The sequence below is a fragment of the Anomaloglossus baeobatrachus genome, chromosome 6, assembly GCF_048569485.1.
Source record: "Anomaloglossus baeobatrachus isolate aAnoBae1 chromosome 6, aAnoBae1.hap1, whole genome shotgun sequence".
In the NCBI taxonomy this organism is placed as follows: Eukaryota; Metazoa; Chordata; class Amphibia; order Anura; family Aromobatidae; genus Anomaloglossus; species Anomaloglossus baeobatrachus.
The window spans coordinates 491,598,658-491,670,746 of NC_134358.1; the positions used below are offsets into that span (position 1 = coordinate 491,598,658).

Genomic DNA, 72,089 nt, shown 5'->3' on the forward strand with positions numbered 1-72,089 from the left:
GAGGTGTCTGTGCAAAATTTTGTTATTGTGAATGCGATGGTGCGGATACACTTTTCGTTTCACTTCTTCCCCATTATGTAGATAGGGGCAAAATTGATTGGTAAATGGGAATGCACGGGGTTAAAATTTCGCCTCACAACATAGCCTATGACGCTCTCGGGGTCCAGACTTGTGAGTGTGCTAAATTTTGTGGCTGTAGCTGCGACGGTGCAGATGCCAATCCCGGCCACACACACACACACACACACACACACACACACACACACTCAGCTTTATATATTAGATTTTTTTTTTTAAATTTTGCCTGAAGAAGGAGCCTTGGTGCTCTGAAAGCTTGCTAATAGAATTTTTCTGGTTAGCCTATAAAGGTATCATTCCTAAAATTCTCTTGTCATTCTTGGGGCATAAGTAGTTCAATTAATCCTTTTAGAAAGGGGCACATACGTTTTTACACCAGTTATATAGTGGCAGGTTACAGCTGGTCATACATATAGGATTGTAGTTAGGTAAACATTCTTTTGGCAAAACTAACTAACCCGACCTCTCCACAATGCCGTATTCACACATCCACCCTTCACTGTCGGAGTATGGTCCGAAACTTAGCTACTCCTGACTCGAACTCAACAGCCACAAGGGTATATATGGGCCCCGCAGCTAGTCTTGTCATTATGGGCCATACTTGACTGAAATTATATGGACCTTGTAAGTAGGATGAAAGAAACTGGCCTAAGGGTATGCTCACACGAGTGTTTGACTCGTGAGAGTGAAATGTGGCAAAATCTCGCATTGCACTTGGACCAATGATATTCAATGAGGGAGAGCAGATGGTCAGCTTTTTCTCATCCAGATTCTGAATGAGTGAAATCTTGCAGCACGCTGCGATTGTCAGCGAGAGACGTGTCACCCGCACCCATACAAGTCTATGGGTGCGAGAGAAATCAGCTGACAATTGAAGAGATGGGAGGATTAATCCCTCCTTCGCTTCCGCAGCTGTGATCGGATCACAGCTGCATGACACTCGGCTTACACTCGCAGCAGAGCCTGAGCCGAGGGTCATTAACATATCGCATCTGATGCACTCATATCGGATGCCATACGATACTGTGAATCCAGCCTAAGGGTGAAAATACACAAAGTGACAGCCACATATGTATGAAACTATATACCATCTGCAGTGATTAATGTCTTCAAATATATTCTTAATTAGCCATGCAGATCTGATGATAATACCCCATATTTCCATACAAAACCATAAACCCATTAAAAATAATTGTTAATGGGCACATGATTTTGCATTGCAAAATTGTGGAGTCAATTAACAAGTGCATCGGTTTGAGCGTTTTCTGCCATGTACAACAAACACAAAATAAGGCTAGTGTTTACCGCGACCTGGTATTCTATAAGCTGGCCATAGACACTAGATAGCTGTCGGCTAAATGATTTGGCTGTTCGTTTGCCTGAAAGCCATTTCGGCTGACACTCCCATGCACGGGAGGGCTCATTTGGACAAGTGCTCCGGTGTTCTCTCTGAGAAGGCCGCCTACTGACACATTGGCCGATTGCTCATCTTAGGGGAGAATAATGTGACCGCATGTCCGAAATAGGCGTCACTCTCAACCATGAATCAGCAGGTCCCGCCATACACATTAGACCGTCGGCCGAACCCATCAATATCAGCACTTACAGCCAACTTAAGTCTAATGTGTATGGAGGCCTTAGAGGTTGCTGTGAAATACTGAGTGATACAACTTTCTCGGTGGTCTTATATCATCTTGTGACTAGACAAAATTAATACATTAAGAAAACTATTATATTTGGATCATTGTCTCCATTGTTGAAATCTAAAACCTCACTGAGGTATAATTCATCAAAGCATTTACAATAAATATTGGGGTAAAAAGTTATAATTGTTTGTAAAATTTGCATTTTTATGTCTTCCCCAGCGCTTTTCTAATAATGAGGCTGGATCAATTATTCCTTTATTAATTTGCAATATTTTATGCCAAAAAATAGCAGAAATTATAGCTGCAATTTACTCCAGCCAATAGCTGGACAAGATTTCTGATTCACAGCAACAATGAAAAATTTACCACATTCGACTTCACCAGCGCCATGCTGGTACCCGCCCATAATCCCGCGTCTGCGCATTTAATTACCGGCGCAAGTGAAGACAGCTATGTTTCTGCACTGCCCGCGATATGTCAGAGCAAACTGCGCCTGCACGAGCCGACCTAACTGCATAGGCGCGAGATTTGAAAATGCGACGAGGATGATGACGGAGGGCGTCATCCCGTCAATCAAGAAAGGAGGATGGCGATCAGTGGCAGGAGGGGGGACAGGAGCACAAAATGAGCCCCTCATCTGGCCAACACAGGTAATTAGTATACCTAACGGCCAAGTTTTATAAAGTTATTTTTGGGGTCTGGAAGGGGAGTCAGGGCCAAGGTGCACCTTCATAGAATGCAGCCCAGGAGCTGCAGAAGGGGATTCTTTTAGTTTAATAGGGAAAAATCTGGTGACAGGTTCCCTTTAAAGGGAACCTGTCACCAGATTTTTCCTTTAAGAGCTGCGGCCACTACCAGTGATCCCTTATATAGAGCATTCCAGTATACTGTATATAAGAGCACAGGTTCCTCTGTAGAACGTAAAAATCATCTTTTATTATACTCACCTGCAGGGCGGTCTGGTCTGATGGGTGTCGCTGCTCTTGGTCCGGCACCTCCTCTCTTCTTAGGTTCGCCATCCTCCTGCCCAGCCCTGTGTGCATGAGGCATCCTGCGTTATTCACAGAGAGGCTTCCATTGCGCTCCTGTGCATGCGCACTTTGATCTGCCCTGCTGCGGGCGCGGGTGGTTGCGAGAAAAGGTCAAAGACCGCCCATGAATGCGCACTACAGTACTTGGATCTGTCCTCCATTGGGCAGATCAAAGTGCGCATGTGCAGGAGCACAATGGAGACCTCCCTATCAATGATGCAGGATGCGCCATGCACACAGGGCTGGGCAGGACAGCAATTGTACAAGATGGAGGAGGCGCCGGACTGAGACCAGCGACACCCATCTGACCGAACCGCCCCCCCAGATGTGTATTATAAAGATGTTTTTTACGTCATACAGAGCGGCCTGGGCTCTTATACACAGTATTCTAGAATGCTATATATAAGGGCTCACTGGTGGTAGGGGAGAAATCTGGTGATCGGTTCCCTTTAACTTGATTTACTTAGAAAATATGGATTATACGACATCTCGGAGACTACTCCAACTTTTCTAGTTATTGAGTTAAAGAAGTGCCAACCTGGGCCAATGTCTGCAATGAATTCAGATCCTTGCAGCGCTGGGGTCCTGGGTTCAATCCCACCAAGGACACTATCTGCAAGGAGTTTGTATGTTCTCCCCGTGTTTGCGTGGGTTTCCTCAGGGTTCTCCGGTTTCCTCCCACACTCCAAAAAACATACTGATAGGGAATTTAGATTGTGAGCCTCAATGGGGACAGTGTTACCAACGTATGTAAAGCGCTGTGGAATTAACAGCACTATATAAATGAATAAATATTATTATTATTTTTATCTGTGCCCTATACTGTTAATTACACAATGGTATATTCTGGTATCGCCTAATTTTAGGTCTCTACTTAATTACTTAAAAATCAATGCAGTAGCCAATATACAGTAATAAGCCTGGAATTGAAGGAATAACGGTTGTAAATTACAAGCGATGGTCAAATTGGATATTTATCTGGATTAATCAAGTTCTAGGCAGCATTAGATGTAAGGGATGTGAACAAGTCTTTACTAGTCCATAGCCGCAGTCGTCTCCCATTCACCCACCTTCATCATCAAGAATGTTTATTTACCAAACAAGTAGTGGGTGAACATTGACAATGTATTTAAATGTAAATGCAAACACAATGTATTTACATACAATGTACAGGGTTTACACATAAAAGGCTGAATGTTGTGTAACTGGGATTGTACCTGTGTTCTACTTACAACCTCATATAATCAGTCTCCACATCAATATACGCCAGGCAGACAGTATTGGAGGCTGTAAATAAAGACAGGAGACTGTATGGAGCCCACACACTATCCTCATATAAACAGATACTAAATATTAACTATTACATTAATGCTTCTCAGACTTTCCAATGTCTTCACGTAACTCCCCATGTCGCTACATTTGTGTTCAGAACTTTGCACATAAAGTGCAAATTTTAAAAGCCGATTTCTAAAGTAAACTTCAGTTTTTTAAGCACATTTTTATTCTTGAGTGTTTCTATGTATTTTTTGGCTGCAGAAACACCTAAAAATGCAGAATAATATGCCAGCCCTACAGTTTAATCTGCAAAATTACAGCAACAGAAATGTACATGATGTCAATAAAAAAAATACAACACAAACCAATTCCCGCACACAAAAAGAAAATGCAGCACATGGCTGAGATTAAGAGCGCAAGTACACCACCCAATCAGAAATCATTTAATGGCATGTTTACTGCTCATCAGATGTGCACTGAACGATCCATTACATACATAAGCTGCCATTGCTCTTAATCGCGCAAGTGCTGTTATGATAGGTCAACTACTAAGAAAGTGCACCTCGAAAGATCACTTCACACAATGAACAAGGGTGGCTTTCGTCCATTGTGGCATAACAAACATGATCACAGAGGTTGTGACCGTGACAGGGCCTGTAAAGAAGGTGAGCCCACAGGCAACAACACCTATTTCAGCTGGTTGTCTGTCTGAGGACTCACATTCAGCTGACATGCATTGGGGCGCAGAGATCCTCCTGGTCCCTGCACTGCAATACATGCCATCAGCCAATCAGAGGCCAGCAGCTGACGGCAGCATGACATCATGCTACTGGAGTGGAGGAGGGTGAGAAAAATGGGGGGGTTATGAGATAGAAAACAGCAGCAGGATGGAAGACATACAGTATATACCAGGATGGGGGACATATATACCAGGATGAGGGACATATACACCAGTATGAGAGACTTATGGACCAGGATGAAGGCATATGTGCCAGGATAGGGACATATATATCAGGAAGGGGCCGAGGATGAAGCACATATACCAGTTGGGGGATATATACACCTGAAAGAGGTCCAGGATAGATATATATACCTGAAAGGGGCCAAAGATGGGCATTACTGCATAATGGGGGAGGAGCATGTATGTCTTGATAGGATTTAAGACATTTAGGACATTACTGCATAATGGGGGAGGAAGCGTATATGTCTTGATAGGGTTTAGAATCCTAAAAGGGCCCATATATCTCACCAACATGCAGGGGTCCGAGATCCAAATTTTGCACCTGTATCCATCGAACTCTAGTTGTGCCATTGTTCGTCAGTTGATCGTCAGCGTGTTTAGACTTTAAAATTATCCAAAAAATAGCCTTGCTAAAACATTTGTTCCCAACAATCTTGCAGCGTAAATGGACCTGAAGTTAAAACTCATCCACTTTGCTTGTACTATAAAATGCTGCGTTTGCATGCGTTTTTTTGCTGTAAAAGCAGGATCCGATTTTACAGCAAAAAAACGTTCATGACGCATGTTAAAAAAACGTCGTGTGAAAGCAGCCTTATGGAATTGCCAAAGATAGACGAGTACCATGCTTGGCTTTTTCCGGTAGTCACAAAGAGAATGAATGGATCAATGATTTGCCTGTCTGGGCACTGCTCCACTCACACCGGGCTCTGCTGAACCTTGTTCTAGGGATAGGTGGTGACTCCCTCTGATTGGTAGATTATCACAAATCCTTTCTTTATTTCTGAAAATTAATTATTTTTCAATCCACTCAACAACCACCAAAGCTTCAATATTAAACCTATACAATAATCTTATGATAGACAGATTTAATTACCTCATTAAAGATTACTTAATAGATTAATCGTTATCATTCTGTGGATAGATCAAGCTCTGATAATTCCTAGTTTTCACTCCTGATACATAATAAGATTACATTGTGAACAAACAGGATGGTCTACACAACAAGGGCACAGAATAGGCAAGGTCATATGTTCTGCCCATTACAAGATTAAAAGATTCTATCAAGCAGGATCACCTCTGATAAACAATGGTCTGCTCTGCTCCTTCCTTTTGAAATGCTAAGGATAAAACTAGGCAAATACACCTGGAGGAAAAGGCATTGTTAGATATAAGTGAATTTACACCTCTCCCACCCTGTCCTCTGACTTCTCCTACTCCCCCTAAAGGCCTTAGGCCATTACAGAAGACTTGGAGCCATTTTTATTACCAATAGAGAAAAAAATATCAATGGATATTCTTCTCTATTTGTTGTCTGGCAGTCATTTTGTAATCTTTGGCTTTTTAAATTACACAAAAACTTAATTCTGTTTAGGGTTGTGGATTTTTTCTAGATTTTTTTTATTGTTTTTGTTTGATTTTCTTTAATTCTGTAAAAATAATCAAAACAACTTATAAGATGTGATCTGAAAAGTGATTGAAACAGTATTTTTCACAAGAGTTTAAAAAAGTGTGTATGTGTGTGTGCCTGTGTGTGTATGTATGTGCCTGTGTGTGTGTCTGTGTGTTTGCCTGTGTGTGTGTGTGTGTATGTGTGTGTGTGTGTGTGTGTATATGTGTGTGTATATGTGTGTGTATGTGTGTTTGCCTGTGTGTGTATGTGTGTGCCTGTGTGTGTTTGTATGTGTGTGTGTGCCTTTGTGTGTGTGTGTGTATATGTGTGTGCCTGTGTGTTTGTTTGTGTGTGTGTGTGCCTGTGTGTTTGTATGTGTGTGTGCCTGTGTGTGCCTTTGTGTGTGTGTGTGTATGTGTGTGCCTGTGTGTGTGTATGTGTGTGCCTGTGTGTGTGTGTGTATTGGTGTGCATGTGTGTGTGTGTGTGTGTGTGTGTGTGTGTGTGTGTGAACAAAGTCTTATATCCGTCTAGTAATGGGTTGTCATTTAGTATGATAATTATACCAAAAGAATTGTAATAGGTGCGTGGACTTACTTGTGGTGGAAGAAGTTTTTCCAAAATTCTTCTAAAATGCTCATATCCCCCAACATGACCAAGTCTTCTGTATAGAAAGCATCTTGTTGGTCTGCGGGGAGAGGTGTAGCTATTCATACATACTTTACGGTTTATTCATATTCTCTGGAGACCCTTCTTTCCATTCTGGTTGTGGTAGGGACACTAATAGATAATCTGCATAAAGGTTGCTGCTATCAAACAAGCCCATCAGACCAGCCATACAAAGCGACCCCATTTTGCACTATTGAGGAGGTACCCATTCTTACATCGTGACATGTGTATCTTTTGTAACAATCTAGGCTCAGAATATTGTATCATTTGTGAATATTGCTGCTCAGGTATGTTGATGAGCGATCTAATAAAATGCTATTGAGAATGATTATTTGAATAGAGTAAAGACCGTCTTTTACAGTCAAATTCTTGACCTCATTGTTGTGTCTATGGCCAACTGCATATAAGGGATAACTTTTGGCACACAAAAGGGTTAATTGTTCAATCGTAGAACTTATGCTATGAAATGTATTTCCAAGTCTAAGAAATATGCTTGGCATAACTTTATTTGCAGAAGTTCTTTTTTATACAGACAACGTTTCGGCCTATTAGGGCCTTTTTCATGTTTAATTTCCACTTTGAGTAAAGAGATTAAAGTGTCAGCTTTGCAGACCTAATCGCGGTATAATAGCTGTACTTGCAATACAGAAAAAGAATAACCGGTATTGTGGATCTCAGCTAAAATATGGAAAAGGCCCTAATAGGTTGCAACGTTGTGTATATAAAATTAACTTCTGCAAATAAAGTTCTACCAAGGATATTTCTGAAACTGGGAATACACATTCCATAGCATAATTTCTACGACTGAACAATTAACCCTTTTGTGTGTCAAAGATTATCCCTTATATATTTGATTATAATTTTCTTCCGAGCACCTCATTTTGTCCAGGGGAGCGAGCATCTTCTATTATTATGGTGTACTTTATACATCCCATATTTGTGCATAAAAACTCATGCCCCAGGAAAGGGTGGCAATTATTGCCATTTAAAAATGTTCCTCAATCTATCTTATTTATCTAAAGGCCGCTTTACACACAGCGATGTATCTAACGATATATCGCGGGGGTCACGGATTCTGTGACGCACATATGGCATTGTTAGCGACGTCGTTGTGTGTGACACGCACGAACGACCGTTAACGATGGAAAATACTCGGGAACAACGAAGTACAGCTTACCTGCGGCCGCCGGCAATGCGGAAGGAAGAAGGTGGGCGGGATGTTACGTCCCGCTCATTTCCGTCCCTCCGCTTCTATTGGAGAAAGGAGGCGGTTCGCCGGCAACGGCGACATCGCTAGGCATGTAAGTCCCGTGTGACGGCTCCGAACGATATTGTGCGCCACGGGCAGTGATTTGCCCGTGACACACAAACGATGTGGGCGGGTACGCTTGCTAGCGATATCGCTGCATGTAAAGCCCCCTTTACTCGCTTATATAGCACCGTCATATTCCGCACCGCTTTACAGACATAATCATCACTGTCTCATTGGGGCTCACAATCTAAATTCCCTGTCAGTTTGTTATATGTCATAACTTGAAAAAAAAAAAAAAAAAAAAAAAGGATTTGACTAGATTATTTCTATTCTTTTTAAACACTTTCTAAGACCATTAGAGCTCAAAGACTTGCATCTACACTTTTTGTTTGGTGCTGCTTCAGCCCTCTTTTCTGGACTTTTAGATGGAATGATTGTTCAGTATCTGTACACATCCATATATTTACTATGCAGTGTACCTAACGTGAACTTTGGTTAAGTAGTTACACATCTCAATTACCCAATGTCAGCAGACTGGTTAGTCATGTTTAGCTCATCTTGCTGTGAGTGGGGGTTTTCAAGAATAACATGTACCAAAGGATGGACCCTCTTTGGATGCTCTCCTAAGATATAAAGCCTTTCAAGACGTCAGAAGCTCTTATTATCTCCCCTAAATAACCCAATTCTCACCTGACCGATATACTGGCCCTTAGGGGTGCTTCACACATAGCGAGATCGCTACCGAAATCACTGCTACGGCACGGTTTTGGTGACGCAACAGTGACCTCATTAGCGATCTCGCTGTGTGTGACACTGAGCAGCGATCTGGCCCCTGCTGCGAGATCGCTGCTCGTTACACACAGCCCTGGTTCGTTTTCTTCAAAGGCGCTCTCCCGCAGTGACACACAGATCGCTGTGTGTGACAGCGAGAGAGCGACGAAATGAAGCGATCAGGGAGCAAGAGCCGGCATCTGGCAGCTGCGGTAAGCTGTAACCAGGGTAAACATCGGGTAACCAAGGTGGTTACCTGATATTTACCTTAGTTACCAGCCTCCGCAGCTCTCATGCTGCCTGTGCTGCCGGCTCCGGCTCTCTGCACATGTAGCTGCAGTAGACATCGGGTTAATTAACCCGATGTGTACTGTAGCTAGGAGAGCAAGGAGCCAGCGCTAAGCAGTGTGCGCGGCTCCCTGCTCTCTGCACATGTAGCTGCAGTACACATCGGGTTAATTAACCCGATGTGTACTGTAGCTAGGAGAGCAAGGAGCCAGCGCTAAGCAGTGTGCGCGGCTCCCTGCTCTCTCGGTTATGATCGCTGCTTCGGCTGCTGTGTTTGACAGCTAAGCAGCGATCATAACAGCGACTTACAAGGTCGCTGTTACGTCACAGAAAATGGTGACGTAACAGCGACCTCGTTGTCGCTGTCGCTTAGTGTGAACCAGCCCTTACAATTCACCTGTTTATGGACAGTCATAAACTGACCAAGGATCTTGGTTAGTTCTCACAGCTATGTGCTCATTTAATTTTGATATGGCAGCGGACTTCCCTGACCACAACGGCTCAATAACATTATGCTTGGTCATGGCATCAGATTGGGAAAGTACCCGGTGTCTATGGGGCAGAAGACCCTATATTTACCGGATCCGTGCTTTCCTTAACCGAGAATCAGCAAAAACATTAGTACATTCCCTCATCATCTCTCGCCTCGACTACTGCAGCCTCCTGTTCTGTGGCCTCCCTTCCAACACTCTTGCACCCCTCCAATCTAGCCTAAACTCTGCACCAAACTTAATCCACCTCTCCCCTCGCTATTGCCCGGCCTCTCCACTCTGCCAATCCCTTCACTGGCTTCCCATTGCCCAAGGACTCCAGTTCAAAACATTAGCCATGACATACAAGGCCATCCACAACCTGTCTCCTCCTTACATCTGTGACCTAGGGGTGCTTCACACACAGCGAGCTCGCTGCCGAGATCGCTGCTGAGTCACGCTTTTTGTGACGCAGCAGTGACCTCATTAGCGATCTCGCTGTGTGTGACACTGAGCAGCGATCTGGCCCCTGCTGCGAGATCGCTGCTCGTTACACACAGCCCTGGTTCGTTTTCTTCAAAGCCGCTCTCCTGCTGTGACACACAGATCGCTGTGTGTGACAGCAAGAGAGCGACAAATGAAGCGAGCAGGGAGCAGGAGCCGGCATCTGACAGCTGAGGTAAGCTGTATCCAAGATAAACATCGGGTAACCAAGGTGGTTACCCGATATTTACCTTAGTTACCAGCAGCTCTCACGCTGCCTGTGCTGCCGGCTCCGGCTCTCTGCACATGTAGCTGCTGTACACATCGGGTTAATTAACCCGATGTGTATAGCAGCTAGGAGAGCAAGGAGCCAGCGCTAAGCAGTGTGCGCGGCTCCTTGCTCTCTGCACATGTAGCTGCATTACACATCGGGTTAATTAACCCGATGTGTACAGCAGCTAGGAGAGCAAGGAGCCAGCGCTCAGTGTGCGCGGCTCCCTGCTCTCTGCACACAGCGCTGGTAACTAATGTAAACATCGGGTAACCATACCCGATGTTTACCTTAGTTACCAGTCTCCGCAGCTTCCAGACGGCGGCTCCGTGCAAGCGCAGCGTCGCTTGCACGTCGCTGCTGGCTGGGGGCTGTTCAGTGGTCGCTGGTGAGATCTGCCTGTTTGACAGCTCACCAGCGACCATGTAGCGATGCAGCAGCGATCCTGACCAAGTCAGATCGCTGGTCGGATCGCTGCTGCATCGCTAAGTGTGAAGGTACCCCTAGTCTCCCGATAGCTACCTGCACACAACCTCAGATCCTCACAAGATCTCCTTCTCTACTCCTCTCTTATCTCCTCTTCCCACAATTGCATACAAGATTTCTCCCGTGCATCCCCCATACTCTGGAACGCTCTACCCCAGCATATCAGACTCTCCCCTACCGTGGAAAGCTTCAAGAGGAACCTGTAGGCCCATCTCTTCCAACAAGCCTACAACCTACAATAACCCTCAGTCCAGTAGACCACTGCTCAACCAGCTCTGTCCTCACCTATTGTACCCTCACCCATCCCCCTATAGACTGTGAGCCCTCGCGGGCAGGGTCCTCTCTCCTCCTGTACCAGTCTGTTTTTGTAATGTTCATGATTGTTGTACTTGTTTGTTATGTATACCCTTTTCACTTGTAAAACGCCATGGAATAAATGGTGCTATAATAATAAATAATAATAATCTACTGGGGAAATAGTAATGGTCAACCTGAATGGCATGTTAATGGGGTAGATGCTGGGAGACCCATTGAAGTTTGGTGGATCAGACAATAAAAATATGTGGAGATCTTTTGTATATCACCAAAAGCTTTAGTGACCTTAGAAAAGGAAAAAGTCTTGAATATTACAAAAAAGGAAGTAGAGACTGTTTAGTTTCTGCAAAGGTGAAGGAGACATGCACAAGATACAGATTAACCAATACTATTGTGGATCAGATAGTGGCAAGCCAGGAGACACAAGATAAGGGACATAGTAAGCAGCTAAGGCAAATATGGGGAAACCATAGAAGCACGTACACACATTGCAACATGGACCCATTTCATTCCGGAGGTCGCAACTCGCAAGTCATCCTATACCACAAGTGAAGAACATCTAAAAGAGGCCGATGTGGAAACAGTCAGATATTGCAGCAAAATTGCTTTCAGAATATAAAAAATGCACTCTTTTGGGTCATGTAGACTGTGATAGGTCCGGAGGCTGCGATAGTTATTCAGCGCCACATTATGTTTATACCACAGTGATGTCCCAATGTGAAGGAGCAATTCATCATTATACTGTCCTTGCAACGTGACGTCTATATAATCTGTGACATACAGTATGTAATTTGCTGATAGCTTTCCTAGCTATAATACACTCCCCAAATCCTAATTTTGGGGGCACCTTCATGCCTCGTCCAAACCTCTATATGTAGATCCCACAACAAGTAAAAATGTGTAAACTCCACTAGAACGTAAGTCCTGACAACAATCTACCGGACCCGAAAGGTATCAGGGGAAGCGTCTCCTCCCTACCAGGTGTCATTACAGGTTCTCCTCCATCCCGATACAAAGAAATCTGTTAATTACAGTCGCCTCAGGGTGGAGACGGCTCCCTAATTCTGAACTGCTAGTGCTCACTACTTCATTCCAAACGTTTCAGCAAATTCCGTCCTTATGAAACCCTGAACTCACTTTTGCTAGTGATGGCCGGCCTGAAAAGAGCAAGGCTTTAACTTTGTCTTTACTTCAGGAGTGAACTGACCATTTAGGATAATAATATTTATTCTCTTATATAGCACCATTAGCTCCACAGTGTTTTTTCACATCAGCAACACTGTCCCCATCGGGGCTCACAATCTACATTCCCTATCAGTATGTCTTTGCTGTGTGAGGGGAACCCAGAGGAAACCCAGAACCCTGCAAACCCGGGGAGAACATACTAACTTGTTGCAGATGTTGTTCTTGGTAGGATCAGAACCCAGGACCCCAGCGCTGACCACTGAGCCACCATCCTACCCTATAAGCAGATACTCCCTGAATGTCCACAGTTTGGCTAGGTGCAGAATTTGGTGCATTCTCTCATCTGATAGAATTGGGTCAGTTATGTAAATTGCACAGGTCTCTGAGGCCAGTGTGACCGGTGTGTGCTCATTGTGGGATCTGATTCTCTCTGATGAGATGGAAAAAAAATATCTCCATCCTCTCCATTGTTTCAGTCCAGAACACACACACACACAACGTATATATATATATATATATATATATATATATATATATATATATATATATATATATATATATATATATATATATATATATACACACACACACACACACACACACAACGTATATATATATATATATATATATATATATACACACACATTACATATACACACATATAACTACAGTATAAACACACATAAATTTATGCACACAGGCACATATTTTTAAACACACATATACAGATGCGCACACAAGTATATATACACACACGCACACATATATACATATGCACACATTGTATATATATATATATATAGGTATACACAAATACACATATATATATAAGTATACACATATCTACATATATATATATATATATATATATATACACACAGACGCATATATATATATATTTATATCATATATATATTTTTATATAATATATATTTTTATATATATATATATACACATATACACAATCTCATACATATACATACACATATTTTCTATAGACTTATACACATATACGGGCACACACATGCATACACAAATATACACACATTTCTGTACACATATACAGTACATTACACACACACAGGGCTGCGCTGACACGGGCGGCACACACAGCAGGAAGCAGGAGGCGGGGGGCGGGGCGGGGAGTGGGCGGGGCTGCCGTCTGCCTCTCGTCACCGCCTGCGTCACCAGCACAGGAGTTTTCCACTGACGAAAAAGGCAGAGCAGCTCCTGAGAGGAGTCAGAGCAGGAGGAGCTGCTGGCCGGCGCACTGCGCTCTCCGGACTATGGGAGCCGCACTCACTCGCTTCATCTAGGAGCCGCCGCCTGACACCGGAGCACAGGCACGGTGAGTGACTGCTGGAGTCGGGGCGTTGTATGTGGCGCGGCCGGTGCTGCCCCTGCTGTGGGGTCGCCATTGCCGTCTGCTCCGTGTAGACTGCAGCGGGTTCTCTGATAATTGTTACTTTATGTCTGGCCGCTGCCGGTGGAGACGGCTGAGGCTGGAGAGTGAGCGCGGCGCGCCCTCTGCTGGCCACACGCGGGATTGCTACGGTCTCCTGCCCGTCCCGGGGCTCCGGGTGATGAGCCGCTGGGCTCCGGTAATGCTCAGGGTTATTACACGGCGCTCCCCGGGTGTTATAGTCCGCAATGGGCCTCTGTATTATCATTGGCAGCTATTACAGTTGTTGTAACTGATAGAAACTGCGAGTTTTTCCAGTATATGTAACATGGAGGAGACTTTTTATTTTTTTTTTTCCCCCTCCCTGGTGGGGAAAATATAACTTGTGGTATTTCTAGTCCCGCTCTATGTCTGGTCTGTACCTGCCGAGTGCGGATAAGTCTCCGCCACCGTCCTGTCCGCACAGGAGTCCAGTGTGAGCCGGGCTGTCGGGGGCACAGCGGTGACGTCAGCACATGTCGGGGGCACAGCGGTGACGTCAGCACATGTCGGGGGCACAGCGGTGACGTCAGCACATGTCGGGGGCACAGCGGTGACGTCAGCGCACGATAGTTTTGGCGCCGCTGATTGAGGGAGCCCGGTGACGTCACTGAGGCAGCAGGAGAGGGGTGACGTAAGGAGCCGGGGTGACTCACAGCTGGGAAGAAGTGACTTCAGATGTCTGTGGAATTTTCCCTCCAAGTTTGCTGGAACTTTTTTTTTTTGTCGCCCCAGTCTTTAAGTTGTGTGTAGAATACATCAGAATCAATGTTAGCATCTGCTTTAGCCATGTTTTTCCATATTACTTCTATTATATACACTTTTGGAATTAAGGAGGGTCGTCTTCCTCCTTTTGGGGACCTTTTCTTAAATAATTGTGCTTGAAGCTTAAAAAATCATCATTGCTATTCTAGTTTTATTAAAAAAAAATAAATAATGATCACTTTAGCTATATCGCTGGCTGGAAAATGAGTTAACTGAGAATCTGTCAGTGAGCGCTTTTTTTGTTTGTTTGTTTTTTTTGTTTTTTCCCTCCCCTAGAAAGTTTGTAGCTTCTTTTTCTAATCTCTGCGCTGATTTATGACGAAAGACCACATCAAAGTTGAATGTCCGGGAGCACTTTCATTGACCGTTCTGTTAGATCTGTGCAATAATAGTAATAGTAAATCCTGTACCCAATACCACAACCGCAATACAGCAATGTGATACTTCCAATCCGCTGCCATTCACGGGTCCTGTGTGGCTGTATTGGCTGGTGGTGGACGCCCCCTCTGGTCTGTGGCCGTATTTGGTTTCCCTATCCGCCTCCCGTTGGTGCAGCAGGGGGTCCTCCTGCTCCCAGGGCTCATGCCTTCATTGTGTTGCACGATGTGGCTTTAATGCACATCCTTGGAAGGGATGGAATTACGTCTTTCCAAGAACGCCCCTCCACCTTCCTACTCCTCAGAGGGTCCCCCTCCTCCTATTATATTCTGTGGGAAAATTCCCTTCTGCACTGAGTGGAGGTATTGTGCTCAGACACCCATACACCGTCACTCTGCAGTAGGGTGGTCCCTCCGTCTGTCTGCCCGGGGGGCTCCTCATAGGTACATGATGATTTTGTCTTGGTTACGGTTCCTACAACAAGCTGAGCCTCGGTTATGTCACTTCTCATATCAGCCAGACGAGCTGCTGGGATTTAGGGTCTCCTGGTGGGATTTGGATTAATACCATAGAGCACAGGGACTCTTCTATAGATCTGGGACTCGCTGGTCTGATGCTTCCATTGATTTTGTTTCCTGGTGACTGCACAGGTGTTTACACTCTGAATTGATATGTAGTTTATTTTTTTTTTCTCTAATATATGTTTCTATATTAATTTTATTTTTATATATATATATATATATATATATATATATATATATATATATATATATATATATATATATATATATATATATATTTTAATATTGAAATATATAAAATTATATTAATGAATATTTATTTTATTTTTTAAGAAACTTTAGTCTGGATAACTTATTTTACAAGGAGAAAACAAAGCAAACTTTTATATTTTTTTTTTCTTTTTTCTCATTTGCAGGTTATGTACTGTAGATCTAGTTGTAAATTAAAACCACACAAGTTTCTCCTCTTCCCTTTTGGGAGTGATCTGTGTTTTATGGAAAAACCACAGATGGTTAACATGGCGCAAACTGTGACCCTGGCTGGCCTTGTGCTGCACCAGGCGCTAGAACCAAATAGTAACACCATGCTACTAGATAAGGCCAGCTACACACACACACACACACACACACACACACACACACACACACACACACACACACACTTTAGCAGGTTTTGCTTCTTTTTTTTTTTTTTTTTTTGCTCCTATGCAAAATTTTGTTACAAATCATGTTTTCAAGTTGTTGTTTTGTGGTTTTTTTTTTGCTTTTTAGTTTTTCTTGCCCTTTCAAAGTTCTTCAAACCCTTATCATAAAGATTTTAGAAATTTGCAAAATCCTGAGTAATGTCATTTTGCCCCCAAAACTTGATCCTAGAAGAGGGTGACTTTTTGAGATGTCAAAGTTTTGCAAATAACTGCCTTTAGTGATTTAGAACATTCCAGTCTATGCATAATGCTAATATATAGCCTATAAACCATATCTCATAGAGGTGTCCTGTGTTCCTAGCGGCTGGTGCTGCACATTTGCCACTAGATAATCTGGGAATATACTTGGTGTACGCGTGAGCCTGGAGTTAGCTGTCATAACAAGCAGATCCTGTTCTACCACATTTTCTAATCCTTCCCCTGGATTTGCATCTGAATGATCCAATGACTGCTGCTCTGCACGTGGCTTTTATAGTCTTTAAACAGGTGTCTGGCTTTCAGAGATGCTCCACACGCTTGTACCTGTTTCCCCAGGGTTAAATGGAGTTAGACAAGTATTTACTTTTTAGAAAATGCTTTAAACACTTAAGTTCACTAGCATAGAATAACCCTCATGTCTGTCACCCAGCTTTCCCTCACCCCTGAATGGCAAAATCTAGCCAGTTGTGCAGAATAATGGGAGTACAGACTCTACTGACTGCAGTTGAAGTGAAAATCAATATAACTGATCGTTCTCATGACAGAGAAGGTGCGCAGCAGCATACTTACACTACAAAAAAGTATGTGGTGGGATCTGACTGGCCGGCCAACCTAGGCAAATATTATCTTCAGAGACGAAGAGGGCAGGAACTTTAGTGCCACCTATTGGGAGTAGCCATCCTAAAACTCATTACTGACCCTTTAATGAGCCTTGCCACATGACTCATGCTTAAGGGGAACAATCACCAGGATTTTCGTATATAAGCTAAAGCCAGTGCTATACTGGCACTATCAGGCTGATTCTATACATACCTGTAGTGGTCAGCTCAGATGTTTAGGTTTTGAAATCCAAGAAAGTAAAGTTTATAAAATCAGCAGCTGCTTGAGTGACAGTTGCACTGGAGCAGATAATATATTCATAGTTATCCCCTCCTGTTAGAATTAGCATAGGCATCATACAAACGACTCGCTTTGTCTAGCAGGACCTGTGGTGAGGTCATACCCATGTGACCAGAAGGGGTGGGGCCTCAGCCACCAAAGCTGGATACCAGGTCACATGGGTATGACCTCACCACAGGTCCTACTAGACAAAGTGAGTCATTTGTATAATGCCTATGCTAAGTCTAACAGGAGGAGGGGATAACTATGAATATATGATCTGCTCCAGTGCAACTGTCACTCAAGAAGCTGCTCATTTTACAATCTTCACTTTCTTAGATTTCAAAACCTAAACATCCGAGCTGACCACTACAGGTATGTATAGAATCGGCCTCATAGTGCCAGTATAGCAGTGGCTTTAGGTTGTATACAAAAATCCTGGTGATTGGTTCCCTTTAAAAGGAAAGCCAGAAACGTTTCTTTGCAGACCCATGTTTCTGGCTTTTTGCCCCTCATCAGAGCAAAATGGGAGAACTGGTTTGGCTGGATGAGATGCCTCTGATAGCGGGTCTAAGAGGTAAGTTTTCTACTTGTACAGAATGCCAAGTCAACATAAGGAGATCTTTATATGACAGGTTCTACAAACTTGTCACATTAGGCTTGCCAATCAAAAAAGGGATTTCCAAATGTGGAAAATTCCTTAAAGTACGTAGTCTTATTACTCCTGATGAGGTCACATTTCTACTAGTCACCGGTGTAGCTTAGTGTGTACATTGCAAATACACACACTACAGATGTTTTGTACTTTCCAGAATAACCTTTGAGCTGGGATACTTCAGGGCAAACAGAAAAAAAGATTCCTAACCCTATAAACAAATGTGAATTGTGCGCAGATTTCCCAGAGTGCACATTTTTCTGGCCCTTCCTTGGTGTTTACCATGTAGTAACGCAGAGGCTCCTTCATTCCTGAGATTCCTATATACATGGATAATACCCAAAGCAAGGGTGAGAACAAGGGAGCAGAATACATTCCCTACATTATTACTTACGTGATCACACCCATTACTAGGAAGATTATGACACACCAACATGGGGCTGGGCTGCTCTCTGCCGAAGGTCGCGTCATGGATTGTTTCCTTTGGCATAGAGTTGGTTTTTTTTATTTAGTGACTATCACACAATGCTTAGATCTAATGTTTAGAGTGTGCTCCCTGTACAGATTATTTGCCTTTTTTTTTTTTTTTCTTATTTCTTTTTCCTGGCTCTGCACCTTTAAAGCTCAGTGGGAGTGGTGGTGCCAGACAAGAATTCCTGCGGTTTTGATCCATCGACTCTTGTACTTGTTTAAAAAGCTGTTTTTAGTAAAATAGATGAGTAAGATGGCTGAGCCAAGAACAGAATGTCTTTTTTGGCAGCTGCAAGTGAGGCAGATTATTTTTTTTTAATAACCTGAAATAAAATGAAGTTAAATAGTTCTTCTTGTATGGAGCTGAATGTTGGACTTATCACATGCTGATTAAAAATACTTTTTTTTTTTTTTTCTGTGCTGCTACTTAAAAGCTTATTTATTTTTGTACCATGAGTTGATACGTGCAGAACATGTGCCGTAGTGGTTGATGTAACAGTATTCCTCATATGACTATATGACCATCTGTGTGCCTATGCTACATTGTACAAGAAATGCCTCTGCCCTTAAGTGACCTGCACATTATACCTTGTGGTTCTTGGCAATTTTAAGTTTGGAGTCAGACTCCCAAGATTTGTTTACAAGGTGGAAGTGGCAATTTATCTTTTCTGTCCATATTTATATACTACCTGGGAATAAATTAAGAGCTAGTGTTATCTGAGATGTGTGGCACCAGGGGTATTATCCACTTTGCATAGGTAATTTATTGAGTGCATGTTTACAGTTTTCTGAAAATTAAGTCATTTTATGGAAGAGTCTGTGTGCAAGAATAGTGCAGTTTAAGCCAAATTTGTCTCATTGACCCCACAGCTCTGTCAGACTCATACCTGGGGTATGACATTCTGGATTCAACGAGAATGGGGCTCACAATATTTATAAAAGGTAAACTTTAGGCTCTGATAGTGTGTGTGTGTGTGTGTGTGTGTGTTTGAGAACCTCATGCAAATTAGGTGGTCACTCACGCCACTGTATTAATCGGGCAAGTGGTATCCCCCACCTACTGCGATTTGATACTCAAATTGGATGCCATTCACCCTTTTTTCAAGTCTGGCTGCGTGGAAAACCTTCGACTGCACTCATATATGACATGAGTGCAGCCTGATTTCCGCAAAATCACATAATGGAAAAGATGGAGAAATTTTGTTCATTTTCTCAGTGTGCTGATTGTCATGCAAGAGAATCGGATCACACTATGCTGACACTGAACAGCGTCATTACCATAATTAGCTGAATCTCTGGTGAGAATCTAGTCGTGTGACTCCGGCCTTAGGCCCGTTTCACACGTCAGTGAAAAACACAGACGTTTTTCACTGGCGTGTAAAACACGCACATGTCCCTGCGTGTTCCGTGAATCTCAGCACACGTGGGTTGTCTTAAGTGCAATCCGGGCTCCGTTCTCCGTGGCCCGTGATTGCACTTAGAAATCAACTCACCTGCGCCCGCTCCCGCTGTCCGTGGTGCTGAATCCTCCCGCGGTGCAGCATCCGGCCGGCGCTGACCCCCGCAGCAGCTGCTTCCGGGTCGGCTGTGTCGTGCATCATGAATATGCGCGACAGTAATCACCCGACTTAGAAGCAGCAAGCTGCACGGGCTGCAGAGGACATCGCTGGACGCCGGGTGAGTTAAAATGTTTATTTTAAATGCACGTTTTTTTTCTGGCACGTGTTTCACGGACCACACCACTACGTCCGTGGAACATCAGTGATGGCAGAAAAAAATGGACATGTCTCCGTGCAGCAATCACGCACACGCGGGTACGCCGCACGGAGACACGTGCAGTGAAAAATCACTGACGTGTGAGCAGACCCATTCATTATAATGGGTCTGCGTATGTCAGTGATTCTGGTACGTTTTTAAAAAAAAGCACAAACGTACCAGAATCACTGACGTGTGAAAGGGGCCTTAGGCTGTTGGCCAGTCTCGCTGAGATCTGCAAGTTTGGCAATGTTAAGGCCCCGTAACATGTAACGACATCGCTAACGAGATGTCGTTGGAGTCACAGAATTCGTGACACACATCCCACCATGTTAGCAACGTCGTTGCGTGTGACACGTATGAGCAATGTAAAATACTCACCAAATCGTTGATTGTTGACAGACACGTCGTCCATTTTCCCAAATGTCGTTGCTCGTGCAGGATGCAGGTTGTTCATCGTTCCTGAGGCAGCACACATCGTTACGTGTGACACCCCAGGAACGACTAACACCGTACCTGCGTCCTCCGGCAACGAGGTAGGCGTGACTTTCTGCGGCTGGTCTCCGCCCCTCCGCTTCTATTGGACGCCTGCCGTGTGATGTCGCTGTGACGCCGCACAAACCACCCCCTTAGAAAAGAGGTTGTTTGCCGGCCAGAGAACATCCTCTTTTCTAAGGGGGCGGTTTGTGTGGCGTCACAGCAACATCGCTAGGAAGGTAAGTACGTGTGACGGCTCCCAGTGATATTGTGCGCTACGGGCAGCGATTTTACCTGTGACGCATAACAGACGGGGGCGGGTGCTTTCACCAGTGACATCGCTAGCGATATCGCTGCATGTAAAGCCCCCTTTAGTCTATTGTGTATGGGGGCTGAATGATCAAGATATATTGTATATTGGCCCATATTTTGATCTATGGGGACTCCAGGCCCCCATACATACTGGATTAACAATGCCTCGCTTGCTTATATTTACAGGACCAGCCATCAGTCTGTGTATGAAGACCCTCCCAGCCCCCCATTCAAATATTTGATTTCTGACTGCTAATAATCTCCATGAGATAAATCACCAGAAGAATCTGGCAATTGCCCTCATAGACTATATAGGAGTGAAGCATTCCTATGTATGGAAGAGTGGTGAGAGGGGGCTATCTATGTATGGGGAGGGGGCAACATTGGTAGATCAGTGTCCCAATTCTATGGTGTGGTGTTTGAGATGTGTATTATCATGTAGCCGCTTATCTTTCGCGATAATAGACTAAAATGATTATTCAGTTTTGAGGATTTGTATATGTAATACTTCCCCCTGACTGTTATTTATTGGGTGGGGGGGGCAGCATTAAGAATGAGGTGCACAGGGCCTCCTCGTTTGTCCTGGAAGAACCTTGTATTTCCTCGCAGTCGCTGTCTCTTGTTGTTTGGTGATGGCCCTTTACGATTGTAAAAATGACTGATGCACTGGTTGTTTTTACATGTTACTGTACATACTGTGTAAATATTGAGCAGGGCTGTGTACATACAGTGCACTATGCAGATATATTTTAGCAGGGCAGCATGCATTGTGTTTCTGTAAATGGAGCTGAAATTCATGTTTCTTTAGGTCCCGATGTCCTCGCGTGACCCCTTGTCACAGAAGCCTGGGTGACACTTTGCTACTGGCTCCCTCTGACAGTTTAGCACCGCGCTCACTTTGTACCAGCCCTGGTAGTAAATCCGCTTAACACTGTCCTCTCTAGAGCAGTCTAGAGCCGCCACTTCATAAAACATCTGGCAGCAATTTACTTTACATAATTCAGCGGGAAACAATTGCAGAATCTCCGAAATCAAGACTCCACTTACTATATGTTTGGAGAATTTGTGAGGTCAACTGTAGTGACCTGACTGCTGTGGGATAACGTGGGGATCCATTATATTCTACAGATTGGATTACTATTAGTAAACAAAGGGACCCTCTCTCTTAAGAGAGAATACTGTTCATCCGTTTCCCAGTAGTTATATCTGCTTCTTGGAAAGCTGGGGAAACCCTATGTATTCATGTACAGCATCATTCCAGCTTCCACAGGGGATCCCTCCCAAACCCCCACCGCCTGATTTATCCTGGCTGCTGGATAGAAACCTGCCTAGCTATATAGTGCAATCCAGGAGTGAGGGCTGCTAGATATGTAAGTAATGTGCTCTGTGAAAGAAAGTGCAGTTCTAATTCAGCAAAAAAAGGGAAAAAAAAAAACACAACTTCTAAGAAACAGAATAGAAAGTTGTACAAGAAAGGAAATTCCTGTAACTTAGAGCAACTTCCCCAGGGTGTAAAATATGTTGACACCATAATAAATAAACCTTTTATATTTGTAGCATTTTTTTTCTTAGACTTGTTCTATATCATTTTGGCGCTGAGTTGTTTGCCTATGCGTAGAGGCCACCCGGACTGATCTCGGCTCAGCATCTGTCACAGATTTAAGTGCCTAACCTGTGTTGAGAATCTGGCAAGTTTTTACTCATCTTTTTTATGTCTAGCCACTTAGAGAACTTATGTCGCCCTCTTTTGTGCCCTCTTTTCATATATAAATATATATATATATATATATATATATAAATATATATATATATATATTTTATTTCATTTCATGAGTGTAGGTGTCACAAAAAATCCCTGTTGAGCAGTGACCTCAGCACGGAGGTCCCGGTTGGACGTGCAGTGTGAGGGGTCTCCGCTTACAGCTCTATAAATGCCGGTGTGTGAACTCTTGAACCTTGGCCTGTGTCATCACAAGTGCAAGGAGCGATGTGTTGGGGTTTCCACCTCTTGTGGTGATGAGCTGCTGAAGCGTTTTACCAGCGCGCTGGACACTCGTCTGCAGCAGTATGGCAGCTGCCACTTCTGTTTATTGCCTGGTGATGCAAATATTTTGTATCTTGTAGTTGAGATGCAATTTTCTATCAGCCGCAGTGATGCAAAAGTGCCTAAAGAAAGCAGCAGTCCAAAGCAATGCAGACTCGTCCAATACCTCCTGTGCTAATAATGCACTCGACAATTGGATACACTTTAAGGACTTAAATGAACGGTTAGCCCGACACGCAGTGTCCGCATGCTGTACATTAAGTGATACACTAGGGCCATGGCTGGAGTCTCACATAACAAGGCTGTAAATAATTAACTAGCGCACTGCTTCCCCGCTTTGCAAATATAGCACTCATTTAGCTTTAATCACCTGCCTATTGCACTTGGCTAGGTTAAAGTTTCCGTTTGCTGATGCCGATATTTGCTGCCGTGATATTGGCCCATGAATGACTAATGGACGTCTTGGAAGCAGGGGGTGGGTCGTCTCCGGAGTAGACCTCTTGACAGTTTCCTCTAAATGATCTGATGGTGGCTGATTGTGAATCTAGGGGTACAGCGGGATTTTTATATCCAAGGGATGTAGAGAAACTCTTGGTGTTTTTGATTTTTTTTTTTTTTTTGACGGTATAAATTTATGATGGGGAAGGAATTTTTTCCTTTTGGCTCATAACTCTTCAACAGCACAGAACGTCTAGTTAAACACAAGAGGAAACTCGCAATTTCCTAATGTCTGTCTGCTGCAATCTTCCGTGGAGGCTTTGCACTAAGCCCTCGTCACCCGTCTCTCAGCGCTGACGTCAGTATACTAGTAAAGTGCTAAAAAAAAAAGTTTCCTAGGCTGTTGTCACGTCCGTCAGTAAACAGAGGCAGACTACTGAGTCACCCTGAGTCATCCCTCCAAATCATGTCTGTGCCGTGATGACGGCTTCATTCCCTCCTTCATACTGCTAATATTAAACTGACACCTTGAATGCGCGTGATAAAATCGTGATCAAGCACAGCGCTCCTATTCACTCTGAGATTACTCAAGCCCTTCAAGGCAAGCAGCAATACAAAACGATCCACTGCGTAGTCGTTTGTGCCCACTATGCTAAGCCCACTCATTACATCATTGGCATTTATGAGGTTAACAGGTTGCCCATGTAATGGGTGGGGGGGTTGACTGGGGATTAGACAAGTGTAGTCCGACATGAAGCACAAAATGTCCTTGTCTGAAACCTGGTTTCACTGATTTTGTCCAGAGGTTACAAATAAATCCAGCAGAGGAAGTAAGAGGAGGGAATAAATAGGCTGCAATTTTGTGCAATTGATGTGTTTTTGTTTCAGCGTTTCATTTAATAAGATGCTCTGCTGTATCTCCCCGGAGAGGTGCAGCATGCAAATCATGCCAGGAGTATTCTCTGAAGAGCTCACAATTTATTTTTATTTTTTTTTTCCTCTTTCCTCCTCTTGGTAAATGAGCTCACTCAAGCTGAATGGGATGTGACAGGAAGCCGTCGCTGCATTATTACAGTACAGCAGGTTGTTTCCTGTACGTTCTACAAACCGGTGGCCTTTACATATCAGGGGTTCACTTTATTCACTTAGTTGTAGTGATTATTTACTACTTTTTTAACTGATTTTGCTGTCAACCTTCAATTCACTATTTAATTTGTGCATATTTTATTTATTTAATACCCTTGTTTGCTACAAACAATTAGCAATGAGCAAGCACTACCCAGCACAGTACACGTAATGAGCAGTCGGACGGGCTCCACTTGATGGAAATCTATGGGGATCTGGAAGATCTTCAGGAAAAATGCTTGTTTCCCCATTGACTTCTATTATGCTTGGTACATGAGTTGTAGCCGTTAGAGCGTCCAACTGTTTATGAGCTCCCGAGCATGGTAGTGCTCGCTCATCACTAGTTACGAGTACTGAGCACCCGAGCATGGTAGTGCTCGCTCATCACGAGTTACGAGTACTGAGTATCCATGCATTGTGGTGCTCGCTCATCACTACAAACAATATAAAACATGATTTGCCTCTGGAAAGTAACCTTTTATTTATTTCTTTTTTTCCCACAGGACTGTAAAATCTGCACAACAGCCATGAGTGGGTTACTGAAACGCAAATATGAAGCATTGGAAGATGACTTCACATACTCGTCTTCCTCTTCATCCCCATCATCATCCGCCACCTCTTCTGGGGGGGAAACTGATGACGAGTTTAACTACAGCTCCAGGCCGGCTCTGAGCGACTTCACCCGTAAGTGGACTGGATTCTCCCTCTTCTCTCATCCTCACTATGACTTTTTATGTTCACTTATGTGCAACTCCAAAGCATACACAGCTAATGGATAATGGCCAGGATTTTCTTAGACTTTGCCGCTCGCTTCTCATATCCCAGCTGTTGTGCTGTATGACAGTAAACTGGGCTTTAAATAATCTGCATAGTTTCCGTAGAAGCAGCAGTAAAGATGTCAACTCTTCACCACCTGAATAAACACTGAGAACTTTCCTCTTTGGTTTAAATCTATAATCTCAGTGCGTTCAAGTCCTGTATATACAGTATATCCTTCAAGACATCGCTCAATTTTTATTCTTAAGGCTCTCCCTTCGGTGTAATGTTTACAGTTGTGTATTTTCCGTTTGGCAACGGACAAAGCATCTTTGGCTCAGTGTTTTGCTGGAAATTCACATTCAACAAACTTACAGTAAAGTTGTTAGTAAGGGCCGTTTTACACATCCGGCATTTCACCGGATTAACGGATACGGCACACTCCAGTACAGTGTTAATACTGTACAATGGCATCGCGGCAAGTGCCGGTCACATGACAGCATGTGACTGGAGCTTGCTGCGATGCCATTGTACAGTATTAACACTGTAATGGATCCGGTAATCCGGGGAAATGCCAAATGTGTAAAACGGCTCTAAAATGTGTTGATCCTGATGTACTGATAATGTAATATATTTTTTTTTTTTTTTTTCCAGCAATATCCATCTTAAAGACAGCAAAGAGGGTTAAGAAGAATAATGTCCATTTTGATCGGGTGATTGTCTTCTACTTCCAACGATGCCAAGGTTTCACAAGCGTGCCAAGTCGGGGCGGTTGCACTCTGGGCATGAGGCAAAAACACAGCTACAGCAGGCAGTTCACATTAGAAGAATTCTCCAGGGAACAGTTGAACCGGCGCAGGGAGAAGCTAAAGGAATACTTAAAAGAAGAAAAGCTCTTGGCTTTAAAGAATATGGTAGGTTCCTCAATGTCAAACCATAGAATATCATAGTATGGTGTTTTGGGAGTTTCTTCCTCTCTTGGTTGGCAAACTTTTGAAAATCCTTTTTATAAACCCTGTGTTTTTTTTTTTTTTTGTTTAAAAACTAGACTAGCCACTTTAGCTTTAATGTATCCAAATGTTATATAATATTTCAATATTCTTAGTTGTTTTTGTATGTATTTCATTTCTAATTTTATTTTTTATAGTTTACAAAGAATGGTACAGTGGTGTCAGAAAAGGCCAATAACCTCAGCATAGATGACATCTGTGATGAAGATATTGACATGACCAACGTAGAAGTCGAAGATGGTTTCAATCCGCTAATTTACTCTGCCAAGAAACGACGACGATTGCTCAAGAGAAAAGGAGTGAAGAAGATTGACAAAAGTGAAAAGCATGAACTTAATGAAATCCGGAAGTCAAGAGAACAATGTGGCTGCGATTGCCAGGACTCCTGCGAGCCAGAGACATGCGGTTGTATCTTGGCAGGCATCAAATGTCAGGTTAGTATCCATTTTTGTGATTTGCACCTCAGAATTTTTTTTTTTTTTTTTTTTTTTTTAAAAATCCCCCAATTCAGCCTTTTTAGTATTTCATTCTTCCTCTGCTTTTATTTTATTTTTTATTAGCTCTGTGGACATACTAAAACATATCTTGAAAAAAATCCAAAAAACACAATTATGGGGGAGAATAAAATAAAATTATTTTATTTAAAAAAAACTTTTGTTAATTTAATACTTTTTTTTTTCCCAATAATTAGGTCTTTGGATTTTTATGAATTTCTTTGGAGGAATTTTGGACCAAATTTTTGCCTTCTAAAAAATGTCTTGTTTTACTTACCATAACCACTAGATGGACCTTATTGTTGACAGGTCAATGCTCCATAGGTGCACTATAACCCTAAAGGGTGCTTTACACGCTGCGACATCGCTAGCGATCTCATTAGCGATGTGACACACGAGATTGCAGATGCAATCTCGTGTGTCACATCGCTAATGAGATCGCTAGCGATGTCGCAGCGTGTAAAGCACCCTTTATATAAGATTATCTCTTATTATAGAATGTGTTCTGCAGATTTATACTGTAAACCCACAAAACATTGATATTTTGTTTTTGTTCTTTTTATGTAGAGAGATCATTCAACTTTCCCATGTGGATGTACGAAGGATGGATGTGGAAATCAAAATGGAAGAGTAGAATTCAATTCCTCCAGGGTACAGACTCATTTTTACCATACGGTTATGAAACTTGAGCTTGAGGAGAAAAGTCAAAATGATGATGATGATGGGAATGACAAGCCCAAATTGTCATGCAATGAAAGGTTGAACCCCTTTGCGTGCTCATCTATGGCGTCTAATGAAGATCAAGAAAGGACTGCTTCCACCACTACTAGCACCACCTCAGACACTGCTCCCTACCATTTCAACACTGACTTGGAGCCAGCCGGTGAAAACAGTTGCAGCAGTGACACAACAGACAGCTCATCCTCCTCTGGTCAGAGTGAAGGCTCTGAAAGTCCATTTGAACTTGCTTCTTCCTCTGATAAGTCCGAGCCAGATTTTGAGGAAGACTATCTGGCGAGGATTCTTCATTTCAACGATTCTGAGTATGAGGACAACAGCACTGACTGCCAGGACAACTTGAGTTTCTTTCATACTACGGATTTCTTCTGTGATAAGGTTTACGAATCTCTCTACACCTCCGAAAAGTCAGATGGTGGTTTTTACTCCTCCTCCAACTCTTTATCGAACATTTCAAAGTGCGTAGATGAAAATGCGAACCAAGGGGCGGATTGCTTTACTGACAATGAGATATCTATGGCCATCTCTACTGATTCTACCGAGCCACTTTTAAAAAACTACATGGATATCAGCCTTTCCTCGGAAGCCTTCGAGATCCCAGATGAAACCGAGTACAATTTTGGACCTCTTTACAATTCCTTGAATGAATATGAAAACTTGTGTTCTCAGCAGTGTCTGGTGACGCTCCTTCCTGGATTTACCCCGGCTGCAGACACTACTGCCAGCTTCTTGGAATCTTTAATTAGTTCTTCAGAATCCTGTAATGACAATCAATACTTAGAGGATGCCTTAAAATCGCCATCTCCTTTTGAATCCCTTATAGCATAAATGGGCAAATCCAAGCTGTGGATAATGTGCAGGAACAGTGAATAAACTAAGGAATGTTTCTATGTTGATTTTACATGGATAATTCTATTTTGGTCTTTTTATTGGGGGGGGGGGTGTGCCTTTTTGGAACGCTGTCACTGCAATCTGTTTACTTTGTCGGTTTGAACAAAAAACTTTTTTTTTTTTTTTAATTTTGTAAAAGACTTTGTCCATAGTTTGGAGAGAAAAAAAAATCTTAATTTGTGGACCTGTGAAAAGCTATTCTTTTAGGAATGGGTATACAAGTATGCCCACAGAAATGGTGTTCACTGCTTTTTAAAATAAACTTTATTCATGTATTTATTGTAAAAAGAAATATTTGCAGAGGTAGTGTGCACTACTCGGGTTTACAAAAAAGGATAAATGAAAACCGCATACTTTATACAGAGCTGTTTAATTTATTGCGAATTCCAGGAATGAGACTGAAGCTTGAACTAGCATGAGTTTTATTTAAATTGGAAATACCTCAGATGTATTATGAGTACAATCATATATTATTTTTTCCATAATATATCTGCATTATTTATAGATTTTTTTTTTTTTATTTTTTTTTTTTCTTCCCCTATTGTGCAATATACAGCAGCAGTCTCCATTAATTCTATATATACCACTGGCAATGTTAAGAAAAAAAAAAAGCACAAGGACGTTTTGGGGAAGTACAGCATTTTTTTTTTTCTATATTAGGTGAATTTTAGAATTTCCCTCCAGACATCCAGTCTGTGCTCCATTATTAAAAGCCATAATTTTATTTAATTTTTCTTTAAGTTATTTCATATTTATTTGCAAAATTTTAGGGATTTGGCCATAAGATCCTAAGCAGCTGAATGCACCCCAAATTTGGGCACCAACTCAGCAGAACCGGTGCAATAGAACTAAAGCTACATGGAGCCAGAACAGCACGAGCAAAGATGTTTCCTTCCATCTGCTTATTAGTCCTGATGGATGAGTTCTATATTCTTCCCTAATATATGGTCCTGGCTATTTATATCATTTCTTTTTTAATGAAATTTATCTATATGTAAAACAGATTATTTATTGCTTTACAACCTTTAAAAACAGTGAATATCTTTTTTTATGGATTAATTTTTTTTTTCAATCCACATGTATTTAAGCAAAAAGCGACACTATTTAAGCTTTAAAATAAATGCAAATATTTAATTGATAGTGTTTAAAAAATAAAAATATGAACATTTATGGTGTCTAGTAGGATGAAAATCGTTTTTATATATAATTTTTTTTCTTTAAATTATAAAACTGTCAACACCAGAGACCAAGATATATATATATATATATATATATATATATATATATATATATATATATATATATATATATATATATATATATATATATATATATATATATATATATATATATATATATATATATATATATATATATAAATTTTTTAAACTACATTTTTTCTCTTTTGAGCTGCTCTTCCAAAAGGTTACCTATTACCATAGTGAAGAAAGTATCAAACGGCCTTTTCATTACCAGCCCACTACTCTACCCGTCCAATATCTTTTTTTTTTTTTTTTTTTTTTTTTTTTTTTTACAAAAGCACCAGGTCAGAATTTTACTCTGATTTTTTGAAGTTTTGTGTGTGACCTAATTGGCTACTGTGAACTGTTCTGCCTGATAGGTCACACGTTGGGAAATGACATGATTTGGCAATGCAGCAATGTACAAATTCTAGTCTTTGGAAGGTACTGCCAGAACTTTGCTCTTCCTAAAGTCATTTTAGGATGGAAAGGCCCCTCCTGATAGTGTTTAAATGTGCAGAAAGTTTTGTACATGCCAATTAAGAAACAGTCTTGGTTCCTCGATTTTGGTTGAAGTGGGAAAAGAAATGCTAATTGCACTCCATCTCTTGGTCTAAGCTGTGTGCCAAAGGTTTACAACGCATGTCCTAAGGCTTATTTAATCACTGGAGTGGATATAAATGCATTTACACCCTCTGGTCCTGTTTATTAAATGACCTTTAGGGAGTAGTTTGTGCGATTCACTCTCTAAATATTATTTGGGCATAATTCTCATTCTAGCGATACACACAAGTGCCTTTGCCAGCTTTTGTATGCCGGGGTTATTGTATGCATATGTCTGTTTCTTGACTGGAGTGTCTGTCCTCTGATCACTTACTGGAAACCATAATGCTGGCTTGCTTTAGATACCCTAATTTGTAGCCTTATGGCTAATCCTACATTATGATTGATTTACATATTAAATCTACGGAGCAAAAAACCATTCCCATTCCTAACGGTGCCTGTAAACTCCGTACCTGAAGTTGGACTGTGCATACACCTTTTTATACCATGGCAGAAGACTCTGCTTTGTAAGCTGAAAGTTTTACAAACGTACCCATCTATTTATTCCTTGTTTTTAACAATATTTTAGGTCAGTGTTTCCCAGTATACCAATTGTAGGCAAAAGAAGGAAAAAATCCATGAACACTTCTTTTACTGTTAGGTTGGTAAGGCTGCTTTCACACATCTGGTTTTTCCTGTGCGGCACAATCCAGCTCTTTACAGAAAAAACGCAACCGTTTTGGGGTTTTTTTTGCCGCCGGTTGCGTTTTTTTTTGCATAGACTTACATTAGTGCCGCATGGGCTTGCGTTCGGTCCGGTTTTTGCCGCATGCGGCAGATTTAACAGATGCGGCGGCCGGATGGAATGTTGCCTGGCACGTTTTGTTTTTTTTTTTTTTTTGTTTTTTTTTTTTGTCCCGTCAAAAAAAACCGCATCGCGCCGCATCCATCAGATGCGGCACGATTTGCAATGCATGCCTATGGACGCCGCATACAGCGTCCTGTGGAAAACACCGCATCTGGTCGCTGCATGTGTTTTTTTTTTTTTTCCACTGCACATGCTCAGTAGCCTGAAAAAACCGGACGGGCCGCATGTCAAAAACTTATGCAAAGGATGTGGTATTGTCGCCGCATCCGTTGAATAGGTTTTGGAGCCGGATTGGCCGGTTCTGCTAAAATCGGAGGTGTGAAAGCAGCCTAAGGGAAAAGGGATCTAAAATCCTCATGTAGACAAGCCTTTAGCAAGTTTTCTTGACTTTGCGGAGTTCAGAAAACTAGCGGTCTACAGTTTTGTAGGACACTGCATACTGAACTATGGCTACCCACCCTCCTGTTTTAGTAAGTATGCTGTTGGCTACCACACCAAACTAGGCTAAACTAATGGGTGCGTAAATTGGAAGGGCCCACCATACATCAGCCTAGATAGATCGATCCATCACTTTCTCTATTGATCTTCTCATTTCAATTAATAACAAAACATTGCCAGTAAATCTGGAGACTTTCTACATGGATACTGGTCCTGGCAGCCTAAATCTGGAGTGTTTTGTCTTTGGAATGCTGGCAATACTCTGCACCCTTTTCTATTTATTGGCACTAACACCATGTTACAACATTCCTGCATTATTTTTCAGAACTGATTAATTTAGGGTAAATTAAATATCCTGCCTTCATAATGTGCATTTAATTTATTTGTGCCAAAAAAACCCTTCAGATTGTATAACTTTTTTTTTTCTTTTATGTAAGAATGTCTTATGTCGGATTGTCCTGGGTATTTATTGACACGGCTTGTAATGATCTTTCTGGAACCTCTCAATTGCTAAACTTGCCATTTTATTTTCTTTGTAAATAGTTTGACTTTTTAAACTTTTTTTTTTTTTTTTCCTTTTGTTTAAAGAATTTCTGCAACTGCTGTCTGTCATTTCATTAAAGCAATATGAAGAAAATATCCATTACACTTTAAATAAAAACCTAAAAATGACATTGTGTCCTGGTCTTGTTCTCTCGGTCGTCGTCCTAGCCATCTCCTCTCATTCTACTCTTGGCACAGTTATAGAAGCTGAATCCCTAATTTGTCACTTTATGTATAAATTTGCACAATGCGATTTCTTACATATTTTTAGTTGTGGGAACAGAAGTAATTTGTCACATTCCACACATTTACTCAACATTTATACAAAGTCAAACTAGTGTGGTTTGAGTTTTGTGCACATCCTACAGAGATTGGGCAGATTTTCTTGTGAAGTCTATTTTCTGCTCCCTCTGTTGCACATGGCATTGGTCTAACACTTATATGGCGCTGCAGGGCTCGTCTCCGTCCACACAGTGCCATGTATGTATTGTACCAAAGCCAAAAAAAGGGCAACTTTCAGACCGTATATTGAAAGAACTGCTCTAAAGGCAAAATGGAAAGTCTTATAAATGGTGAGGAAACTAAACTCAATTGGAAAGTTGCATAATTGATGATTGTGATTTAAACCCTATAATTAGGCACGTTTAGAGGGGTTGTGCCAAGTATGGAGGTTATTCCCTATCCACTACTTTCTTTTCTGATTGCTGGGGGTACGGCCAATGAGATCCCCATTGCTCTGGAGAATGAGTACAGCAGGGGTGACGCATGCACGCCTGTGCTACATGGTACTCGTGGTCCCCCTGAGGGCCCAACACTCCCAATTAGGAATGAATGAGCATGCACAGCTCCGCACCAATCATAACCACTCCATTCACATGGGATGTTTCACAGACTTTCTTGGGAACTGTAGAAATCACAGCAGTCTAAACCCAATCCCGAACCTACCCCTGAGGGTTCTTGCGATTTTCATGTGCGAGTTCGATCCGATAAAACATTGGATTGCACTTGAACCAGTGGTAATCAATGAGGCAGTATTCTCTTGCCTTTTATTTCTCTACACGAATCATGCTCTCGGTGCAATCGCAGCATACTGCGTTTGGCAGAGAGTCTCTGCTCACGCACCCCCATACAAGCCTTTGGCAGCGTGTGAAACATCGCACTGCACTCCCATGTTATGACTGCGGTGCGATATACACAGAGACAGGCAGTGGAGGAGATGGGAGAAAGCGTTCTCTCCCTCTTCTCTGCAGCTGTGATACGATCACAAGATTGCATCACAGCCACATGACCCTGGGCTGACACCCACACTAGTCATTTGCATATCGCTTCCGATTCTCGTATTGGAAGCGGTATGCAAGTGGAAAAGAGCCCTTAGGCTGGACTCAGATGAGCGTATGGCATCGGATGTGACCGCATCGGATGCAATATGCTAATGACTCCCAGTTCATGCTCTGCTGCGAGCGTGAGCAGTGTCATGTGACTGACCCGATCCTGCAATCAGGTCACAGCTGAGGATGGGCGGTGCGGAGGAGGAGGGGTTAATCCCCCCCCCCCACCCCCCATCTCCTCCATGGTCAGCCTGTGCGTATATCGCACTTCACTGGGATAACATCAGTGCAGTCTGATGTATCCCTAGCACCCATTCACTTGAATGGGTGCGAGGGATACAGCTCTAGCAGAAAATCGCAGCATGCTCCCGCTTTTTTCGCATCCAGAATCTATAAGAGAAAAGCTGACCAACTGATCGCCCTCATTGACTTAACACAGGTCCGAGTGCAATGTGAGATTTTCTCGCATTGCACTCGTCCGATTTTCACGCTCGTGTGAGCGTACCCTTATGTAGAGGATATCTGCCAAACTAGGCACAAACCATTCAAGGCAAAGACACCATCTCTGAAGGACTCAAAGCCACAGAATTGCAATAAACCATTTTATATCTTAAGTGTCTTTTCAGATTAGCACCGTTGGGTTTTCATTTTGACAATAAACCACAGATTCCATATTTTATTGGTTTTTTTTTTTTTCCCCCTCTCCTTGATGGAACCATGACACAGTCTGAGCAGAACCTTTAGTATAGCATATTAATGAAACTAATAGTGGTATTAGGTCACTAAATTATTGAAAGTATGCTTTATATGGCATTTAGACCACACTAATTTTACTGCCGTCCTCCATTCTACTGAAGTATATAAATAAATCTAAATTCTCTGGTCTAAAATTGATATTGCAGGTCGAGCTGCTTTTAAAGACGTTGCATGAGACTACACCACTTTTACATTATATATAATCTCTACTCTTGTCCAGTATTGCAGCTAATCACTAACTAATAGGGCTAAGCTGCAATATTTGACAGGCCATACTAACAATGTTTTGCTACTCTCAGACAACCTTTTTATGCTTTTACATTGATGGCCTATCCTTTAGGGTAGGTCATCAAGGTCTGATCGGCCGACGTCTCGACTCCCGGCATTCCTGCCGATCAGTTGTCTACCGTGCCGGCGGCAGCAAGTGTTCTGTTCCAGAGCAGCTCCGTTTTCTGATGGTGGCTTGGTACTGTACATCGCCTATATGGTCTCTGCCCGAAAGCGACCTCCGATCACCAAACATGTAGTCGATCGGTGGTTCATTAGCCTGTTTAGACATGCTGACAACCTTTTATATGCACTTGTCCAAATAGGGACATGCAATGCTGAAAATAATTAGTGATGCCAAAGACTTTTTTTTTAAATTTAGTTTTTTAAAGCAAGTAAAAAGGTAATTTTTACAGGACGAACTAATGTTTTGCTCATTTGTCGGGTGATTGGAAGTCTGGTTACAATGTGATCATCAGGAAACGAGCATTCCTAGAAAACATAACCGGACTATTACAAGGGAGAATGTCTGTATCATGACATCAGTCACAGACCAAGCTTGCCGAGTCTGGGGAGGAAGGAAACCTGCCAATCATATGGTCATTGTCGAACAGGCAGCAGCATTTCTGCTTACTTTACTTATGACAGCGCTCGTGGAGCAGACTATGCTGGAAAAGATCTCTCCGCTGTCTCTTACTAGATTGCAGGGGCTTTAAACTCAAACCATACATTTTCAACTGTGAAGGTAGAAACTACACAACCAAGCAAAGTTTATTAAGTGGCACAGATATGGCTAACACAACAGTGTGAGGACCCTGCCATACAGTCCTTGAACGCTGGGGTCCTGGGTTAAAGCCCCCCCCTATATACCCCCAGGACAACGTCTGCAAGGAGTTTATATGTTCTCCCTGTGTTTGCATAGGCTTCCTCAGGGTTCTTTAGTTTCCCCTCACATTTGAAAGACTTACTGATAAGGAATTTAGATAGATTCCCAATGGGGGACAGTGATGTCTAATGGGCTAGGGAATGTGAAGACACTATATATGAAGCATCACAATACATTTTGCTATAATGGAGAGGTGTGGAGCTGAATAATGTTCTTTAATGTCCACATGAGGTCTCCTGGTGTTTTTGCAAAGTTGATAGCTGGTCATGAGAGGGGACCTTCCTGCTCGTTTGCAGTGGACTTACATTATCTGATGACTTTGTAATTTTTGTTTACATTTTTTTGGGTGGGAAATTCTATAAATTTGAAGTGAGAACACATATTCCCTGGATAAAAAGATTGCTGCGGATACGCTACAAATCATTGCATGACTGGCTTCTGTCTCTTAACGTTCTCACTGAAGAGACATAGAAGACTTTTATCGGTCACTTTTACCCAGTACGACTAATATTTTACATTTTCCTGCATATTGAATAAAAACAGTGTTACACAATGGTGACAAACGTTAGTCACGATGCATTTTTTTTGTTTTGTGTTTTTTTATTTTAGCATACTCTGCTCGTTTGTATACTTTCCTCGGGAATTGCTTAACCATTAGTTCTTCATGGGCTTTCCGAGTGTTTTAATGTAAGAGAGCACTTCCTCACTTTTCCCCAGAGTCTATCAACCTCTAGCTTCAAAGTCTGACACTGTCTCAGCATTTCCTACACTCTGAAATATAATATGGGCTTTACCTGCATTTACAACTATTTTTGGAGTAAGCGATTTCTTTAATCATCGTCATCCGGAAACACTGATGATAATATACACCTGCCAATGAGATGTTATATTGACCTCTTCACTAACAGTCTGTAGTACTGGAGAACGAGAGAATAATTACTTGTAGTCGGTATTAAAAATGCAATTTTTTTTTTTGCCTTTCTCCTAGGAAATTTAGCAGTTTGCCTTGGCAGCAAGCATAAGTGTAGCTGAGCAATCTACTTTACATATAGGCAGGGAGGGATTCAAATTTGCGTTAGGAAACCATACTCATTTTAAGCCACACCCCCTGGACTACCACACCCATTTTGACCACGACCATCTGGCGTGATGTACATGTTTTTCACGAACCCATAGACTTATATTTATCCTTGTCATCTGTTCTACTTGATTGTTTTGCAAGGACACACCGTCCATGTAAAAATCATATATCTGAATAGCCCCTTAGATTATAAGTTAATGCATGCGTGCTGTATCCGTGAAAACAAAACAAACCGATACAACATGTATATGTCACACGGATGTCTGAATGAGGCCATAGGGAGGCAACACTAGGGCCAAAAGGAATTGGGTAGGTTGTGGAGGTGGCACCAAAATTGGTCAGTGAGGGCAAGTGGTTGGTCCAGAACTCCTGTTCCACTGTATATTGGCCCTCATTGACCTTTTTCTTGCCTTCTGAACCCCAAATGCTGGCCTTCAATTGTTTTTGGTGCCGCGTGACCCACCTAGACGGGTGAAATGATGACACACACACACACACACACACACACACACACACACACACACACACACACACACACACACACACACACACACACACACACACACACACACACACACACATGCGCGCGCGCGCCTCTCAAACCCCATGATCACCCTTACACACAGTATGATAGTCCACCTCACAGTCCCTCTTAGACAGTCATCCATACACTATGATGTCCCCCCACAGTTTAATGTACCTCCCATACAGCTGGCTGTATCATGATCCCCGAATGCTACCTCAATTTAAATTTTATAAAACCAGTATTTATTGAAATTCATTAAAATTCAAAAAATTCCACCTGTGACAACATATAGCACACAAAAACATAATCCCAGGACCATGGGACAGCTCAAAAATATCCGCCCAAAGGAACAAAACATTTATTCCATAATTTGTCTCAATAACAGTAATCCTGCCAAGGTATAAGATCTAAATGACCCTCACTCTCTCTTTCCTCTACCTGCCAATGGAGATGCAACATAAAGTCACAATACACCCTAAAGGTGATGAGGTGCCCCTATTCCTCGGCGGCTTTCCCTTCTAGGATATCCCTGGTCTCCCTCGTGTTCAAAAGAAGTCTACAGGTTATAGCCTCAGTTATCAGGAAAGATAGGGAAAAATAAACTTATCTGAGAGATACTCGGGTCAAAAATTAGTCCCTCCGCAGTCCTTTTATCGTAGTATAGTGGCGTCCGGGCTTTCCATGGTATATGTAAAGGCGTCCATTACATATATCCACATGGAGAGGTGTGTGCTGCTGAATGAGTAGCCCCCTTAACAGCTATAAGGCGATTGGGCCAGTTATTTTTCATTGTCTCCTGATGAACCCTAACCAATTGTATGGGGAGAAACGCGTTGAGACTGTGTGAATCTATGTTATTGGGTTGAGGACCATGGAAAGCTCATCACTAGAGATGAGCGAACCGGTCCCGGTTCGGCTCGAGGCGGTTCGCCGAACGGGGGGTCTGGCTCGAGTTCGGCTCGTCGAACGTTCGACGAACCGAACTCGAGCCCATAGGAAACAATGGCAGGCAATCACAAACACAGTAAAACACCTAGAAAACACCCTGAAAGGTGTCCAAAAGGTGACAAACAACTCACAACATAACACAAACACATGGGAAAGTGACAAGGACATATACTCATGTGAAAACAAAACAGCTGGACAAGGAAAAAGAGGGAGACACACAGATATATGAGTATATGCAAAGAAACATCGATTCCATTATTGTGCAACTTGAGCCCTGCTCATTTTAGGCTTCCAATCTGGATAAATTGCCTGAGCTCGCCACGTACGCCTTGAGGATCTTGTCGTGTCCTGCAGCCAGCGTTCTCTCGGAACCTGTCTTCAGTGCTGCTGGGGGTCTGCTGGCAGATAAGCACACGTGTCTGTCCACTGACAATGTGGACCTGGCTCTCAGAGGACTTTTCTTCCCCTGGGTCAGCCAGGGGAGGCGAAAGGCACGCGTATTTTTGAGAGTGCTTCATGCAAAGCATCTTTTTCTTTGTCAAAAGGGGGGCTCAACCGATGCCAGTCAAGTGGGGTGTGTGTGGCCCAGTTAGTGGCAACGAGGGAGACTGTGGTTGGAGTCCCCTCGCTGTGTCTCTAAAAGAACCAAGATGAACAAGTCATGGCTCTCAGAGGACTTTTCTTCCCCTGGGTCAGCCAGGGGACGGGAAAGGCACGCGTATTTTTGAGAGTGCTTCATGCAAAGCATCTTTTTCTTTTTCAAAAGGGGGCTCAACCGATGCCAGTCAAGTGGGGTGTGTGTGGCCCAGTTAGTGGCAACGAGGGAGACTGTGGTTGGAGTCCCCTCGCTGTGTCTCTAAAAGAACCAAGATGAACAAGTCATGGCTCTCAGAGGACTTTTCTTCCCCTGGGTCAGCCAGGGGACGGGAAAGGCACGCGTATTTTTGAGAGTGCTTCATGCAAAGCATCTTTTTCTTTTTCAAAAGGGGGCTCAACCGATGCCAGTCAAGTGGGGTGTGTGTGGCCCAGTTAGTGGCAACGAGGGAGACTGTGGTTGGAGTCCCCTCGCTGTGTCTCTAAAAGAACCAAGATGAACAAGTCATGGCTCTCAGAGGACTTTTCTTCCCCTGGGTCAGCCAGGGGACGGGAAAGGCACGCGTATTTTTGAGAGTGCTTCATGCAAAGCATCTTTTTCTTTTTCAAAAGGGGGCTCAACCGATGCCAGTCAAGTGGGGTGTGTGTGGCCCAGTTAGTGGCAACGAGGGAGACTGTGGTTGGAGTCCCCTCGCTGTGTCTCTAAAAGAACCAAGATGAACAAGTCATGGCTCTCAGAGGACTTTTCTTCCCCTGGGTCAGCCAGGGGACGGGAAAGGCACGCGTATTTTTGAGAGTGCTTCATGCAAAGCATCTTTTTCTTTTTCAAAAGGGGGCTCAACCGATGCCAGTCAAGTGGGGTGTGTGTGGCCCAGTTAGTGGCAACGAGGGAGACTGTGGTTGGAGTCCCCTCGCTGTGTCTCTAAAAGAACCAAGATGAACAAGTCATGGCTCTCAGAGGACTTTTCTTCCCCTGGGTCAGCCAGGGGACGGGAAAGGCACGCGTATTTTTGAGAGTGCTTCATGCAAAGCATCTTTTTCTTTGTCAAAAGGGGGGGTCAACCGATGCCAGTCAAGTGGGGTGTGTGTGGCCCAGTTAGTGGCAACGAGGGAGACTGTGGTTGGAGTCCCCTCGCTGTGTCTCTAAAAGAACCAAGATGAACAAGTCATGGCTCTCAGAGGACTTTTCTTCCCCTGGGTCAGCCAGGGGACGGGAAAGGCACGCGTATTTTTGAGAGTGCTTCATGCAAAGCATCTTTTTCTTTTTCAAAAGGGTGCTCAACCGATGCCAGTCAAGTGGGGTGTGTGTGGCCCAGTTAGTGGCAACGAGGGAGACTGTGGTTGGAGTCCCCTCGCTGTGTCTCTAAAAGAACCAAGATGAACAAGTCATGGCTCTCAGAGGACTTTTCTTCCCCTGGGTCAGCCAGGGGACGGGAAAGGCACGCGTATTTTTGAGAGTGCTTCATGCAAAGCATCTTTTTCTTTTTCAAAAGGGGGCTCAACCGATGCCAGTCAAGTGGGGTGTGTGTGGCCCAGTTAGTGGCAACGAGGGAGACTGTGGTTGGAGTCCCCTCGCTGTGTCTCTAAAAGAACCAAGATGAACAAGTCATGGCTCTCAGAGGACTTTTCTTCCCCTGGGTCAGCCAGGGGACGGGAAAGGCACGCGTATTTTTGAGAGTGCTTCATGCAAAGCATCTTTTTCTTTGTCAAAAGGGGGGGTCAACCGATGCCAGTCAAGTGGGGTGTGTGTGGCCCAGTTAGTGGCAACGAGGGAGACTGTGGTTGGAGTCCCCTCGCTGTGTTTTACATGCTTTTAGAAGGGCATGAAATGGCTTGGAGGTTGACTTTCATCATATGCAAACTGTTGGCTACCAAAATGCTGCCTTTCCAACAACTGTGGTTATAGGCAATGAGGAACATACTGATGAAGATGAGACGCAGATACCCGATTGGGATGACAACTTAAATATTCGGTCAGGGCAAGAAGAAACTCGGTCTGAGGGGTAGGGGAGTGCAAACACAACAATTGATGATTAAGTTCTAGATCACACCTACTGTCAACCCACAGTCAGACACTCGAGGAGGTCAACAGAGGCGGTGGAGGAGGATGCAACCGACGTCGAAGTAACCTGGCGCCTTCCTGGACACAGTCGGAGCACTGGTAGCACGTCTACAACTGCATCCTCAGCCACCACTCTGCCTCTGAGCATTATTCGGGGTGGATCAACAGGTCGCATGGCCTCTAAGCCTTGCCTAGCCAGGTCCTTTTTTGACATAGAAAAAGATCGCCCAAATTATGTGATCTGTAAAATTTGTCATGGTTCTCTTAGTAGAGGTCAAAACCTCAGCAGTTTGACAACTTCTTCCATGAATCGTCACATGAATAAATATCATATGGCCCGATGGGAAGCTCACCGTGCTGCAATGCGGCCTAGCGGAGCGAACCATCCACCGCCTGCCCCTTCCAGTGCATCCGCGCGCTCGTCATCTTCTAGGACTGTGGGGACAGCTGTCACACCTGTTTTTCCACCCACAACTTCCACCACTGTAACCGCAACAGGCAGTTTGCTTGGTAGGTCGTCAGTTGGTTTGGAAGGGGAAACAAGTGAGTGTGTACAGCTCTCTCAGACATCGATAGCACCAACTTTGGATGAAGGCAACATCATGTCTCCGCCTGCACTTTCCTCACAAAGCTGCATTTTTCCAGGGACACCCGACTCAACACCGTCTACACACAGCAGCCAGATCTCTGTCCCTCAGATGTGGTCAAATAAAAGGCCACTTCCTGCGACCCATGACAAAGCGAAGAGGTTGACTCTATCCCTCTGTAAGCTGTTGACTACAGAAATGCTGCCTTTCCGCCTAGTGGACACACAGGATTTTAGAGACCTTATGTCTGTCGCTGTGCCCCTGTACCAGATGCCTAGTCGCCACTACTTCTCTAAGAAAGGTGTGCCCGCGCTACACCAGCATGTCGCACACAACATCACCGCTTCCTTGAGAAACTCTGTGTGTGAACGGGTGCATTTCACCACCGATACTTGGACCAGTAAGCATGGACAGGGACGTTACATGTCGCTGACTGGCCACTGGGTAACTATGGTGATAGATGGTGAAGGGTCTGCTGCACAAGTCTTGCCGTCCCCACGACTTGTGTGTCAATCCTCTGTCTGTCCAAGTTCCGCCACTGCTTCTGCATCCTCCACCTCATCTGGGTCCTCCACCTCCGCCCCAAGCCTGCCTGGTCAGGCCACCAGCGTTCTCACTGCGCAGAAGGAATCACGCACCCCTCATTACTATGCTGGTAGCAGAGCGCAACGGCATCAGGCGGTCTTTAGCTTGACATGTCTTTGAAATAGGAGTCACACAGCGACTGAGTTGTGGGCAGCTCTGGAGACTGATTTTGATAAATGGTTGTCTCCACTCAACCTGCAGCCTGGTAAGGCCGTGTGCGACAATGCTGCAAACCTGGGTGCGGCCCTTCGCCTGGGCAAGGTGACACACGTGCCTTGTATGGCTCACGTGTTTAACCTTGTTGTCCAGCAATTTTTAACACACTATCCCGGCCTAGATGGCCTTCTGACCAGGGCACGGAAACTGTCTGCAGTGCTCACTTCCGCCGTTCAACCGCCGCACCTGAGCGACTTGCATCGCTCCAGAAGTCTTTCGGCCTGCCGGTTCATCGCCTGAAATGCGATGTGGCGACACGCTGGAATTCAACTCTCCACATGTTACAGCGACTGTGGCAGCACCGGCGAGCCCTGGTGCAATACGTCATGATGTATAGCCTGGGCCAACGAGATGCAGAAGTGGGGCAGATCACCCTGATGGAGTGATCTCAGATCAAGGACCTATGCACCCTTCTGCACAGTTTCGACATGGCGACGAATATGTTTAGCGCTGACAATGCCATTATCAGCATGACGATTACAGTCATTTACATGCTGGAGCACACGCTAAACACTATTCGTAGTCAGGGGGTGGGACAACAGGAAGGGGAGGAACTACAGGAGGATTCATATGCGCAAGACACAACAACATCACCAAGGTCCAGACGTTCATCATCACCAACGCGGCAGGCATGGGACCATGGGGGACAGGGATCAACAAGGGCGCATGGTAGCAGGTGAGATGTTGAGGAAGGTGCAGGAGGACATGAAGATATGGAGGACGAACTGTCCATGGACATGGAAGACTCAGCAGATGAGGGGGACCTTGGTCAAATTTCAGTTGAAAGAGGTTGGGGGGAGATGACAGAGGAAGAAAGAACGGTTAGCACCTCTATGCCACAAACACAGCGTGGACTTGGTGCGCATGGCTGCGCAAGACACATGAGTGCCTTCTTGTTGCACTACCTCCAACATGACCCTCGTATTGTCAAAATTAGAAGTGATGATGACTACTGGCTTGCCACACTATTAGATCCCCGGGACAAGTCCAAATTTTGTGACATAATTCCACCCATAGAAAGGGACGCACGTATGCAGGAGTATCAGCAGAAGCTGTTACTCGATCTTAGCTCGGCTTTTCCACCAAACAACCGTGCAGGTGAAGGGAGTGATTCTCCCAGTTGTAACTTGACAAACATGGGACGGCCTCGTCATCTTCAACAGTCTACCCGTACCAGTAGGACCGTATCTGGTGCTGGTAACAGCAATTTTATGGAATCTTTTCATAATTTTTTTAGACCCTCCTTTGCAAGGCCACCAGAGACAACAAGTCTGACACATAGTCAACGGATGGAGAGGATGATACAGGAGTATCTCCAAATGAACATCGATGCAATGACTTTGCAAATGGAGCCTTGCTCCTTTTGTGCTTCAAATCTAGAAAAATGTCAAGAGCTCTCCAGTTACGCCTCGAAGATTTTGTCGTGTCCAGCTGCCAGCGTTGTCTCTGAACGTGTCTTCAGTGCTGCTGGGTGTGTGCTGACAGATAAGCGCACGCGTCTGTCCAGTGACAATGTGGACAGACTGACGTTCATCAAAATGAACAAGTCATGGATCCAGAAGGAATTTACTACCCCTGTGTCATCCTGGGGAGAGTAAATGCTTGTGGATTTGGAATGTGCTTGATGCAAATCAAAACATCCTGTTTGCAACTAGGGCACAAGTGCTGCCACTGATAAGGTGTCTGTGTGGGGCCCAATTTTTGGAAAAAAAGGGAGACTCCGCTTGGAGTAACCCTTGCTTGCTGTGTTTTTTAAAAATGATACAAGATGAACAGATCTGAAGGCAAGATGAAGCCAACATCATGTCTCCGCCTGCACTTTTCTCACAAACCTGCATTTTTCCAGGGACACCCTACTCAACACCGTCTACAGACAGCAGCCAGATCTCTGTCCCTCAGATGTGGTCAAATAAAAGGCCACTTACTGCGACCCATGACAAAGCTAAGTGGTTGACTCTATCCCTCTGTAAGCTGTTGGCTACCGAAATGCTGCCTTTACGCGTAGTGGACACACAGGATTTTACAGACCTTATGTCTGTCGCTGTGCCCCAGTACCAGATGCCCAATCACCACTGCTTCTCCAAGAAAAGCATGCCCGCGCTACACCGGCATGTCGCACACAACATCACCACTTCCTTGAGAAAATCTGTGTGCGACAGGGTGCATTTCAACACAGATACTTGGACCAGTAAGCATAGACAGGGTCATTACATGTCACTGACTGGGCACTGGCAAACTATGGTGAGAGATGGAGAAGGGTCTGCTGTACAAGTCTTGCCGTCCCCACGAGTTGTTTCAATCCTTGTTCTGTATGTAGAAGTTAATACACTGCTTCTGCCTCTTCAACCTCGTGTGGGTCCTCTACCTTTGCGCAAACCCTGTGTGGTCAGGCCACCCTTCCTTGCAACTGCGCACAAGGACTACCACACACCTCCTTACTATGCTGGCAGCAGAGCTCAATGCCATCAGGCGGTCAAAGTTTTACTTTGAAATGTATGGGAAATGTGAGTCACACCGCTATTACAGAGAATAGTAGTCAGGCAGGGTCAAAACATTAATTGAGGAACAGGAACAGAATGGGACGGCCAGGACTTAATCAGAAAACAAGCAGAGGTGAAATGCGTATCGGCCAACAAGGTACATAAACAGCAAGCAGGAAAAGTAGTCAGGTAACAAGCACACAAAATCATAAAACTGAACTGGGGGTAAAATTAACCAGAGGTTCATAGCTATGTCTGGCAGTGGTCTGCAGACAGGATGGGCATAAAAAAGGGTGTGGTGTCTTCCCATTGGTTGTAGCTGAATGATGGTATTTCATCTGTGAGATACCCACCAGCTACATTCAGCCAGAGATTCTGCATCTGTCAAGGTAATGCAGCCCAGTGGGTGAGCATAACCTGCGTCCACCTGCGCCGCTGGCATCGACTACTCTCCCATCATCAGCACTATTCATGAAAGGAACACGTTGTCACCTGGCGACCGGAGTACAAATTGACGGAGCGGACTCCGTTGGTGACTTAACAGCCGTGTGCGGCAATGATGCAAACCTGGCTGCGGGCCATCCTCAGGGCAATGTGACACACGTGCCTTTTATGGCTCACGTGTTGATCCGAATTCTCCAGCAATTTTTAAAACACCATCACGGCCTACATGTCCTTGTGCAGCGGGCACGCTCGCTATGTGCTCACTTCCATCGTGCGCACACAGCAGCTCAACAACTTTCATCACTCCGGAAGTCTTAGGGTCTGGCAGTTAAACGCCGGAAATGCGATGTTCCGACACGCAGGAATTGGAATCTGCACATGTTGCAGCGTGTGTGGCAGCACCGCAGAGCCCTGCTGAAATACGGTAAGACATATAGCCTGGGATAAGTTGATCCAGAGGTGGTGCAGATCACGCTGCTGGAGTGGTGTCAGATCAAGGACCTATGCACCCTGCTACACAGTTTTGAAATGTCGACGAAGATGTTTAGCACTGGCAATGTCATTCTCAGCGTGACAATTCTGGTCATCTACATGATGGAGCACACTGTAATTATTATTCGGAGTCAGGTGTTGGGACAAGAGGAAGGGGAGGAAGTACAGGAGGAGTCATATGCGGAAGGGATAACAAGATCTACGAGGTCCAGATGGTCAGCGGCACCTATGCGGCAGTCATGGTGAGGGAGAGGGATTAACAAGGGCGCATAGTATCAGCAAAAAGTGTTGATGAAAGTGCAGGAGCCCATGAAGAAATGGAGGACGAACTGGCGATGGGCATGGAAGACTCAGCAGATGAGTGAGAGCTTGCTCACATTTCGGTTGTGCGAGGTTGTGGGTAGAGGGCAGAGGAAGGATGCACGATTCTCACCTCTCTGCCACCAACACACCAAGGACTTGGTCCTCCTGGATGCACAAGACACATGAGCGCCTTCTTGCTGCACTACCTACATGACCCTCGGATTGTATGAATTTGAAGTAATCCTGAATACTGGGTTGCCACACTGTTAGATCCCCGGTACAAGACAAAATTTGGCGAACTAATTCCTGCCATAGAAATAGACGCACGTATACAGGAGTATCTGCAGAATGTGGTACGCAATCTTAGATCTACTTTTCCACTAAACACCAGTGCTGCACAGAGTGAATCTCAACACTTTGTCATGGATAGGAGGAAATGGTCTTTTACTTGTCCACATCGGAGGGACCGAGGGATGGCTGCTGTGCTGAGATGGCGTTGAGTACGGTGTCCCTGCACAGTTGCACTTTTGGTCATATCCCAAAATGAGTTGAAAAAGGACAGATGCTGTTGGAAAGGGGAACAGGTGTGTTGGAAAGGGGAAAAAAATTTGGGTCCGTGGATTTGGTGGTTAAACAACTGTAACATTTGCTGAAGAAACAACATCTGTTACAGTGGGACTGGCAGATTTGGATAAAGTGGTATATAATCTGTGACCGCTATATAACAAAAATTAATAAGAAAAGAAAGAGAAAGGTATATATCACCTTCAGCAGTCAGTGTCCACCGTGCTCCCAGTTGGAAAAGGAGAGGTTGGCAACTTGAAGGTTTGGTGGAGGATACAGAGCTGTGTGGCTATGAAACTAATAGTAGCCTGAACCGAGTTAGACGCCATTCGGATCTGGAGACTGTGAGCCCTGTTAGCGTCACAGGGTCCACATGCCCACCCAGCCCAGGAACTCCCTGTTAACAACACAGGGGCCATTGAGTACGCTGACCGTGTGCGTAGGGGCCACACCTGTGGACAGCAGGCGCATCAGCAGCAGCAGGCCTGTTAATGCCACTGGGCTGCACAAGCAGGACTGTTAGGACAGGAGCTGGTCTTAACCGTTCTGCGTTACCAACTGTGGTGGTGGCCTGCATCCACCACCCTATCCCTGCCTACCTCTGGCCTAAAGCCGCAATGGGTTCAACACATGGAGGTGTGCTCTTTCGGAGCATAATAGAAGACTGCGCACCTCCTTGTTGGCTCCAGCCCCTTTTATAACCTGGGTCCGCCCCAAACCAGGGTGAACCACAATGCACCTCCTGGAGACAAAAGCAGAGTGACACGTCATGAGTGGCATAACTAGCGTCCTATTTGGAAACGCAACTTCAATGATGACCTCATGGCTGCCATGACCCAAACACCTCACCAGTCATCGTCTGACCATCAATAATGCGGTGACAAGTCATAGGTGTGGGCCTCTGCAAGCCATTTGGGAGGACACCTGATGCCCTGTGGTCTATATGGGACCCCCACATCAGGGCCAGGGCCAAAGAGTTCATTACCGGACCTAGTCTCTGATGCAGGAAGTGCCTGAGCATGCTCAGTAGCATGAAATACAGTCTCTGAAAAAAGACTATCAGCTTTAGCATGGTGTCTAGGCACAAAACAGGACTTAGACCCGGCACAGAATGCAAGCACCTGTGCAAAGAGGCTTTTCACACTTAGTGTGGGAGCATGCGCTGTATCCCGAAATGAAGACTTAGCGTCAGGAATGGCACAGTCAGGCTGAGCATACTCACTAGGCGAAACACTGTAATTATGCTGCAGCTGGGGTACATCGGCACACGCATGCGCACTAGCTGCCTCTCCACACTTAGACGTGGAGGGGAAATTTGTCTTGGAGATGCTGTCTATGAACAGAAGGAAAAGCTAAAGGAAGCCTGACTTTCTATCCCTCCGAATTATGAAATGCAGCAATGAATTCCATGAGTTTGCTATAACATTAGCGTAGCTAAATGTGCATGAGGGTGTGATGTAGAGGTGCTAGAAATAGCTTGTCACCAGTGGGGCACTAATGGAATACAACAGCCAGTTCTATGATGCCACAAAATGGCAGTATTTTGTGCTATCATTATAGCTTATTAAAAACAGAGCACGAGGTTGTCATGCAGAGGTGCTGCACATAGATTTGCAGTAGTGTGAATAGACAAAAGTACAATAGCCACGTTTAGGATACAACTAGGTACACTGAGTGTTTGCTACTATAAATGGCTGAGTTTAAAAAAGTTTGAGTGTGCAATGCAGGCAGACGTGCTGCAAATAACGTTCCAATACTGTGAATTGACAAAAGTACAATAGCCACGTTTAGGATACAACTAGGTACACTGAGTGTTTGCTACTATAAATGGCTGAGTTTAAAAAAGTTAGAGTGTGCAATGCAGGCAGACGTGCTGCAAATATCGTTCCAATACTGTGAATAGACAAAAGTACAATAGCCACGTTTAGGATACAACTAGGTACACTGAGTGTTTGCTAGTATAATGGCTTAGTAACAATGAGTTGTAGTGTGCAATGCAGGCAGACGTGCTCTGCAAATGTCTTTGCACTAGTGGGACTATAGCAAAGTCCAATAGCCACGTTTAGGATGCCACTAGGTACACTGAGTGTTTGCTAGTAAAATTGCTTAGTTTAAAAAAGTTTGAGTGTGCAATGCAGGCAGATGTGCTCTGCTAATATCTTTGCACTAGTGGGACTATAGCAAAGTCCAATAGCCACGTATAGGATGCCACTAGGTACACTGAGTGTTTGCTAGTATAATGGCTTAGTTAAAATGAGTTTGAGTGTGCAATGCAGGCAGACGCGCTATGCAAATGTCTTTGCACTAGTGGGACTATAGCAAAGTCCAATAGCCACGTATAGGATGCCACTAGGTACACTGAGTGTTTGCTAGTATAATGGCTTGGTTTTAATGAGTTGGAGTGTGCAATGCAGGCAGACGCGCTCTGCAAATGTCTTTGCACTAGTGGGACTATAGCAAAGTCCAATAGCCACGTATAGGATGCCACTAGGTACACTGAGTGTTTGCTAGTATAATGGCTTGGTTAGAATGAGTTGTAGTGTGCAATGCAGGCAGATGTGCTCTGCTAATGTCTTTGCACTAGTGGGACTATAGCAAAGTCCAATAGCCACGTATAGGATGCCACTAGGTACACTGAGTGTTTGCTAGTATAATGGCTTGGTTTTAATGAGTTGGAGTGTGCAATGCAGGCAGACGCGCTCTGCAAATGTCTTTGCACTAGTGGGACTATAGCAAAGTCCAATAGCCACGTATAGGATGCCACTAGGTACACTGAGTGTTTGCTAGTATAATGGCTTGGTTAGAATGAGTTGTAGTGTGCAATGCAGGCAGACGCGCTCTGCAAATGTCTTTGCACTAGTGGGACTATAGCAAAGTCCAATAGCCACGTATAGGATGCCACTAGGTACACTGAGTGTTTGCTAGTATAATGGCTTGGTTAGAATGAGTTGTAGTGTGCAATGCAGGCAGACGCGCTCTGCAAATGTCTTTGCACTAGTGGGACTATAGCAAAGTCCAATAGCCACGTATAGGATGCCACTAGGTACACTGAGTGTTTGCTAGTATAATGGCTTGTTTAGAATGAGTTGTAGTGTGCAATGCAGGCAGACGTGCTCTGCAAATGTCTTTGCACTAGTGGGACTATAGCAAAGTCCAATAGCCACGTATAGGATGCCACTAGGTACACTGAGTGTTTGCTAGTATAATGGCTTAGTTATCAGTTGGAGTGTGCAGAGGACAAGAGGGTACAGTGGCAGGATTGTGGTGCTCTGGGTAGAGGAATGGAAGCCTGCCTTTCTATTCCCTCCTAATGGTGAAATGCAGGTAGGAAATCCCTGACCTGGGCTACACAGACGCTGTTGCTGTTTGCAGGACCTGTCACCTATGGCTCTCTGACCCTGCCGGTTGGAGCCCTTAAAAGGACTGCTATAAAGTGCTCTCCCTAAGCTGTCTAACGCTGTGTATGCAGCGCATACAGCTGTATCGGCTATAGGACTCAGGAAGACGGAGCTGCGACAGTGATGTCTGACACCAAAGACGCAGAAGGCAGATAATGGCGTCCGTGAAGAAAATGTCCGGTTTTATAATGCAGGGACATGTGACATGCAGATCCTATCACACATGCCGTTGCTTCTCTGGCTCAAAGTCCACTTAGCTGTGTGTGTGTCTGGGATTGGCTGACATGCTGGCCCGCCCCACAAGACGCGCGCACTTAGGGAAGGAAGACAAGAAAAAAAAAAAAAAAAAATGGCGATCGCCATTATAGAAACAGCAGTGATCTGAAGGCGCTGTTCACGCACACTATACACTGAAATGTGATAATAGTTTGATTCACAGAGTGACTTACACTATTACAGCAGAAACCAAGCTATGATTTAGCTGTTTTTTGGCTGCTAGAACCGTTCTCGAACGTTTCTAGAACTACCGAGCTTTTGCAAAAAGCTCGAGTTCTAGTTCGATCTAGAACATGCCCCAAAATCACTCGAGCCGCGAACTGGAGAACCACGAACCACGAACCGCGCTCAACTCTACTCATCACCTTTAGGGTGTATTGTGACTTTATGTTGCATCTCCATTGGCAGGTAGAGGAAAGAGAGAGTGAGGGTCATTTAGATCTTATACCTTGGCAGGATTACTGTTATTGAGACAAATTATGGAATAAATGTTTTGTTCCTTTGGGCGGATATTTTTGAGCTGTCCCATGGTCCTGGGATTATGTTTTTGTGTGCTATATGTTGTCACAGGTGGAATTTTTTGAATTTTAATGAATTTCAATAAATACTGGTTTTATAAAATTTAAATTGAGGTAGCATTCTGGTTCCATATTGATTTACTACCTACGTAATAGGTTTCTAAGTGTATCATGATCCCCCACAGTATTATGGTCACCACAGCATACAAAAAAACCCCTTATACTCACCATATCACCTTCCACCATCTCCTCTTCTATCCTGCCTTGCAGTGGACGCTGGCGCCACTATACAATCATATCACCTCCAGTAGGACGCAGACTACTTCCAGCCTGTTAGAGGCTGGTGCTATATCAGGCAGAGCCATTAATCATTGCATTACGTCAACCACGTCCACTAAGTGACTGATCTCGGAGCTGGTGGTTTTGTCCTCCGCAACAGCTGTTAACAGCATTGGTGTCCTCAGGACACTGATAATGTTAACAGTGTTGCAATCAATGTGGCCCACTGCCGGACTGATTGCCAGTCCATCCTGGGTACCAGATCAGAACACTGCTTCTTGCTGGTTGTAATTTTAACAACCGAATCAACTGAATCCCACCCATTGGTATACAGTATATCACAAAAATGAGTATACTCTGCACATTTTTGTAAATTTATGGGCAAAGCAGAAAAGGTCGGCGCGAGCAAGGCGACCTACAAACATGGCTCAGTTACACCAGTTCTCTCAGGAGGAAAGGGCCCAAATTCCTACCATATATTGTGAGAGGCTTGTGGAAAGATATCCAACACGTTTCACCCAAGTCAAACAATTTAAAGGTAATGCTAGCAAATACTAATGAAATGTATGTAAACTTTTGACTTTGCAGAAAGTAATAAAAATGCCTTAAAACATTCTCTCTCATTATTATGCCATTTGGTAAATATAAATAATTTTGGTTCCTAATTGACCTAAACCGGGAAAGGTTTATTCTGATTTCATGTCAGATAGTGAGAAAAACATGCAGATGTGTCTGTATAGATAGTGCATAAACTTCTGGTTTCAACTGTACATGGCAAAAAAGAGAAACTGGAAATCATTCACACCTGTTCAGTGTCTGTGTGCAAAGTATACTGGGTTTAAGATGAAATTGAGAATATTATACAGTGTAAACAGCAGAAAACAAAGTAATTATTTTGCCCTTAGATTGGTGAGGGTTACCTAATCCAATATTCTTTTCCTTTGAAGGAAGGCTTTTAGTTATTACAACTGAGACACCGCAGCAAGAGCGAGATCTAACCAAAAGAACATTGCAGCAATTACACAAACATTAGCGCAGCCAGTACATGTAATTAAATGCAGCTGAAGTACAGACCTGATTTCCACCATCTCTCCACTCTCCCTGAGTGATGTCACTGAGCCGACCTTGCCTTCTGCTTCACATTACTGCTGACTTATTGAATTACTGCTCTACTCTCCACTGGAATGGCACCCCTCCTCAACTGACGAGAGCTGCATCTGGCTAGCTTGTTCTCAAGAAGGGTAACCTCCTGCCTATTCCACGTCTAGTGGTCAGAAGAGAAAAAACGTTTAAGGCTATGTGCCAACGGGACAATGTACCCGCGGATTTTGCCGCGGAAAACCTGCAGATTTATCTGGATTTTCTAGATAAATCCACAGGTTTTAGGAAGTACAAACACTTCCCATGTTATCCTATGGGACATGGGGAGTGCTGTGTCCATGCTGCGGTATGTGCGGCTGCGGAATATGCTGCGGATGTCCCGGTTTACCGTAGATATTTCGCTGGAATCCCGCAGCAATGGATAGCTGCGGATTCCGGGGAGCTGCTGCGGGAAACCTGCGGACGCACCTGCGAATATATCCGCGGGTACATTGTCCCGTGGGCACATAGCCTAACCATTTTGGATTCAGTAGTGCATAAGCGGTTTCCTTCCACTTAGGCTAAGTTCACTTCAGCATATAAAAAACATCATCTGATCTTCATTCAAAAACAGTGGATGTGGATGATTTTTCATCTGTAAAGTCATCCATATGGCATCCATTTTTATACATCAGCAGTGAATAAAATTTAAAAAAACAGTGTTCTATGTTAATAATGCCAATGGATCCATAAAAATCAGATGCTATATGATTATCCTGTACGGAATGTGCACCCAGTGGCGTTGTTCTTATCGGTCTTGATGAGCAGGCTTGTTGATCAGATGTGCCTTATTCATTAAATAGTTACATAGGTTGAAAAAAGATCTAGGTCCATCTAGTTCAACCATCTTCCACCAATTCTACATTTTGTCACTAAATCATTTATAACCAACAATGTTTTGTGTACTGAGGAAATCATCCAGCCCTTTTTTAAAAGCTGTTATAGTGTCTGCCATTACTACCTCTTGTGGTAGGGCATTCCACAGTCTGACCGCTCTAACTGTAAAGAACCCTTTCCTATTTAGCTGCCGGAATCGCTTTTCTTCCACTCGCAGTGATTGCCCCCTGGTCCTTAGTATTGTCTTTGTAAGGAATAAATCATGTGAGAGTCCTTTATACTGACCACACATGTATTTATACATATAAATGAGATCTCCTCTGAGATGTCTTTTTTCTAAGCTAAACATATCTAACTTTTTCAACCTCTCATCATATGGGAGGCCTTCCATTCCTTGTAGTAGTCTAGTTGCCCGCCTTTGAACTGACTCTAACTTATGAATGTCCTTTTTAAAATGTGGAGCCCAAAACTGGATCCCATATTCAAGATGTGGCCTTACAAGTGATTTATAGAGGGGTAACAATATGTTGGGATCAAGGGATCTAATCTCTCGCCCCTCTTAATGAATCTGGTACTTTTGAGAAGTGGCATGTGACTTTATGCAACTTACCAAACTCTGGTAATTATGCCCATAAAACATAACTACCCCTTTGGCGAGTGGCTTCTTTAGATGAAGCAGTACAAACGGAAATGGAATTATTTTATACTCTTGTCTAACATTCCGACCAGGAAGGAGTTGTGTTGTAACTCATTACCAAGCGTAAGAGCCCATGCTGAACACCACCAAGGACTGGAGTAAAATTGTGGTATACATTAAGCCACAGCTCATCATGAATTAGATGAACGGACGTCATCACGCCCCATCCCGCCCTCGTTCCACTCAATTTTAGCAAAAATGGATGAAACTGGTGAGAAAACAGCAAAATCAAAACATTTTAGCAAAGCTCCAGGATGTGCAAAACATTTGGGCGAGGTACACATTGTGTTTGGCAGTAGTTTGATAGTTTCTATTCCAAGTGTGGTGCCCCTGAGGCTCTAGTCACCACAGGGTACTGCACTCCATCCGGGGTGTAGTACTGATCATGGATCCAGGGGAGGTCAATGCCGGTTTCACCATACAAAACCACATACACACAAGGGTTGCCCCTTCCCCACTAGGGTCGGATACCAAAGGGGATGCCTACAGTGTGGGATTTACAGGATGCCATCACAACAGGGGCCCCAGTCCACTAGCTTAGGACCTGGGTGAGGGGAGGAGCAGCCACCAGGGGGAGTTAGGAGTCACACACAGAAATAGGAGAGTTCTCCAGCTGGAGAGATAGTGAGCAGACGTCCTTCCCAGTAGCTCTTGTGGGACATAGGAGTTTAACGGTTGCTGCGGGGATACCGTGTCAGCTCACCCGGGGCCAGCACAGTTCAGGGTGCAGCACCCTAGGGTGGTGCAATTCCAAGTTGCGCCATCAGACTCTGCTGGACAGAGAGGTTTTATGCCTCTCCAACCACACAAGTTTCCAGAGTCAAGTGGCACCTAGGATTCCGGGGCCTCAATCATGGTCAGACTCAAGGGGATCCATGCTACTGGCATAGGGAACAGTACTCTACCTAGTACAGAAGTGACTATAAGTGTTTCAAGCCACAGGGATCCGCACTACAAAGCGCAGCAAGGTAGGGCCCACAGACTACCGCAAGGATTCTGACCTCCCATGGATCCGGGATCGGCTGGAGCCCATCACGGCGGTGACCAGTATTACAGGGCTGGCAACTGAAGTTGTGAGTAAAGACACCTTGAACCCGCAGAGACTGTGTCGGCTTGTCCTTACCAGCATCGCCGTCCAGCGCTTAGGCGCCGACAGCCATTATTACCCTTATCATCCACCCGGGGCCCACTCCGTCTGTGGGGAGCGACACCATCCCGGCTGCCATAACACCCGCCCCGGTAAGGAATTTTGCAGCGCCGGCTACTCTGGCCGCATACCACAGGTGGCGTACTTTCCCTATCACCGCGCTTCCCCTTCCTTTTACTGCACGCCTCGGGGCAACGAAACTGGGCAAGGCCACCCGTGACATCGCCTGACCCAACCCGCAATGGCCCGGCAACGAATAAGTTAACCACCTCCCCCGTGGGGCGCTGCACAAGCATCCGTTTATATACCTGAAAAATGGGATACAGATGAATCCCTGACAGAGCCATTCATTACAATGAGATAAAGGTGAACTCCTTTTTTGCTCCTTTGCTACAGTGTCTGTCTTTCCAGATAGGTAAGAATGTAGTCAATTAGATTCTTGTGTCCATCTGAAAAGATGGATGCCACCCCAAATAAGCACAGTAGGACTCTATTTGTCTCATTGTAATGAATGTTTTCATCAAGAGCACGTTTGCGTACTGATTTTATGGCAATCAGATGGAAGCCCTTGACAGAAGTCATGAAACCAATGCAGAGAGAAGTGTGTAAAGATAGTCTCCAAACATCAACTTTCAGCTCCATGTACACTGCTTCATCCCTATGACTTTGGATTACAGAACAGTAGCCACTCCTTGTGCTTCACTTTATTATAGAGATATTCTCCTTTAGAAGCAAAGCTCTAGTGTAGGATGGCTCTGTCGTATGGTTTATAATATAGCATTCTAAATCCTATAAAGACATAAGTATTGCCCACATCCCCTTTCATTATGTAGTAGTGTCTCCCATCCTATACTAATGTCCCCTATACTGGGTTCCTTCCTGGTAAATATGTCACCCATACTGGTATATATGTCCCCCTTGCTGGTAAACGTTTCTCCATTATGGTATCTATATCCCCAATCCTTTTATACAGTTAGGTCCAGAAATATTTGGACAGTGACACAATTTTCGCGAGTTGGGCTCTGCATGTCACCACATTGGATTTGAAATGAAACCTCTACAACAAAATTCAAGTGCAGATTGTAACGTTTAATTTGAAGGTTTGAACAAAAATATCTGATAGAAATTGTAGGAATTGTACACATTTCTTTACAAACACTCCACATTTTAGGAGGTCAAAAGTAATTGGACAAATAAACCAAACCCAAACAAAAATTTTTTATTTTCAATATTTTGTTGCGAATCCTTTGGAGGCAATCACTGCCTTAAGTCTGGAACCAATGGACATCACCAAACGCTGGGTTTCCTCCTTCTTAATGCTTTGCCAGGCCTTTACAGCTGCAGTCTTTAGGTCTTGCTTGTTTGTGGGTCTTTCCGTCTTAAGTCTGGATTTGAGCAAGTGAAATGCATGCTCAATTGGGTTAAGATCTGGTGATTGACTTGGCCATTGCAGAATGTTCCACTTTTTTGCACTCATGAACTCCTGGGTATCTTTGGCTGTATGCTTGGGGTCATTGTCCATCTGTCCTATGAAGCGCCGTCCGATCAACTTTGCGGCATTTGGCTGAATCTGGGCTGAAAGTATATCCCGGTATACTTCAGAATTCATCCGGCTACTCTTGTCTGCTGTTATGTCATCAATAAACACAAGTGACCCAGTGCCATTGATAGCCATGCATGCCCATGCCATCACGTTGCCTCCACCATGTTTTACAGAGGATGTGGTGTGCCTTGGATCATGTGCCGTTCCCTTTCTTCTCCAAACTTTTTTCTTCCCATCATTCTGGTACAGGTTGATCTTTGTCTCATCTGTCCATAGAATACTTTTCCAGAACTGAGCTGGCTTCATGAGGTGTTTTTCAGCAAATTTAACTCTGGCCTGTCTATTTTTGGAATTGATGAATGGTTTGCATCTAGATGTGAACCCTTTGTATTTACTTTCATGGAGTCTTCTCTTTACTGTTGACTTAGAGACAGATACACCTACTTCACTGAGAGTGTTCTGGACTTCAGTTGATGTTGTGAACGGGTTCTTCTTCACCAAAGAAAGTATGCGGCGATCATCCACCACTGTTGTCATCCGTGGACGCCCAGGCCTTTTTGAGTTCCCAAGCTCACCAGTCAATTCCTTTTTTCTCAGAATGTACCCGACTGTTGATTTTGCTACTCCAAGAATGTCTGCTATCTCTCTGATGGTTTTTTTCTTTTTTTTCAGCCTCAGGATGTTCTGCTTCACCTCAATTGAGAGTTCCTTAGACCGCATGTTGTCTGGTCACAGCAACAGCTTCCAAATGCAAAACCACACACCTGTAATCAACCCCAGACCTTTTAACTACTTCATTGATTACAGGTTAACGAGGGAGACGCCTTCAGAGTTAATTGCAGCTCTTAGAGTCCCTTGTCCAATTACTTTTGGTCCCTTGAAAAAGAGGAGGCTATGCATTACAGAGCTATGATTCCTAAACCCTTTCTCCGATTTGGATGTGAAAACTCTCATATTGCAGCTGGGAGTGTGCACTTTCAGCCCATATTATATATATAATTGTATTTCTGAACATGTTTTTGTAAACAGCTAAAATAACAAAACTTGTGTCACTGTCCAAATATTTCTGGACCTAACTGTAAGTCCCTCATCCTGGGCCCCTTCCTGGTAAATATCTCCCTCATACTGGTATACATGCTCTCCATCCTGGTATATACAGTATGTCTCACAATCGGGCCCCTTCATGGCAAATATGTCCCCTATCCTAGTATATATTTTTCTTATACTGGGCCCCTTCCTGGTAAATATGTCCCCATCCTGGTAAATACAAGTCATGGACGAAAGTCTTTGCGCTGTTGAAATTGTTCCAAAAAATTAGGTATTTCTCTCAGAAAATTATTTCAATTACACGTTATGTCCTGCACATGTTTATTTCCTTTGTGTGTATTGGAACAGCACAAAGAAAACTGAGAAATAAAACTCAACTTCGACATAATTTCACACAAAACAGCAAAAATGGGCCAGGTGTGTGCAATATGAAAATCACACCTAAAACTAAATAAAATGGGGAGAAGTTGACTCAATCTTTGCATTGTGTATGAGCCACACTTAGCATGTAGAACAGAAACAGGAGAAGAGAAATGTCTGAGGACTTGAGAACCAAAATTGTTGAAAAATATCAACATTCTCAAGGTTACAAGCCCATCTCCAGAGATCTTTATGTTCCTTTGTCCATGATGCACAACACAATAAAGAGGTTTACAGGCCATGGCATATAAATGATATAAATATCCCCCATCTTGGGCCCCATCCTGGTATATATGTCGGCCATCCTGGCTCCCATCCTGGTAAATATGTCCCCCACCCTGGTATATATGTCTCCATCCTGGTATACAGTACAGACCAAAAGTTTGGACACACCTCATCTCTAAAATAACTATTAAGAGGAGACTTTGTGCAGCAGGCCTTCATGGTAAAATAGCTGCGAGGAAACCACTGCTAAGGACAGGCAACAAGCAGAAGAGACTTGTTTGGGCTAAAGAACAAAAGGAATGGACATTAGACCAGTGGAAATCTGTGCTTTGGACTGATGAGTCCAAATTTGAGATCTTTGGATCCAACCACAGTGTCTTTGTAGAAAAGGTGAACGGATGGACTCTACATGCCTGGTTCCCACCGTGAAGCATGGAGGAGGAGGTGTGATGGTGTGGGGGTACTTTGCTGGTGACACTGTTGGGGATTTATTCAAAATTGAAGGCATACTAAAACAGCATGGCTACCACAGCATCTTGCAGCAGCATGCTATTCCATCCGGTTTTAGTTGGACCATCATTTATTTTTCAACAGGACAATGACCCCAAACACACCTCCAGGCTGTGTAAGGGCTATTTGACTAAGAAAGAGAGTGATGGGGTCCTACGTCAGCTGACCTGGTCTCCACAGTCACCAGACCTGAACCCAATCGAGATGGTTTGGGGTAAGCTGAACCACAGAGTGAAGGCAAAAGGGCCAACAAGTGCTAAGCATCTCTCGGAACTCCTTCAAGACTGTTGGAAGACCATTTCCGGTGACTACTTCTTGAAGCTCATCAAGAGAATGCCAAGAGTGTGCAAAGCAGTAATCAAAGCAAAAGGTGGCTACTTTGAAGAACCTAGAATATAAGACATATTTTCAGTTGTTTCACACTTTTTTAAGTATTTCATTCCATTTGTTTTGTCATAGTTGTGATGCCTTCAATGTGAATCTACAATTTTTAGAGTCATGAAAATAAAGAAAACTCTTTGAATGAGAAGGTGTGTCCAAACTTTTGGTCTGTATTGTATATGTCCTCCATCCTGGTATAGATGTCCCCTATCCTGGTAAATATGTCCCCAATCCTAGGCCTCATCTTCATATATATGTTCCCCTCCTGTTATACTGTATATGTCCTCCATCCTGGGCCCCTTCCTGGTTTATATGTACCCCATCCTATGCCCCATCCTGGTATATATGTCCCCATCCTGGTAAATATGTGCCCATACTGGGCCGCTTTTTGGTATATATGTCACCCATCCTGGTACACTATATATGTCCCTGTTCCTAAGCCCCATCTTGGTATAAAATTCCTCCATCCTAGGCCCCATCCATGTATATATACAGTGCCTACAAGTAGTATTCAACCCCCTGCAGATTTAGCAGGTTTACACATTCGGAATTAACTTGGCATTGTGACATTTGGACTGTAGATCAGCCTGGAAGTGTGAAATGCACTGCAGCAAAACAGAATGTTATTTCTTTTTTTTTTTTTTTTTTTTTTAAATGAGAAAAGTTTATTCAGAGGGTCATTTATTATTCAACCCCTCAAACCACCAGAATTCTGTTTGGTTCCCCTAAAGTATTAAGAAGTATTTCAGGCACAAGGAACAATGAGCTTCACATGTTTGGATTAATTATCTCTTTTTCCAGCCTTTTCTGACTAATTAAGACCCTCCCCAAACTTGTGAACAGCACTCATACATGGTCAACACGGGAAAGACAAAGGAGCATTCCAAGGCCATCAGAGACAAGATCGTGGAGGGTCACAAGGCTGGCAAGGGGTACAAAACCTGTCTCCACTGTTGGGAGCATCATCCGGAAGTGGAAGGCTTATGGAACTACTGTTAGCCTTCCACGGCCTGGACAGCCTTTGAAAGTTTCCTCCCGTGCTGAGGCCAGGCTTGTCCGAAGAGTCAAGGCTAACCCAAGGACAACAAGGAAGGAGCTCCGGGAAGATCTCATGGCAGTGGGGACATTGGTTTCAGTCAATACCATAAGTAACGTACTCCACCGCAATGGTCTCCGTTCCAGACGAGCCCGTAAGGTACCTTTACTTTCAAAGCGTCATGTCAAGGCTCGTCTACAGTTTGCTCATGATCACTTGGAGGACTCTGAGACAGACTGGTTCAAGGTTCTCTGGTCTGATGAGACCAAGATCGAGATCTTTGGTGCCAACCACACACGTGACGTTTGGAGACTGGATGGCACTGCATACGACCCCAAGAATACCATCCCTACAGTCAAGCATGGTGGTGGCAGCATCATGCTGTGGGGCTGTTTCTCAGCCAAGGAACCTGGCCATCTGGTCCGCATCCATGGGAAGATGGATAGCACGGCCTACCTGGAGATTTTGGCCAAGAACCTCTGCTCCTCCATCAAGGATCTTAAGATGGGTTGTCATTTCATCTTCCAACAAGACAACGACCCAAAGCACACAGCCAAGAAAACCAAGGCCTGGTTCAAGAGGGAAAAAATCAAGGTGTTGCAGTGGCCTAGTCAGTCTCCTGACCTTAACCCAATTGAAAACTTGTGGAAGGAGCTCAAGATTAAAGTCCACATGAGACACCCAAAGAACCTAGATAACTTGGAGAAGATCTGCTTCGAGGAGTGGGCCAAGATAACTACAGAGACCTGTGCCGGCCTGATCAGGTCTTATAAAAGACACTTATTAGCTGTAATTGCAAACAAGGGTTATTCCACAAAATATTAAACCTAGGGGTTGAATAATAATTGACCCACACTTTTATGTTGAAAATTTATTAAAATTTAACTGAACAACATAACTTGTTGGTTTGTAAGATTTATGCATCTGCTAATAAATCCTGCTCTTGTTTGAAGTTTGCAGGCTCTAACTTATTTGCATCTTATCAAACCTGCTAAATCTGCAGGGGGTTGAATACTACTTGTAGGCACTGTATGTCCCCCATCCTAGTAAATACCAGCCCATTCTGGTATATATCTCCCCATTCTGGTATATATTTCTCCCATCCTGGGCCCCTTCCTGGTATATATGTCTCCCATCCTGGTATAAATATCTTCATCCTGGACCCCTTCCTGTTATTTATGTTGGTCATTCTGCCGCTAACTCATAAAAAAACCCCATTCTACTCACCTTTCTCCGCTACCATGTTGCATAGCGTCCTACTGAGTAGCCAGTGCACTGCCAACAGCTGACATTGGCATGCCTGCTATAGAGATGCATGATGATCGTTACGCCCCTCACTGTGGATATACAACACTCACACTAAATCAAGGTGCTCAAGTAGTTACCACCTTGTAGTCCAATGTAAAAAGAACTTGCCACACCAAATAATAATGCTGAAAAAGTTTTAATTCTAGCAATCTAAAATAATACAAATATGATGTTTCGGCCCTATAACATCCACGCACCATACACACTAACTACTACCTTTTTTCCCTTAGCCTGAATTATCTGCATGGTTTCATTTAATTCACCAGCAATCCATATGTCTGATGAATGTCTGTGTTATAAGACCAAGTCGTTATATACAGTGTGTATTATTTCAGATTGCTGTGTCGCGGGCGGGGAGGAGGGTGTCAGCACACTACGCTCACCCCTTCTGCTCGGGTCCGGCGGTTGCTGCTCAGTGGTGGCTCGAGCTGTGGGCCGGATCCCGGGGGTTTCTCGAGCGGCACTCCTCGCCCGTGAGTGAAAGGGGGTTTGTTGGGTGTGGGGATAGTTTATTGTCCGTGACGCCACCCACGGTTGTGGTGATTTCACCACCGCTGCTCTATATGGGGATCCCGGGGATGGTGATGCGGAGCAGCCAGGTGTTGTGTTGCCCCTCCGTGGGTAGGGGTTGGTGATCCCGGGGCCCGGTGATGGCTTGGGAGGTGCAGGGCCTGGTGGGCGCAGGAACGCGGGGGCAGCGCTGTGCCTTGCGGCACTGTGGTACTCACTCAGCCTGAGACGTTGACACAGTTTTTACGGTAAACCAAACGGCTGGTAAGACGGTCCCACGGACGGCTGCACTTGCTCTCCCAGTAGGTGACGGTGATGTCCCTCTTCCTTGCACCTTTGTTTACTTGTTGGTTGCGATGGGTCCCCACCGGTAACCCGCTCCCCGGCTTCAAGCTGGACCGGGGGAGCTCTACTCTTTGCCCGCAGGCGCTGGCCCTGAGAAACTGGTGCCTTGGCGGTGGCGGTGTCTCTCCTACTCTGGTTGGGCTGTTGCCTTCAATCGGGACTTGGTTGTTGGGGGATCTACGTCCCCTTCACTGACGGATTTGGCAAATTCTGGCGACTCCTAGCCTTGCCGGGGTCCGAGAGGCCCCTGCCCTGGTGCTGACTGTCCTTCGGAACACTGCTCCAGACCGCCGGGCCACTACCCGTCCGCGGTCCTTCCAGGAACTTCCAAACGGTCCCCCTCCAGACAGTCACCGCCGTTGCTGACCTTGCTGACCTGTCCTGCACACAGCTGGACTACTTCAGGCTTTCTCTGTCACTACTCTTGCTTTCCTCCTTTACCACTTTACTTCCTTCTACTTTCACTTCCTTAACTCATCTTAGCTGTTTACTCCTTCACTCCCCTATCTAGACTGCCTGGTCTTCCCGCCTCCAGAGCTGTGAACTCCTCGGCGGGCGGAGCCAACCGCCTGGCCCACCCCCTGGTGTGAATCATCAGCCTCTGGAGGAAGGCAACAAGGATTTTTGGTTAGCTTTGGTGTTCCTAACTGGGATGTAGGGTGTGGTGGTGTGTGACCTGTGTCCCCTCGCTTGCCCAGGGCGACACATTCCCCCTTAGCAAAATGCAGACCGTCCGCGGGCTGCCGTCCAACACCGGTTTTATTTTTCTGCAAAAGATAACATGGTAAAATAATAACATATGTACATTTTTAATAACTCTTCCCTTAACGGGAGGCACTTTTACTTTAACGTTGCATAACGGTTTACGGTTACGGTTTCCGCTCTCTCCCACCCAAGCAACCTGGCCCTGATGCTGCCCCTAAAGCCCAGGCAGCACCCCTTGACCCACAGTCCAGCACACGGTACCCGAGCGGGATCTGTCCTTCCCTCCAGAGGGTAGCCACCGGTTCCTTTGGTGGCTGGGCCCCAGCCTGCTCTGCTGAGGGCCCTCCCTCCAACCTGCCTCTCCGGAGGCGGCATTGCGGAAACGGTAACGGCAAACAACATATTTACAAGCCACTTAACGTTTGTGGGTGCCCTGCAAGTTCACGGGCTTGTCCATGGATAGTTCCCATGCAAAACTTTTAAACGGTCCCTACGGGGACAACGGTGCCGGCTCCAGCCGGTTGCAAATCACAAAGCAAATCAGGTAATGTACTCGGTATCATTTTCATCATTCTTTCAAACTTTTCAAACTTTTAAACAAACAAACAAAGTGGTGGTCCCAACGGGGACTGGACAACGGTGCTCCGCTGCCCTACTCCAGGCCTTCAGCTTCAGCCGAGGGAGGGGGTGCCGAGCTCACTCTGCTCTCCTGGCTGCCCCGTAGTTTCACATCCAGGGCAAACCACCCCCTCTCTCCGCAGTGTCGGGTGTACCGAACAAGGTCTCCCGGCATTAGGTTGCGGCCAGGATGCTCCTCGGGCAGGTGGGCATTCACATCCCGCCGGGCTACAAACACTTCGGCCTCCAGGCCCGGCTCGTAGATGAACCCGTAGCCCCGGCGGACATCAAACCGCCTCACCTGCCCCTCGTACAGCGGTCCCCGGACACGGAACGTGGCCTGGCGGAGATTTTCTTTTTCTCGGATAGCTCGGGCCACCAGCTCGGCCTTCTTCCGGTCCCTCTCAGCGATCTCCAGGCCCAGCGGTACCGGCTCCCTATCCCAATACGGCGCTGCTGCCAGCGCCGGCGCACGGGTCGGGCCCCGCGGGACATCCTGGACGTTGCCCACTGTCAGGAATCTGGGCGGCATGTCCCGCGGTGTCTTGGCCTTGGGCGCTGCCTTGCAGCAACAACCCGGCGCTACCTCAGCCGAGGTGTGGGGGATGGGCATAGGGGCTTTCCGCTGCTGGGCCTTCGGTTCGGAGCGGGTCATCGGCTCCGGCTCGGGGAACTTCTCAGGGGATGCCTCCGGTTCAACCTTCGGAATCTTCCCCGGCAACACCTCCGGTTTACTACGGGCTCCGGCTACAGGTTGGCCCGCCTGGGCGGGGACGCTGGGTACTGCTACCAGTTGCGGTGGTAGCAGGCCTAGTGGCGGGGTCACGGCCTCCGGGACGGGTGGCGAGGGAGGCGACGGGGGGAGAGGGCTTGGACCGGGCCCCACAGCCGCGATGACCGGCCCTTCAAAGGCATCGGGAAGTGGGTCACTCACCCTCCCTTTCTCTGCCTCCTCCTCGCGTCTCCGCACGGTGGCTACAACGTCCGCCATGTCGGCCTCCCACTCCTCCATGAGGAGCTGCATCTTCACCTGCAGCCGTTGGTAGAGCTGCGCGGTCCGGATTTCCACCCACGCCGCGGTTCCAGGCGCGGGGGCTACGGTGTCGCGGGACGGCATCCACATGATGGCTTCTTCTTCCAGGAACGGTATGTCTGCAGAGTCCTGGCGTCCCTGCTTTTATAGCTGCAGCTACATGCAGCCAGCCGCCATCGCGTCCCCCTTAGCTCTTTCCGGCCCCTCCTTTCTCGGGGCGGGGTTTTGGCCTTCGCGCCTCTACTACTCGAGAAGACGCTCGAGCGGGAACTTTTCGCGCCAAAGATGGCGGCTTCTGAAATTTTCCTGCCGGATACCTCCGGCGGTAACAAGGCGCACCTCTACCAGACGGCAGAGCGGTAAGATCCTGTTCGTGACGCCAAGTTGTCGCGGGCGGGGAGGAGGGTGTCAGCACACTACGCTCACCCCTTCTGCTCGGGTCCGGCGGTTGCTGCTCAGTGGTGGCTCGAGCTGTGGGCCGGATCCCGGGGGTTTCTCGAGCGGCACTCCTCGCCCGTGAGTGAAAGGGGGTTTGTTGGGTGTGGGGATAGTTTATTGTCCGTGACGCCACCCACGGTTGTGGTGATTTCACCACCGCTGCTCTATATGGGGATCCCGGGGATGGTGATGCGGAGCAGCCAGGTGTTGTGTTGCCCCTCCGTGGGTAGGGGTTGGTGATCCCGGGGCCCGGTGATGGCTTGGGAGGTGCAGGGCCTGGTGGGCGCAGGAACGCGGGGGCAGCGCTGTGCCTTGCGGCACTGTGGTACTCACTCAGCCTGAGACGTTGACACAGTTTTTACGGTAAACCAAACGGCTGGTAAGACGGTCCCACGGACGGCTGCACTTGCTCTCCCAGTAGGTGACGGTGATGTCCCTCTTCCTTGCACCTTTGTTTACTTGTTGGTTGCGATGGGTCCCCACCGGTAACCCGCTCCCTGGCTTCAAGCTGGACCAGGGGAGCTCTACTCTTTGCCCGCAGGCGCTGGCCCTGAGAAACTGGTGCCTTGGTGGTGGCGGTGTCTCTCCTACTCTGGTTGGGCTGTTGCCTTCAATCGGGACTTGGTTGTTGGGGGATCTACGTCCCCTTCACTGACGGATTTGGCAAATTCTGGCGACTCCTAGCCTTGCCGGGGTCCGAGAGGCCCCTGCCCTGGTGCTGACTGTCCTTCGGAACACTGCTCCAGACCGCCGGGCCACTACCCGTCCGCGGTCCTTCCAGGAACTTCCAAACGGTCCCCCTCCAGACAGTCACCGCCGTTGCTGACCTTGCTGACCTGTCCTGCACACAGCTGGACTACTTCAGGCTTTCTCTCTGTCACCACTCTTGCTTTCCTCCTTTACCACTTTACTTCCTTCTACTTTCACTTCCTTAACTCATCTTAGCTGTTTACTCCTTCACTCCCCTAACTAGACTGCCTGGTCTTCCCGCCCCCAGAGCTGTGAACTCCTCGGCGGGCGGAGCCAACCGCCTGGCCCACCCCCTGGTGTGAATCATCAGCCTCTGGAGGAAGGCAACAAGGATTTTTGGTTAGCTTTGGTGTTCCTAACTGGGATGTAGGGTGTGGTGGTGTGTGACCTGTGTCCCCTGGCTTGCCCAGGGCGACACAGCTGCAATTAACATTTTTTCATCCTTACTAGTGATGAGCGAGTACTAAAAAGCTCGGGTGCTCGAGGCTCGGGCCGAGCATCCCAAGATACTCGTGTACTCGGCCCGAGCACCGAGCCCAATGTTATCCTATGGGAGACCCGAGTATTTTTATGAAATGACCCCCGGCAGCATGTAGAAACCCTAAAAATGTTACAAAAGTCTCAGAAGAGTGCTCAAATGACATGGCAACAGCATGGGGAAGACCCCTTGAAGCATTTATCACTCAAAAGTCACAGCTGTGAACAATTTTGTCCGAGTTTTACGCCATTTTTACGGACTCACCAGAAAAGCTTCCAAAATGACACCAAAATGAATTTTCATGGCGGAAATGTTAAGGGCACATACCCAATAGTGAGATAGAGCTGGTGTATGTTACTTTTTGAGATTAATACATGAAAGATTTTACGTAAAACATTGTGTGGCACTCCGATGTCCAAAACGCACGTTTTGTGCTTTTTACTAGCGATGTCGGTCTTTTTTTTTTTCATTCTATCTCCCGTCGGTCGGTCTCGCTCTGTCGGTCTCTCTCTGTCTTGTCTGTCCCCCTCTCACAGTCTGTCGGTCATTCTCCCCCCTCTCTCTTACTTACCGTTCCCCGATCACTGCCGCGGCGCTGCACAGCTGTTCACTAAACTCCGGTGTTCACTAAACTCCGGTGGCTTTTCCTCTTTTGAAAAAGCCGGAGATTAAACAATCTCGTATTCCCTGCTTTCCTGCTTTTCGGCGCCTATGATTGGTTGCAGTGAGACACGCCCCCACGCTGAGTGACAGGTGTCTCACTGCACCCAAACACAGCAGCCGGTGTGTGTGTGTATACTGTGCAGTGAAATAAATAATTAAATAATTAAAAAAAACGGCGTGCGGTCCCCCCAATTTTAATACCAGCCAGATAAAGCCATACGGCTGAAGGCTGGTATTCTCAGGATGGGGAGCTCCACGTTATGGGGAGCCCCCAGCCTAACAATATCAGTCAGCAGCCGCCCAGAATTGCCGCATACATTAGATGCGACAGTTCTGGGACTGTACCCGGCTCTTCCCGATTTACCCTAGTGCGTTGGCAAATCGGGGTAATAAGGAGTTAATGGCAGCCCATAGCTGCCACTAAATCCTAGATTAATCATGTCAGGCGTCTCCCCGAGATTCCTTCCATGATTAATCTGTAAATTACAGTTAAAAAACACACACACCCGAAAAATCCTTTATTAGAAATAAAAAACACTAACAAAGTCCCTCATCACCAATTTATTAACCCCGACAAACCCTCCATGTCCGGCGTAATCCACGGACCTCCAGCGTCGCGTCCAGCTGTGCTGCATGAAGGTGACAGGAGCTGCAGAATACACCGCCGCTCCGGTCAGCTTCACACAGCAACTGAGGTGAGTATAGCGATCAGCTGAGCTGTCACTGAGGTTACCTGGATCCAGCGGTGGATGCAGCGGTGGCCGCGGGTAACCTCAGTGATAGCTCAGCTGATCGCGCTACTCACCGCCGCTCCGGTCAGCTCCATGCAGCAATTGAGGTGAGTATAGCGATCAGCTGCTGTCACTGAGGTTAATCGCGGCACCGCTGGATCCAGCGGTGGCCGTGAGTTACCTGACTGACAGCAGCTGATCGCGCTACTCACCTCAGTTGCTGTGTGAAGCTGACAGAAGCGGCGGTGTATTCTGCAGCTCCTGTCACCTGAATGTAGCAGAGCTGGATGCGACGCTGGAGGACTGTGGAGTACGCCGGACATGGAGGGTTTGTCGGGGTTAATAAATTGGTGATGAGGGACTTTGTTAGTGTTTTTTATTTCTAATAAAGGATTTTTCGGGTGTGTGTGTTTTTTAACTGTAATTTACAGATTAATCATGGAAGGAATCTCGGGGAGACGCCTGACATGATTAATCTAGGATTTAGTGGCAGCTATGGGCTGCCATTAACTCCTTATTACCCCGATTTGCCAACACACTAGGGTAAATCGGGAAGAGCCGGGTACAGTCCCAGAACTGTCACATCTAATGTATGTGGCAATTCTGGGCGGCTGCTGACTGATATTGTTAGGGTTGGGGGCTCCCCATAACGTGGAGCTCCCCATCCTGAGAATACCAGCCTTCAGCCGTATGGCTTTATCTGGCTGGTATTAAAATTGGGGGGACCGCACGCCGTTTTTTTTAATTATTTATTTATTTATTTTACTGCACAGTATAGACACGCCCACCGGCTGCTGTGATTGGGTGCAGTGAGACACCTGTCACTCAGCGTGGGGGCGTGTCTCACTGCAACCAATCATAGGCGCCTGTGGGCGTGGAAAGCATGGAATATGAGATGGCTGTGTGCAGAGCACAGCGCGCCCGCCGGTATAAAGGCTCGGTCACGCTGTGCAGGCCGGCCAATCACTGCAATTCCACAACTAACAGGGCTGTGGCATTGCAGTGGTCTGCCAGCCAATCCCTGCATGAGGGCTGGCTCTCAAAAGAGCGCCAACATGCAGGGATGAAGACCACGAGTACAGCACAAGTATCGCGAAATTACTCGGTACCCGCCGAGTAGCCCGAGTACAGTGATACTCGTGCGAGTACCGAGTAGTAACAAGCATACTCGCTCATCACTAATCCTTACTATTTGTAGTGCCAAGTTCTTTTTACATTATAATAGAGTATGTCAGAATTAAAATAGTAGAAAAACTGAAGTATAGTATGGTCCTTACCCTTAAATTCTTAAAGACAGTTTTACAATTGTGTGCATTAAGCCTAATTTTCACATTGGCCACTGGGGCTTTTTTAAATTCTTAACTTGCTGTTGTTTCAGGAAATTCACAAGTACATTGGAAGCAATGAATATACTCAGACTGTATCTTTTGTATCGAAGCATCTAATGAGCGTGTGCAAAGGACACTGTGAACTGAGAGAGTAGGGACAGCTATGACATTGCCTATTACGATTGGTAGTCCTGTATTATCAGCTGTGTATAGAGGTGTTATCAGTCATTATAATCAATGTTATATCAATTTATATCAATCCAAAAAAATGGAGCAGTATATTGTTTGGTGCAAAAATCCTTCTTAAACCAGTCTCACCCAGTTCTAGCAATGCAACAAAAATAATGCAGCTAAAAAAAAAAAGGGAGCACTCAGCATAAAGTGGAGAAAAAAATAGCCTTTATTGGCCCATAGGATACAGCAACGTTTCAGTCACAATGTGACCTTTGTCCAGCGGTACCGTATATATATATATATATATATATATATATATATATATATACACACACTAGCTGTAGTACCAGGGCGTTGCCCGGGATTGTAACTGTCTCTCTCCCAGTCTCTGTCTGTGTGTCGCTGTCTCTCTCTCTCTCTGTCACTTTCCCTGTCTGTCTGTGTCTATGTCTCTGTCTAACTACTTCTATCTCTGTCTGTATTTGTATCAGTCTATTGGTCTCCATCTCTGTGTCTGTCTCTCTCTATCTCTGTGTCTGTCTCTATGTGTGTGTCTGTCTGTCTCTTTCCCCGTCTGTCTCTTTTCCGTGTGTTTTGGTCTGTCTCTTTCCAGGTCTGTTTCTTTCCAGGTCTGTCTATTTGCCGGGCTGTCTCTTTGCCGGGCTGTCTCTTTGCCCTGCTGTCTCTTTGCCCGGCTATCTCTATGCCAGGCTGTCTCTTTCCCCGGCTGTCTCTTTGCCCGGCTGTCTGTTTCCAGCTGTCTCTTTCCCGCTCTGTCTCTTTTCCGCTCTGTCTCTTTCCCGCTCCGTCTCTTTCCCGCTCCGTCTCTTTCCCGCTCCGTCTCTTTCCCGCTCCGTCTCTTTCCCGCGCCGTCTCTTTCCCGCTCCGTCTCTTTCCCGCTCCGTCTCTTTCCCGCTCCGTCTCTTTCCCGCTCCGTCTCTTTCCCGCGCCGTCTCTTTCCCGCTCCGTCTCTTTCCCGCTCCGTCTCTTTCCCGCGCCGTCTCTTTCCCGCGCCGTCTCTTTCCCGCTCCGTCTCTTTCCCGCTCCGTCTCTTTCCCGCTCCGTCTCTTTCCCGCTCCGTCTCTTTCCCACTCCGTCTCTTTCCCACTCCGTCTCTTTCCCACTCCGTCTCTTTGCCTGGCTGTCTCGTTGCCCGTCTGTCTCTTTCCAGGGCTGTCTCTTTGCCCGTCTGTCTCTGTCTGTGGCTGTCTTTTTCTGTCTCTCTTTATCCGTCTCACCACCTACATCTTTTTACCTCACACATAAGCTTCTTATACTAACAGTTTATTTTGTTCCTATAGCAACCACCGACAGTTGCTATTTATAGCCTGCAGCTCCCAGCTCCATTCAGTTTAATGGCTGCAGGTTTTTTGTAGAGTAATTGGAAATCACGGGGTTAAATTTTCCCGCCCAAACATAGTCTATGACGTCCCCTGAGTCACATGGAGTGTCTGTGCAAAATTTCGTGATTGTACATGCGACTGTGCGGATTCCTTTAGCGGACATACACACATACACTGAGCTTTATATAATTTTATATATATATATATATATATATATATATATATATATATATATATATATATAAATTATATAAATATGATGATAATGGTTGTTATTATTATTACTGTTATTATTATTATTATTATTATCATCCTGCCTCTGCTGATAACGAGCCTGCTGAAAACTCTTCCTGAAAGTTCAGGGTATGGGAGTCTAAAAAAGTCTCAGTGACCGGTGTGAAAATTGCAAGATGACAAATTTTGTTGTTTTTCTTAAAAAAAGATCAAGATATAAAAATAAACTTTTCCAATAAAAAGAAAAAAAAGTGGAACAGAAAATCTGATTTAAACAATTGGTAATTTTCTAAAGAAACTTTCCCTTTGTAGTAAATTAATTTGAAGCACGTATTTTTGATTTGTAATAAGTATGCAACCACACGTATTATTCATGAAATGTACATACATTGCACTATATACAGTATGTCCAATGTATGGAATCTAAAATATGAAAAAATATAGCATTGTACTTATTAGTATTAGATGAATCAGCCATTTCCAACTATTCCAAAATTGCAGGAAAATACCTAAGTAGCTAAATTATGCAGGACCACTGCCAAACACGGGCATTGTTCAAGAGCGCATTTTTGGATGAATTCCCACTTTGCACTAGGAAGGCAGCTGTACTCCAGGTGCAGAGGGGGAAGGGAAAGGTACAATAAAGGATTTACCAGTAATTATTCACCAGTAATTCACAGAAAACAAAAGAAATATTCCCAGAGCTCGTAGAGGAAGTGTTCTAGTAGATGTCTGCTTCAATAGTCACTTACTGATGTGCACATGATAAATAACACTTGACTGCGAGCTAGTAAAGTGCATTTCTGTTGTCTCCAAGTACGGCCTTAACCCTGTCAGGATCATGTCCGGTTGGCTTTATATTTAGGCTAATTTCCTATGATAACGATGCAGCCACTGGGCCAATATTACGGTCACAAATTCTGGCCTAACCACAGTCTAATTGGAAGTAACAGTTCACATGATGGTGTTAGTTTGGGTTGAGCCACAGGTTTCAGTCTTAATATTGATAAAATGTGTCTATATTACATTTATGTGAAATTGGCCTTAAATGTCACACATTTCCAGGACTAGACACAATAAGTGATGTAAATTGCCAGCACTTTTCCTGGTTTGTAAGGTATTAGGTCAAGTTTACATTTGCTATAAAATCACCAAATATGTTGTGCAAATGATACTTGTTGATACTGCCCCTTAGTGATTGCAGCTTAGTGACTACCCCTTAGTGTCTGCCTCTTGGTGATTGCCCCTTAGTGACTGCTCCTTAGTGACTACTGCTTAGTGACTGCCCATTGGTGACTGCCTCTTTGATGAATACTCTTTGGTGATTGCCCCTTGGTGGCTGCCCATTAGCAAATGCCTCTTAGTGACTGCACCTTGGTGACTGCCCATTAGTGATTGCCCCTTGATGGCTGCCCCTTAGTGATTGCACTTTAGTGATTGCCCCTTAGTGACTGCCCCTTGAGGACTTCCTGTAATGCCTGCCTGGATCAAAAGACTCAGATGGGATGTAATGGACAGGCTAGAGGGAAGCCACTCACCAAGCAGGACCCCCAGAACCCTGAAACCCTTTAACCCATATACAGGGATTTGGAATTACACAGGG

At 45.0% G+C, this 72,089-nt stretch overlaps 1 protein-coding gene across 1 annotated transcript; it reads left to right on the forward strand.

The window, feature by feature from the left end:
* The first annotated feature begins 13,810 nt into the window (after positions 1–13,810).
* On the forward strand, positions 13,811–29,883 carry CSRNP1 (cysteine and serine rich nuclear protein 1). Its single transcript, XM_075315404.1, has 5 exons — positions 13,811–13,918; positions 25,237–25,417; positions 26,144–26,403; positions 26,637–26,933; positions 27,561–29,883. The coding sequence occupies exons 2-5, from the start codon at positions 25,261–25,263 to the stop codon at positions 28,557–28,559; spliced, it is 1,713 nt and encodes a 570-aa protein (XP_075171519.1). The 5' UTR covers positions 13,811–13,918; positions 25,237–25,260; the 3' UTR covers positions 28,560–29,883.
* Positions 29,884–72,089: the final 42,206 nt, after the last annotated feature.

What these genes read in the sequence shown, in the direction of transcription:
- CSRNP1 (XM_075315404.1), top strand. Translation starts at nt 25,261, where the DNA reads ATGAGTGGGTTACTGAAACGCAAATATGAAGCATTGGAAGATGACTTC. An exon ending in GGCTCTGAGCGACTTCACCC is followed by an intron (nt 25,418 to 26,143) that starts GTAAGTGGACTG and finishes TTTTTTTTCCAG; the next exon opens with CAATATCCATCTTAAAGACA. An exon ending in TCTTGGCTTTAAAGAATATG is followed by an intron (nt 26,404 to 26,636) that starts GTAGGTTCCTCA and finishes TATTTTTTATAG; the next exon opens with TTTACAAAGAATGGTACAGT.